This window comes from Pipistrellus kuhlii, unplaced genomic scaffold (genome assembly GCF_014108245.1).
Source record: "Pipistrellus kuhlii isolate mPipKuh1 unplaced genomic scaffold, mPipKuh1.p scaffold_m20_p_8, whole genome shotgun sequence".
Taxonomy (NCBI): domain Eukaryota; kingdom Metazoa; phylum Chordata; class Mammalia; order Chiroptera; family Vespertilionidae; genus Pipistrellus; species Pipistrellus kuhlii.
In genome coordinates this window covers 14,205,673-14,277,761 of record NW_023425584.1, presented here as the reverse complement: position 1 = coordinate 14,277,761, position 72,089 = coordinate 14,205,673, and the positions used below count along the sequence as shown (strand labels likewise).

Sequence of the window (72,089 nt, the reverse complement as noted above, 5' to 3'; positions counted from 1 at the left end):
GAATTGAAGTATATAAAGGTTCTTAATCAGTATGCTCTACTGCCTTCCCCTTGACATTCACGAAGGAGATGTAGACCTGAGTGAATTTGACTCAAGTCCTAATTTAGACTCTACTACTTACTAGCTGCCTGACCTTAAGTGAGCTCCTTAAACTTTGCTTCAATTTCTTCATTGAAAAAGGGAAAATAATACAACCTATCTCACAGGGTGGTTGTAAGGATTAAATGAAATTATGTTGCAAAGCATAGTCTCAGACCTGACTCTTAAAATAGGACAGTTATAAAACTGTGACTTTTTGCTACCTTCTCTACTGAAGATATAATGTGATGTACTGGTTAAACATATATTTCGACTAGTTGACTTCCAGAGTTCAAATCCCTGTTCCACTACTTTAGTCATATGATCTTGAGCAAATGTCTTAGCTGTTCATGCCCCAATATCCATATCTATAAAATGGGGACAATAACAGTATCTGTCTTGTTAAGTTGTTGTGAGAAGGGGTGGCAAAGCACACCCACAGGTCGAATTTCCCACTGCCTGCTTTTGTAAATAAAGTTTTATTTGAATAGAGTCACATCCATTTGTTTAAGTATTGTCCACTACTTTCCCATTATAATTACATAGTTGAGTAGTTACAACAGATACCATATGGAATGCCAATCCTAAAACACTGAATATATGGCCCTTTACAGAAAAGGTTTGCAGACCACTGGCATATGCCATCATTTAAAACAGAATTGAGTATAGGGCAAGCTGTCAATAGCAATTATACATTTTTTTTCTTTGTAAAAGCCTACTTTGATTTGCTTAATCAAGAATGGGAAGATATTGGGGATGAGAGGTGGGAGAATGGGTAGAAATAAATCACTTGCATTGTGAAATCCAATAGCAAAATTCTATAGCACATAGCCTAACAGAGAAGCTCAGACTTCCCTAGGGGCAGTGACAGAGTTTGGGCTTATTAGATCTTTGTATCACTATTGATGCTATGACCACTGTACCTCACATTAAGCATGGATATGCTTCCAATGCTATTGCCTACAAAAGATGCCTAAGTGAACCCAATGTTCTCTCAGCGAGGCCTGGAGGACACGCCTAGCAGTGAAACTGAGGAGTTCTCACAGAATAGGACAATAAACAAAGAGTTCTATTTTATTATATATCCATAGTGGCTATAGAAACTAAGAGCAATGCATTAGAAGAATGATGAAGAAAATCTAAAAGTCATTGGTATCTTCTACTTTACTTGGTAAAATATATAGAAATGGATTTTTGTCACAAGTTCAGTTATACAGGGAAATGAAAGCACTAATAAAAATGTGCTATATACCACACATTGAAACAGTATAAAAACCATATCAAACATTAATATTCCTCTAATTGCTTCAATGCTTCTATCCTAGCACTGGATATAAAACATGGTAGAAACTAGTGCTTACTCAAAATTCATTCCCATATTCTGTGTTATATTAACTCATGGCTCAGTCTTGAATCCTGGAGTTTGCCACCTCCCAGCCTAGTCATACATTAAGATTACTTCAGGATCTTCTCCCTCCCCCTGTATAATAGTCACAGGAATGCAAGAAATGATGCATTTAAAATTATGTAGCATAGTGCCTGATATATATAATAAGTTCTCAAATGTAGCTAGGAATCATAATTGTCACTGCCATCCTATATAATAAAAGAGTAATATGCAAATTGACCATCACTCCAAGACACAAGATGGCCACCCTCATGTAGTCAAAGATGGCCAACACAAGATGGCCTGCAGGGGAGGGCAGTTGTGAGCAGTTGGGAATGACTAGGTCAGCAGTAGAGGGCAGTTGGGGAAGACCAGGCCAGCAAGGAAGGGCAGTTGGGCAGGGGGGGGGGGACCAGTCCTGCAAAGGAGGGCAATTGGGGGGGGTGACCAAACTGGCAGGTGAGTGTAGTTAGGGGTGACCAGGCCATCAGGGGAGGACAGTTATAGGCAATCATGCCCCCCAGGGAGCAGTTAGGCATTGATCAGGCTGGTTGGGGAGTGGTTAGGGGGTGGTCAGGCTGGCAGGCAGTAGTTAGGGGCAATCAGGCAGAGGCTGGTGGGATTGGACCTAAATAGGTGGTTGGACATCCCTCAAGGAGTCCCAGATTGGAGAGGGTGCAGGCTGGGCTGAGGGACAACCCCTTCCCCCATGCACAAATTTCATGCACTAGTCCTTTATTTGTATCATAAAACCAGTAAATCACAGAATTACTGATTCTTGGAAGCCTGTTTCAATTGGGGATGACTTCATTTCTACTATCACTGAGGATTCTAAAACCCATAGCCAGTATTTTTTGACAAATTGGAAAATAAGAGAATTAACACCTAATAGGTTTTGGCATTCCTAAAAGTGGGTTTACATCAAAGTTTAAGTGTTTTATGTTGAAGTTTATTTTATCAAGTTTCTATCTATTTATAGACAATTCTCCAAAGAGGACAGGCAGATGGCCAACAGACACATAAAAAGATGTTCAATCTCACTGATCATCAGGGAAATGCAAATCTAAGCCACAAGATCAGCACACACCTGTCAGAATGGCTATCATCAAAAAAACAACAAAGAATGTGTGTTGAGGAGGAGGTAGAGAAAAGGGAACCTTGTACACTATTGATGAAATTGTAAGCTGGTGTAGAGATTATGGAAAACAGTATGAAGTTTCCTTGAAATTAAAAATAGAACTACCATATGACCCAGCAATCCCACTTCTGGGTTATTTATCCAAAGAAGTAAAAAACACTGATTCAAAAAGATGTATGCATCCCTATGTTCTTTGCAGCATTTACAATGACTCCAAAGTCAACACTTGCAGTGTTTTCACAGACAAGTGCAGTGTGGTGTGCATTTTGAGCTCACCATGGCACACGTTCCCAATGAGGCAGAACAAGGGCCTGGCTTTCTTATGTGGAACCACATCTATGACACATGACAATGCTTGTCTCAGCTGTCATAATGTAAACAATCGTCCTTTCACAGTCCATGTAGTGCCATGTTTTACGTTTTTCTGCTTTTTGTTGATTTTGCTAATTAAAATGACCCTTAAGCACAGTGCAGAAGTGTGTCTAGTTTTCCTAAGCACAGAAAGCAGATGTGTTAGACAAACTTCCTTTAGACACGAGTTAGAATTCTTTTGTCCAAGAGTTCAGTGGTAATGAATCAACAGTGTGTTTTAATAAGGCATCTTTCAGCAGAAACACACAAATAACAAGGTTATAAATTAGCTGGTTGATGAAAATGTAATAAAAGGCTCACAGAATCCTAACCCTATATTTCCTGTAGGGTAAAGGTCCAGTATGCACTAATTCTGTGCTTAGTGACTTCATAGAATATAACTACAGTAAGTAATGAGCATCAACTATACATAGGTATATATGTATATGTGGGATATGTATGTAACATAATTACACACACACACAAATGTTCATACGGAAAAATATGCAGGTCATGATTATTACCATAGCTTTATTAACTCTTTCCCACACTCACAACTGTAAACCTACTTTACCACATTTATATATAATTGTGTGCATATGGCTGTAAAGAATTCAATGATTACTAATAGGACTTGGTGCCACTACTTTTGTTTTAAGGCACCAGCAGTTTTCATACCATTACTTTTGCATGATGAGTACAAATGTCAAACATTGTAGAAAATAACATCTTAGTATTGTTATAAAAAATCTAAGACATCTTCTAGGAGTTGGAGGGGGGGGAAAGTCTTCATTACCCAACAGATTTAAAATATTAATTTCTGCCTTAAAATAATATATCTGCATTTCTGGTACTGCATGTATAATTTTTACTAATGCCACTTCTTATACATTAGTAGAGGTAGTATTTCCAAATGCTTTTGAGATTATTGTAAATTCCTCAGAAAGGTAGCAAGTCTTAACAAATATTTAAACAAATATTTAAACAGAAGTAAAATGCATGCCTTTGTTTTGTAATTGTTAGTGAGCGTTTTTATTTGTTTTGCTAATTTTTCTAATATAATTAATTGTCCCTATGGTATACCCAAATTACACCCATTAATACATATAGGAAATAGCTTTCTAGAGATTACAGATTTTAAGGCAGAAGATAATTGTATCCAGAGCATGACTTGAAGGAATTATAAATGAAAGAGATAAACTTGAAGTGATGGCAAAATAAAATTATTAAAGGAAAGAGAGACATTTTTTATTTTTAAATTATAGATATTATTGCCTAAAGGGAGTAATAGATAAATGGATCACTTATATTGCCTTCATGTCTAAAATATAATTTGATAAGAGGAAAAGAGAAAGGATTATGATTAAAAATATAAGGGAAAGAGGTGATATGAGTGGCTAAAAGAGGAGATAAATTAAAAATAAGGATTAAAAGTGAAGAAAAGGCTGAGGAAGTATTAATACCAGACACATGTTTAGAAGGTAATTTGTATAAGAGACCATCTTTCAACAAACCCTATCATTCCAGCCTGAGGCAGCTGGTCCTTCACCTTCTTCTTCAGATACTAGCCATTTTATCAGGTTATTAAAGGTGAAATTTGAATCTTGGAAGAGACAAGGCTGCAAAAACTAGACTGATTTGGGAATGCTCTCTTGGGGTTTACAGGGTGTTTTTTAAGACTGAATAACCCCCGACGTGGAAAACAATGTTGGAAGAAATGAATGTTCACTCTGTCATTGATCCTGTAAAAATACTAATTACCGGGCAGGAAGTAAGGAAATGTCCTCCCTTCTCTTTGGGGCGTATGGGGAGAAGAAAGGAACCGTGGGGTATAATCTTGGCCTAGACTCTGAAGCACAAAGTTGCAGGGTTTGGAATTATGGGAAGCAAACTGGCCCTGGCCACGTGGACTGGAGCCAGTAGCAACTCAAGGAGCCAACCTGGCTGATGCAATCATCATCATTCCCTGAGTGCTTTCCAAAGCCCTTCGTTATTGTGAAGCATTGGAGAGAAATTTGCCTCAGTTACACTGGGACAGTGGTTGGCAAACTCATTAGTCAACAGAGCCAAATATCAACAGTACAACGATTGACATTTCTTTTGAGAGCCAAAAACCGACTTCTGCACATGGGCCACGAAGTTCCAAGAGCACTGTACATGTACACCCGCACATGGTATTTTGTGGAAGAGGCCAAAGAGCCGCATGTGGCTAGTGAGCCACAGTTTGCCAACCACTGCACTGGGGGAAGTTGGGAGGGACCAAGTCCACAGTTAAGACAGAAGAGCAGCAGTCAGTCCCTCTCTTGGGCCTGAGTCACTGGTAGAGGCAGGCAGAGGCAGACCCAGTGGAACGGTCATGTCTTGAGCGTCCCCTGCAGCAGAGCCAATAATATTGCCACTGGGAGAGGAGGCCAGCATGGCAGAACCTATAGACTTAGTCCTGAGGGCGGGAAGCGGGGAGGGGCTTTCTAGGAGAATTTGTTTTCAGCAATGAAACAATAGAGGATCATGTCACAGACAAGCTACAATATTAACTTATTAACTTCCTTGGTAACTCCAAGGTCAGCAGGTTAAAAGACTAGCTTGGGGTAAATTTCAATGTTTGAGTTTCTTTGCAAAGTATCTTTTAATTGGCATCTTAGAGCCTTTACTTTGGAATCAGAAAGTGAGGGGAGAAAGTACAGTCTTCCTTTCATTACAAAAACATCTCCCATAGCTTAGTTCTCTAGTCTCCCCCTCTCCAGCGCAACTCTATGGGGTGTTTCCCTTTAATGTCTCACCTTTTCCTCTTGCACTGGTTTTACTCAAGATGGGATAGTTCGCCCCAGTGTGATAACACACAGCCCTGTGTGGAATGGTAACTTTATTTCTCCAACTTTAAAACTTATCAGCAAATAAAAGCCTCCTACAGCAGACAAGTAAAGTGATTGAGAAACCCATTAAAAGCCATAGAAAGAAAGGTGGCTGAAGTTAAAACAAATTTCAGCTTTCGGTCTCCATTGATCTCCATGGTAAATACAAAAATAATAATAACAACAAGGTTACTGGCCTTCTTCTGATTACAAGTCATTATTACTGTGCTGTTTTCACACCTTGGTGTACCTTCTTAGTTGGAACCATCAAGTAAAACAATCAAAATGGGCATTTTTTAATTTTTTTATTTTTTTTTAGATGGCAAGACAACCATTTAGATTCTAAACTTGTAAAGTTGTGGCTTTGAATTGCAAGAACTCACTTGGACAGCCACCATAAGCATAAATAATGAGCGCCCGGAAAACCACACTTTGGAGTTATAAAACATGAATTTCAATTTTGCTCAGTAAAGAAAATGGGCATCTCTAAACCAAGAAAAACAGGCTATCTCTTTCAGGAGATAACAGTTGAGTTAAATGTAAGTACAGCTAATGAAATAAGCAAAAAGATTCATTCCTATAATGTGGCCATGTTTTAAACTACACTTTTAGTCCTAGCAGCAATGAGAAGGTTGAAATAATGAAGATATTCTCTGGGGGTGGGATGGGGGGAGAATGCCCCGCCAGCATGGCACAATGATTGAGCATCAACCTATGAACCAGGAGGTCAGAGTTCAATTCCTGGTCAGAGCATATGCCCAGGATGCGGGCTCAATCCTCCATAGGGGGTGTACAGCATGCAGCCGATCAATGATTCTCTCTCATCATAATGTTTCTATCTCTTTCTCTCCTTCTCCCTTTCTCTGAAATCAATAAGAACATTTTTTTTTAAGAGTAATGGGACAATGTGGATTATTCAATAAATGGTGATGGGACAACTGGCCAGACATTGAGAGGTGTGGGTACAAAGTATCATCACTTACACCAAAATAGCTTCTGGTGAATCTAAAAGTAAGAAAATAAATTTGTCCAAGTTGTCAAAGAAAACACTGCAATTTTTAAAATATTGGAATGGGGAAGCAAGATACATAACCCAAAAGCAAAAAGAAATATTGTCTATGACTACATAAAACTTTAAAAGAGTAAAGACATGTATCATAGGAAATGCAACATGAAACAACAGGTAAACTCCTCAATTTATAAAAATTTCTGATAAATCAATGTCAGAATGAATTCTTTCATCCCCCTCTCCCCACCCTCCCCGCAAAGGACACTTGGCAAGAAAAAAGAAATGCAGTGGCTTTTTAAGGTATCTGCAAACACATCTTCAAAATTAAAGAAATTTAATTTAAAATCATGAAATAATATATTGTCATATTAATAAATACAGAAAAAGTTTGAAAAGGAAGTGTTGGTAAGAGTGTTAGAAGCAGCCTTTCCCACGCTATCATTGGCGGAAGTGTAAACAAGCCTTTGGGAGGACAATTTGGCTACATTTCAAAATTCACATTCCCTTTGACTTAGTTAAGCATACTTATCAATCAATGTTTCCCAATAGATATGTTCTCAAACATGGGTAAAGAGTTTCTAAGTCTGCACTAAAAATTTGAAAACTACTTCAACATTCGCTGGTGAGGAGCGAGCTAAGTCAAGGACATCACAATTGGCTATTGCAATACTGTGCAGCTGTTAAAAAGATTGAGGTTGACTTCTCCGGGCTGATAAGAAAGGACTTCCAAGAGATAATGGTAAGTAATAAAAGCAGGACAAAAGTATTATAGATCTTATATGAACATACCCACACACATAAGAAAAATATACTCTCATGGAGCAACCCTGGAAAATATCTATCATACCCAACGTGGCCAAAGTCCCTTGGCTTTATTAGCCCATCATCACATTGCCAGTGAATAGCGGGTCTCAAACCCAGATCTGTCCGACGCCCATGATCACACCATTAATCACGATGCTGTATGCCACCTGATGATGCTAATAGGACAAAGTCAGCAGGAAAACAAATGGCAGGACATTTTCCACTTTCTATTTCCCAAACAACCCAGTGTAAAAATGAACAGAGCCATAATGAAGGAAATAATGGAACTTTACGAAAGAAAGGCATATTCATCTTTTAGTCCTTGAAAGGGAAAGGCCGATGTGGCAGAAGAATGTTTAGCTCTGTCTCCCCTTCTCAGGGATAATCCAAAAAGACAACCAGAATTTGTCAACATTATGAACCTCTTGTCACTTATATGAGTTTGAGGTACAAAGCCCACCAGACTGGAATTCTTATCATCTGGCCGTCCATAAAGCTTGGTGCTTTCCTTTCTGGCTTTAACTAAATTCTCTTCCATTTAAAAATTAGATAAGTCTCCAGCTTGTTGGACAGCATCATGTGTCAAATAAACCTGCATTATCTATAGCTAGTTAGATAAGCATTCCTGCAACACCCTGTCCACTCAGGTGACAATTCCCAGGTGAGTTCTGAAATTCACAGCCCTACAACCTGAGAAAACTGTCTTCTAGTCCTCGCATTAATGTTTTCTATGCCAACACTAACCATAATAGCTCCCAGCCCTCAAGAACTTACTTCTCTTTGGGAACAAATTCTAATACCGAGGGGCAGGCCAGAACTCACAGACCATCTCTACATCCCATGATCCTGTCACCCAGATAAGGCAAGCAGGCCAGGGAACCAGGAGCCTTGTCCTGGGCCAATCAAATTCTCTCTGCCAGGGATCTGAAGTTTGATCAGAGTGACTGGGAGACTGCTTTATTACTGAGCCAGGTGGATGGCAGCACCCGGAGAGAAAGTTCATTGAATTTCTGCTGCTGAAGTTCCTAGAGCTCCTGATGTCCAACGTTCTCAGACTCCCACGTGGTTCTTCCATGCTGTAAGCCACGACCCTTTCCCTTAGGCTGTCACTTGTTTACAGCAGCAAAACAATATGAAGAATATGCTTCTGGTGGTTGCCTGCCCAACCCCCATTTCCCTTATTCCAAAACCCTCATTTTGTCTGGCACAACAATATATCCAATGAAAGACTCTCCCATCTTCCCTTGCAGCTAAAGCAAACACATGACCCAGTCCCAGTCCATGAAACAAGCTGAAGGTACAGTGGAGCTTCCTGAGAACCTGCTTAGAGGTGACTGGTGCTGGGGCCTTTCATCCTTTGTGCTTACTTCCTTTCTGGGCCAGAATGCATTTGTGATGAACAGCGGTGGATCTGCTGTCTTATAACTCTAAGGCTGAGGCCACACTTTAAGGAAGACAGAACAGGCATAAAGAAGGAGCCTGTGTTCTCCAAGGCATCCTTAAACAGCTGCAATAGCCCCACCTTGTGGATGCTCAAATGAGAAAAATGAACATCCAGCCAGTTAAGCAGTTTGGACAGACTACAGAAACAAACAGCCAGCACCATCCCAAGGCACACCACCTCTCTGGAAACCTCTTGTAGGCATTACGAGAGAACTACCCGTTCCAGCTGAGGCAAGAAGGGACATACTGCCAAATAAGGTCCACCTCTTATGGGCAAAGCACACAGACACATAACTCACTCTCCTACAAGGCAGACCTACACGTGTGATAAACCGAAATGCAAATAAATGCTGTGCAATGAAATATGACCAACAGAAGAGAGTTCAACAGCAGAGGTGGTAACTGATCTGGGCCTTAAGGAATAAATAAAATCGTGGTAGGCAGCAGGCCCACAGGCCAGGCACAGAGAAGTAAAAAGTTCATCTGCTATGATTATCCAACTATTTACTAGCAATCATAGCTATCTTTTACCAGACACTTTCCCTGGACCCATTGTTTTACTTGCACCTTCTCAGTAAATCCTCAAAGTGGACCACAGAAAAGCGAGGAATTATTATTAGCATGCCGTCTTACAGATGGAAAGATGAGCTATGGCCTGAAGTCCTCTCTCAAGGATCACAGAGCTAGGAAGAGGCAGAGATGGGACACCGGCATGAGTGAATCTGGCTCCAGAGTCTGGCCTCTGAAGTCTCTGTGCACAAATGCTTAAGAATAGCACACAAAAATTTCAATAGAAATTCAAACTCACCTCATTAGAACAAAAAAGACACTGATATCACCTCAGAAATCCCAAGAGTTTTAGGAGCCATGCGTCAGGAAATGGGCTAAGTGTCAGACCAAATATTAGAACAAATGATTCTCTTAGCACCCAATGTGGGGAGCTCTGTGTCAGGAACCAGGGCAGAGACCAATTCATATTTCTTGTTATATCACAGTCCGGCATCTCTAATGTGCCCATTTATGCAAATCGACTTTGATAACTATTGGGACACCTTGGCCTCCCTGAAGGGGAGGCGTCAGCAACCCGAGGTGACTTAAGGTCAGACAATTAAGGGAGTGGGAAAACTTAGAGGAAAAACTGGTCAGAGGGAAGCTGGACAGCCCAGAGCTGCAGACCATCGCTGGCCACTGGTGCAGGCATGATGGATAGGCCCCTCTGAGGCTGCCTGTGATTGAAGCCGGATTGTCAAAAACAGACAGTAAACCAGGACAGAGAAATGAGAAGTTAGATGGTGCTGTCAACTTGCCAGGGGACATGCAGCAAAGAGTGTTGGGCTTGCATGAAAAGTGAGGAGGGAAAGAGGGGGGAAGGAGGCGGATGAGTTTTGTAAACAGCCTCCAAGGACACCAGGGAGAAAATCTGGGGCAGCAGATGTCATACCAGTGACGAGTTTGCAGAGGGAGCATCTCATCACTCTCCAGCAAGTGAGGCTCTCGGCCGGCTCCAAGTCTGCAGGCCGAGGGAAGCCAGCAGGGGGTCCCCACCTTCTAGCAAATCTCCGAAACCAAGGAAAATATGCAGCACTTGGAGGCGGCTTTTCGGTGCTGAGCACCAGTGATAAGGCCAGAGAGGTGGCCCCCTGTCCCCACCCCTCCCTGAAGTGAAGGGATGCACATAGGGTCCTCAGCAAAGCTTGGATCTGTTCTGGGGCCACGACAGGTAACTTTTGAGAACTGTTGGGGCAGCTGCTTCATGAATTTCACCTTCAATTTTATTGTCAAAGGAAAGGCCAGTTAGTCTGCAGCAGGCCAAGGAATAGGAAAACCCCCGAGGAAATCCAGTGAGCCCAATGTGCTCACACTGTGCTCTGCCGAGCCCTAGGGGACCTGTGAAAATGTCCCAGGGACACACCTAGTGAGCTCTGGGGAGACATAGCAAGAGCAGCTTCCTTCCTTCCATGGATGTCAAGTGAGAGCTACAACATGCCAGGCACTGGGCTGAGCATTCCACATGTTCTCACACTTAGTTCCCATAGCAACCCAATTAGGTGATGCTTTTAATATTCCTATTATACAGGTGAGGTAGTAGAAGCACAGAGAGGTTAAGTAACTTGCCCAACACCACAAAGCCAGTAACTGGGATTTACACGCAGCTCTTTGTCACTGGGTTATACAGGGGTCCTCAGATTTCCTGTGATGAGAGGATTTTCTCCCTGCACACAGAAGACAGTTTCTCTAAGGTGCCTCATAGGCAGCAACTTCACACAGACAGCCACAGGCTTATCAAACTCTCCGACGGCAGCTCCTCGGTAGTGACAGTCACAGCTCCTCTGCAGTTTACTCTGCCATCTGTTGAACTGAGGAGAATATTAAACATTGACCTCTTGTGGCTCAGGCAGGCTTTGTGAGTTTTAAGGACTCAACGTTTGAATGTCCCCTTGTACAGTTACACTGGAAACTTCACTGTGACCCTCCTGCAGATATTGCTCTTTCTTGGTGTCAGAGCTCAAGGAAGCTCAGGGGCCGATTGGAAGGCTTGATCCGGACAATCATCATGAAGGTCAGCATCAGAAGGAGGAAGGGGTGCAGGTAGAGAAATGGGCAAGAAAGGTGGAGATGATGGATGGAGAAAATGCTGAATGAGTAAGGGAGATGGACAAATGCATGCTATAATTTTTATTAAAGAAGGAAACTATTTGTCTTCTGAGTGATGGCTGTTCATCTTTATGAGACCATGAGAGCGCACCTTGTTTTTTCTCCCTTGGCTGGAAGAAGGGTCATTTAAAGATTATACTCAATTTCAGTCTATTTCCTTTGCTTAGGTGTCTCACAACCAGCTTCTCCCCAACAATAAAATTGAAAACTATCCTAAATGAGTGGACTGTGTGTTGCTATGATCTGGCTTCATATTCTTTTTGTAAAGTGGGCAGATTATTAAAAAATGGTTATGCTATGAATGGAAGAGAATACGCACTGGCTTAGGAAACGTGTGCTCAAAACAGATGTGGTCCTTGCTCACCCAGGAGTTTTTGAGTAACAATTCCCACTCTGGAAAACAAAGTCAAGAAAAAATATAAATTGCTATAATATTTAAATGTTTTTGTATTTAATTTACAAATGTTTTTTTAATGTTTAATTAACTTGTTTGTAATGTAAAAACAATCTTAATAAAATTGGGAATATAAGCACAGTGGTAGGCACACAGCTCTTCCTCTATGCTTTCAAAATATATCATCCTTTTGAAAATAAACTCAAATTGCTGAGAGACACCAGATGGCATGAGAAAGAAACCCTGGACAGACTGGTGCTTGGGATGTACACAGCTCACATTTTGAATTTGAAGTCAGATAAGATTAAGGAAAGAATAAAACTCAATCTCCGGTCTTCTGATTGTCTGATCATTCAAGTAGATTAATAGAGCCCCACTGTGTACCTGGTACTTTTCCAGGCTTTGGGGACATAAGGGCAAATGGAACAGATAAGCTGCCTACCTTCCTTAAGCTTTGAGTCTAGTGGAAGAAACAGAAATAAACAAACGAGTAAATAATTGCACACTGTGGTAGTGCTCTAAAACAAAAGCAAATACACAGGTTGAGATACTATAGAAAACAATGCTGAGAGGGCTTTGCCCAATTAGGACAGAGTGACCACAGATGGCCTCTATGAGGAAGTTCTATTCAACTGAAGGAAAAGGACAGGGAAGGAACAATTCACAGGGAGGTCACTGGATGTGTACAGCCCTGAAGCAGGACAGAACTACCCAAGTTCCAAGAGAAGAAGAGGTCCATATTGGCTGGCACACATCTTTGAGGAGGGAAAGGAACTGAGCTGAGGTTCAAAAAACAGTCCAGGGCCAGAGCAGACATGGCTTTGGACACATGGCAAGGAGTTGGCCTTTTATCCAAATCTAATATAGTAGTCACCACAGTTATAAGAGAGTAAAGGTCTACTCATCCCCTACCTGCTACAGCTCCCCAAACCCATCCCATGACTGTCTTCTGGAGGAGATAAGCAAGAAAAGAATGATGCTATTTTACATAGTTAGTGGTATTTATATTTCAATGCACTGCTACAACGGAGTCACTGGCAACCAGAATGGAAAAATCTGCCTGCACATCATTTATCTGAAACTCTTTATGCTCACACACACCCAATTCAACAATATTGTATGAAGGCGAAAACGGACACAGCCTGTGTTCTCATGAAGCTTAGGCACTCCATCTTTTTCCCCTAACATCCATTTTCTAAGAACCGCTGTTTAAAATTCCCCACTAAACATAGCTAGACCTTTGTTCTATTCATTAACTCTGCTATTCCTGGCTTCTGTAAGCATGCTTGCTCGAATAATAGAGAAAATAAGCTCAATTATCTGGTCCTGCAAGCCGCTGTGCTGATGTAAGGGTCTGGTCTGTCCCTGGTTCCTCCCATTCGTTATCTGAGTTGTGCTGTGCGCAAGGTTACAAGCTTCCTGCAAAATATCTACTAAGCACACTACCCCCATCACAGCACATGGGGCTCTTTGCAAAACCTGCAAAAGGTCAGGAAACTCCATATTTAGGAGAGAAAGAAACCTGTAGGGTATAAAGGGAAAGCTTCCTCCATGTTGCTTTGCTCAGACTTTGGAGGCAACTCCTCTGAGATGGCCAGCGTAATAAAAACTTCAAATTTGGCTTACTGACTAAGGCGTCCTCTGTTCAGCGAGCTGATTTCCAATGTAACACTCAATGTATATGCAGAACAATTCATGAGCTTCTCTTAATGCATTTGCCTCCTCTGAGATGTGCTTTGGACAAGCCCACATACATGATCAATAATCAAGTGATGCCCGGCCACTTTTTCAGGGTTTTGGTAGACCAGCAGGTCCAGAGTTGCATTTTAAGAGCAACACTCTCTTATAATCCAGAGAGGCTTTTGTCCTGCACAAGAATTTCGAAGAGAAAGTAGATTGATTCAAAGTTTAATGCAATTTGAAAAGAACAAAACTAAAGTCTCAAGGGTAGATACTTTTTAGCCAAAAACATTTAAAGCAGTAAATATAATTTCATGGGGAGCCAATTTATAGCTAATAAAAAAAACTATAAACATATGTAATGTATACATATACATAACACACATGTATATATTACATATGTAGTTTTAGCCAATTTATAGCTAATAAAAAACTATATACTTATATATTATGTATGCACATATATGTGTGTATTACATAATATATACATATGTATTATCTATGCATACTTATATGTGCATGCCCCCAAAAAAACTGCAGTAATGGCAGAGAGTTTTCTTTTTCATATTTTTTAGCTGTGTTATTAGGAACTCATTAGGAGTCAATTACCATTTAATTTCTCTAAAATATCCAATTATGGTTTTGCTATCCAGGGATATATTTTTTTCTAACTCTTCCTTCATATGATATAAGTCATAGAAAATGAAAATTTTGCCTTTTACCCCCACCAAAACAGGGTCGATTTTGAGCTATACATTCCAACAGCCCCTTCTCTGTTTTTGACAATAATCTTCCAGGGAACTAGAGAGACCAGCTCGACTCATGGAAAACTGCTGGCGGCTAAGCACAAGGATGCCCTGTAATTCCCCTCCTTTTGTAATGCTGAGAGCAATGCAAAGTGTTTATCCAAATCCACTCCAACAAATATTTGTACCAAACAAAGAAAGTGTATACAGAAATTTACCACTAGAAAAATAGTAAAAATAATAATAAATAAATAAATAAAAATCACTAGTGACAGAGAGAGACAAATACACTAAAAATGCCATTATCTGGCATGCCTTAAAGCTGGTCCTATTTTAAATTATTTTGCATATAAATTTCAGTTATCCCAAAGGGAGAATGTAAAACCCAGAGAAATGCCTAGAAATGACTGGGTTATAAATCTGATACGATAGTTGCCAAAGTTACACAGAAGAGAAATGCCTAACTCCCTTCCCCACATCTCCTCCCCTTCAGCTCTCTCCTGTGAGGCAACGTAAAACTTCCTGATAGTGAAAAAAGAAAAACATTGGAAGTGAATCAAAATAACTGCATCAGACAAAAATCAATAAGACTGATCTTCAACTCAATTATTTCCCCTCTGAGGATGCAGAGCTCTCATGACAAAGTGTTTGTACATACAGGGTTGGCATATATTTGGTTTGGTGTTTTTGTTTCTTGAGTTTTGTTTTTTAACATAGAGCCACCTCTCAATCCATGCCACTATTTCATTCGTCTTCTCATAAGGCCTCAGAAGGTAGGAATCAGCAAGTAATTGGGGAGAAGGTTGTTGTCTGATTGTAAACTACAGATGGTAAAGGCGTAGATGATTTTAGATTGAAATGCTATCCAGAATGTGGACAGAAGAGTTTTCCAGGATTAAGAGGATAAACTTCAGTTTAGCTCTAATATTATTTGGCTAATAGAAGAGAATTTCAAGTTCCCTGCCCCCAAATAATCAAAATCCTCAAGAGTAGAAAATCCTTTTAGTAGTCCCTTGATACCAACTTGAACATGGATAGAGGCCCAGGCAAAGCATGCCTTGTGCCCTCGAACACCAAACCATTTTTCACACAAGTGGAACAATTGTTTAAATAAAAAGCAAGGGCAGAACTGATAATACCTGGGGAGGGTAATCATCATAAATGTTGCAAATGAAAAAGGCAAAAAACTAACCAAAACTCTCCCCTTAATCAACATTCAGTCAGGTTCCTCTAAGGCAGCCCCTTTCAACTAGGCCTCTGGTTTTTAAGAACAAGTCCTCCTTGCTAAATTACTATCTGATTATCTTCCATATCTAATCAAATTCCCTCAGGTAATATCGGATCACTCTGGGACGCCTTCAGCAAGAATCCTCTTAATTCATTTATTCAGGAATCGCCTTTTATTCCGGATGTCTCTGATTAGTCATTTCTCATCCAGGAACCACTGCCACATTGTTCCTTCTTTGGCTTAAACCCCTACTTGTCCATGTTGTTTTGAAATTGAGCCCAGTTCTACCCTTAGGTCTCTAGTCTCCTATTGCAATAGTTCCTGAATAAATGTTTTTACCACTTTCACTACTGCCCAGCTCTGGTTTGCTTTGACAAAAAATATCACAAAAGGGCAACAAATAAGAAAAAGTGTTCACAAAAGGGCAGTTTTGGATGGATTGCATATATGTGAGCACCTCCTTTCTTTTATTGTTTTTGTTTTAAAGTGTTAGCTCAAACATTCTTTTTCTTCTAACTTTCTTCCACAGACGTCCATGATAGCTACAGGAATTCAGGTTCCCTACAGCTCCCCTGCACCATGTCTCAAAGGTGGCTCTTCCGTATTTACAGAGAGAGCCATGTTGCAAAACGATGTGACCATCCAGGGTAGTTGGTTCCAAAGAAACTTACAATGTGGCCAGGCCACCTTGAGCCTAATCACTTCAACTCTTTTCAACCTAGTCTTCCTCAATGATCAGTGCCATTCAGGATATTGTTCTCATGACGTTTTCTCTTAGCCATCTTAGCCAGTAGAAGGAAGCATTTGGAAATATTTGTAACAACCAAACCCAGAAGAGATATGTGTAAGGAAGGACATTCCAATGATATATGGGAAATGCAATGAACCCAGAAAATGCCAAGCACCATACATTCTGGTTGACTAAAGTGGTGGAGCGTGTTTTTGGAATTGTCTTGTAGGATGAAAAGCTATGAAGTAAACTAGAAAGGCAGAGATGAGCATCTGGGTTCTAGCCTCTATTCTGACCATTCTGGAAGAAGAATGGCATTCATGGGAACCATAAGAGCTATGCCTGACTGAAGAGAAAGGGGTGGGGTGTAGGGTGGATGTACAGCTCACAGATCCCATTTAACGCCCAGATAAGGAAGAATGATACCACCTCCTGGGCAAGGTGAGCCATCAAAGATTTCGAAGAAAGTGAGGGCCCTGATTGCAGTTGTGACTTAGAAAGTTCCCTAGAGGCACTCCTTGACAACTCCACGGGGAAGACACCATAGGGGTAGAGAAACCAGCTGGGAGGCTATTGTGATAGCACAGATGGGAGATAATGAGGGTCTGAAGCAAACAAGGCAGTAGGGATGTGAGATGATGGATATGAGGCAGCCCTGGAAAGAGAGCCAAGACAATAGGATGTTCTGTTTGGAATATTCCAGCTTCTAGGGATGGCGTTTGGAACTGAGCTGCTTGGAACAGTGGGTCATGGGGGCAAAAATAGGTAACAGGCTTTTGCAAATACAGAAAATCAGAACCAGCTAAAATTTATCAAGTCCCTGCTAAGCTCCAAGCCCCTTTAAACTACAGATGAGGCGTTGAAACAGAGCAAATCCGTCCACACTAGCAAACATATGCAACCTGCTGCAACACAAGCCAGATCGCACAGATGGCTCTCAGGTGCAGTGCTGCCCAGTGGGTCAGTTCTGGGAATTGCTTGACCGAATTCTCTGCCTCCCTCACTTAGAAAATTCTTTCCCCTTGTCCTGGGGTTGCTTCATGACAGTCCTGAGGTTGCTTGGTAACAGTACCCGGCCAGTTGCTAGGCTCATCCTAACCTCTGGCCTCTCTCCCTGGGTGAGGGCATCCTTGGCTCATCAACACTGCCACTGAAGCCCCAGCTTGCTCTGAGAAACCTGGTGGTTCATTCCTCTGCTTGACAACAGCCTTATTAGTTCTCCCCCAGCTTCAGGGCCTCTGATTTGGGAGAAATGTTCCCCTTCCCACTAAGGATTTTTAGAAGACTCCAGCAGACTCAGAAGTTCAGGCCTGCTTAGCTTTCACGCAGACCGTTCTTTCATCCAGGGAACCATAGCTTTTGCCCCTTTTCCTCCGCACTCTGCTTCTTGGAACTGCAAGCAACCCCCAAAAGCCCACCAATCTGTGATTAATAAACCATGGATTCTCCATGCAATCAAGCACTGCACTGTAGGCTACCAATCCCCAGAGCACCAATCCTGAGAGCACCATGCTGTTCTTTGCTCTCTGAAAAAACCGTGAGGGGAACCAGAGGGGAGAGACCTAGCCTTTAGTACTTACATCTGGGGAGGACCTGATGGCGGCTGGTGGTCAGGTGAGTTTCAGCACTGGGCCAGGGTAGGCTAGAGGCTTATCTAGCAGAGGGGAGGGGGAGGGAGAGGAAGCCAGGCTGGGAAAGGCCTACATGCAGACCCAGGACAAAAGGAGAGCCGGGTGAGGCTTGTTAGCCAGCAAGGACAAGGAAAACACTGGGGTCTGTGCTGCTTTGCTCCCAGTAGCCTCTGGCCAGACGGACACAATTCCACTGACTGGGAGGGGGTTCGGGCTAGATCCTCACTTGACCCTACAACTTAAAAAACAACAAAGCTTAACTACGAATGCTGATATGGAACAATCTCTACACTCGCAGTTCAATGCAAAAGAAAAAGGCCACTCTTTGAGCCAGGAAAGGGGCTCTCGATGCTGGCATTTGTACCAAACAGCTCTGGTTGGAAGCTTTCTAAATTATAAGTGGTCAGTCTCAGAGAGAGGAGCCCACAGGTGTGTCCCTGCCCCGCCTCCGTCCATTGGTCAGTATCAGTCAGGGCAAACGAAACTCACAATGAAATTATTCTAATCACTACTCGTCTTCCTCTATTCTAGCGAAATCGGTACAAACTAGTTTTCTGCTAATGTCTTGTTACCAAGATACCATTTTCCCAGTTACTCACAAAGAGCAGAGATTATTAACCCTGTGGTTTTATTCCAGTGGGACTGTTCAAAACCGCACTCCCTGACATCCACAGAGGATAAGTAATAAATTATGAATGGCACAATGATAATGAAATTCTCAGAACAAACCTCTGTTAGCTCCAAATAGGTTTTCTTGGGAGGGGGGTGGAGGGAGAGGAAGGGAGCAAGGAGCGGTATTAATAGTGTGAAGGTCTGCTGTACTCAATTTGATTTAGAGAGCCACGAGGAAGCCCCTTGGCCCTCTGAAATTTTTCCCTAGTTCCAGTCAACAAACAGTGTCAGCCACAGTGTCTGGGAGATTTTGAATTCAATGCAGTAGAAACTGATAGCTCAGCCGTGCCTGCTGCCAAATTCCCTTACCTGGAATCTCCTGGGAGATCTCGCCAAAGCAGAACTTGTTACCAAACTCTTACTCTGGCAGCTTCCTCTGGGCGGGAAGGGGGTCGGTCGCATTGAAAATGGCGGCCTGGCTTCATTCTCCTTATAAGGAGCTCACGGGGACTGTGAGGCCTGAGCCAGGTGAGCAGACCAGGTGCGGATCGTTGAGAGACAGAAGGTGGTCTGGCCAGCCCTCGAGTCCTTGAAGGCTGAGCCTGGGCTCTGGCTACGCACCTGTACACCAGTAAGCTGTGTAAAAGCTGAAGCAGCACAGGGTAGCAGGGGGGCGGGCAGAAATGCAGAATCACGGGCCCCAGCCCAGCCTCCCAGAACCTGCATTGTAACAAGGTCTCCGGGCGATTCCTATGACATATTTCTGGAGTAGCACAAATGTTGAGACATGCTTGCTCTCAAATACAAAGCAGCAGACAAGAGGAGTCCCCTCCTCTTCAGCCTAGCCTGGCAGAATGTTCCAGACGTATTATTATCTCAAATCTTGACCTGACACCAATGCCCTGGGAAGACACTCCTGCAGGGAAGCACGCCCTCCCTGGTCTCCCCGCGCCAAGCGGTGGAAGGAGCGGGAAGGCTGCGGTGGAAGCTTTGTTCCAGGTGTAATCACTAATCGCTCTGATGTCAGGCAAGTTCTCTGCCCTTTCCACACCTCATTCCTCACGTGTGACATGAACACTTTAGAAGTAGACCATCTTTTAAGCCCCCTCCTGGCAGTGCCAGTCTACAGTTCTATCAATGAGAACGGCATCCGCTAAGAGGTCTCCGGATCACAGATAAAAATGCCCTCCAATGTCTCCCCTTCACTGGCCCCTGGATTAGACAAGGCCCTCTTGTCAGAGCCCCTTTTGATCATGTTGTGCTTCCCACCCCATCGCTCTGCTGGGAGACCTCACCTTTACCCGGAGGCCAGCTGGCCTGCATTTCCCAGACTCTGCCTCAGGGAGTCCTTGTAGTAACTCGGAAGACAGATGTCTGGAAGTCCAAGCTGGTCAGAATATCAAGCTCTAACACACATCCACACTGAGACTCACTGAGGATGAATATTTTAGCTTGCTTGGTATTTGCCATCTTAGTTTTCCACAACCCATGTGTCTGTAAGCACAGCTGATTACTCCTTAACATAGACTCCAAGGTTTAAAAGTTTTCTTAAAGGCCAAAACTGGTTTGGCCCAGTGGATAGAGCTTCAGTCTGCAGACTGAAAGGTCCTGGGTTTGATTCCGGTCAAGGGCATATACCTTGGTTGTGGGCACATCCCCAATAGGGGGGTGTGCAAGAGGCAGCTGATCCATGATTCTCTCATCGATGTTTCTGACTCTCTATCCTTTCTGTAAAAAATCAATAAAATATATTTTTAAAAAATAATAATAAAAGTCTTCTCAAAGGTCAATGCCCTTAATTATATTTAAATATCCCCTTTGCAATACCCCATTTTCTTTTTGCCTCTGAGTATCTCCATTACTAAGAAAGCCAATGGCAGTTCTTGCCATTCCACCTGTTTTCTAGAAAGTTTCCTCAGTTTATGGATCACAGATCTGACTTCTCGTCACACTGGCTACTGGGACTGATTCTTCCTTGTTAAGCCCCGCTATTCAGGGTAACCCAGCTATATGCTGACTAAGCACCCCCAGTTCCTCCTCAAAGATTGCTCAATTTTGTTTGTATGTTTATGTCCCTTTAAAGGGACAGGAAATCAGCACCTACTGGGTGTGGCAGAGAGTAAGGACTCAGTTGTGGCTGATGTGTTGGTTCTCTTTGAGAGGGACATGAAAGGAGAGCATCGTGTGGCAGGATGATATCGAGGTATCAGCTTCTTCCTGTGTGTGTCTCACATGCCACCAGACCAGGTAGTGAGACACTTGTGCCCCCTTACTCCTGGGAGGTTTGTGCTACAAGTGCAAGAACAGAAGTTGTTCTCAGAACGCCCTTGGCTTTGGTTTTCCAGAATCTTGTAAGCCTTGGCAAACTTGGGGTAGGAGGTGGTAATAAGAAGAGCAGAGAGAGTGGGATGACTTTGAAGCAGAGGTTGTGGAAGCAAGAGAAAAAAAGAGATGCCCTGAGGAGGAGGAAATCAAGACAATTTAGGAAGCAGTGGTGACCTTTGCTGTGTAGTGCTTAAGAGATGTGGCCGGATCTTGGAGAGACAACCAGCTACCTGGAAAATGAGGGGGGCTGGACTCCAGTCGTTGGGGATTAAACCTGGGAAAATAAATATCCCTGTACCCAAGCTTGGCACAAAAGCAACCTCGATATTTGTCTTCAGGAAACCCCGCGCACCCCACCTCAGATTCCAGCAGAGGGCCTGATGGATTGCAAATGAAGGGATCCTTTCCCACTATCTGTCTCCAAAAGTGGGATGGGACCCTCAAAGGGAAGTTTTCATAAATATTGGAATGATTAAATGATGGAATCTCTAAGCAAAGTACTCAAAACTTGTTTTGTGCATGCGTGTCTGAATAGGAACATCTTTAAAATCAGATGGTTTTCCAAAAATGACTGAAAGTTACTTTTCTGACAGCCCACCAGCTTTAACTTTAGAGTCTGATTTAGAGAATATGAAATGCTTTATTTTTGCACTTGCACTGATTGCTATACTTTTATTCCCAGTATAACTGTATGAAGTATTGTGAAGGGACTCAAAAGACAGATTTCTTGCCTCAAGTGAAAGTGCTGTCTAATCTAGAGCTAATGCCTTGATTCCTCTTGGTAATGGAAGAAGCTGTAGCCCAACATAAAGCAATTGACACCTTGCCGTGTCATTTTATCTGTAACTTGCTTTCCTCCTCTGGTAAATGAATAATCATGACTTCAATAAAGTTGATTGGTATAATTCTAGATCCCCATGTAGGTGGCCATGTTAAATTTCTAATAACCATTGGATTTGTAGAAACTGTTTAGGTCATGGGTTAAAGCCTAGGCTCCAGGGTTTGAACATCTGGGTTTAAATCCTGGCTTTGTGTGGCTTTGGGAAAACTAGTTATTCCCTGAACAAAACAAAAAAAAAACTTCATTTTTTCATCTAAAAAATGGGGACAGTAATAGTATCTAGATTGTAGGGTTTTGTGAGAATTAAATAACATAGTCCTTGTAATGTTCCTAGCCTATTGCTTGCTACATGCTAAATGCTAATTAACTATATGATACATCGAGGAAATGGAGATGGAAACATGACAAAATTAAACACATCATAAAAATGCAAGGCGTCATTATTAAATACTTGCTACTTCAGTTAATTGGAAAAGAAAATTTCCCATTAAAAAAAATAATAATAATAAACATCTGGACCTAAGACATACATGATTATAACAACAAAGGAGACAAAACATTTACATCCACAGATGGGGACTGTTGCTTATTTGGGCCTAAAAATAACCAAGACAGTGATATAACTCAGATCCAGTTTTCATAAATATTCATGGGATGATTAAACAATGGAGTGTCTAAGCACAGTACTCAAAACTTCTTTTATGCACGTGTGTCTGAATAGGAACATCTTTAAAATCAGATGGTTTTCCTTTATCTGAGAGGCAGATGATACACGGGTCTAACCAGTAATTCTTCCTGGCAAAGAAACTCATTACTTAGCCAAGGCTGTGACGAAAATCCTGTCAGGAAGCCTGTTTTGGCTAAACAAGACAACTTCTTTTAATGCAAAGTGAATAACCTAACTTTCTATAGATCACCCATTCTGGGATTAAACATTCTGTATTTCTTTTAAATATACAGCTCAACCCTAGCTGGGTAGCTCAGTTCATAAGAGTGTTGTCCCAATATGCAAGGTTGGAAGTCCAATCCCAGGCAGACACATACAAGAGTCAACCAATTAATGCATAAATAAGTGGAACAACAAATCTCTCTCTCTCTCTCTCTCTCTCTCTCTCTCTCTCTCTCTCTCTCTCTCTCTCTCTCTCTCTCAGCTTCTGTATAGTTTGGCCCTGAGTTTTTGGTGTCTCTTTGAAACTACCAAATCCACTGGGTAGAACAAAAGAAACTTAAAAAGAACAGTTCTGGAGAGGCCAAGAATTTAGAGTGGGAGGTCCTCAGGCCAACCTCTCTTCTAATCTGTGCATCCCCTTCCTATCTGGTCATCCTCTTCTGTGTGACTAGTACTGTGAGTGGGGAGTTTACCAACCATTTCAGTGAAAACTCCTTCCATTTCAAATGACAGAAAACCCAACTCAAGCTAGCTTAAAGAAAACGGGGATTTATTTCCTCCTACCATGGAGAATAAAATCTGAGATCACAAATTTCATCCTGACACGATCAAGTGTCAACCTATGTCACTAGAGATTGTTTTTTTTTTTTATTCCCATACCCGAGATCCACTTCCTTTCAAATACACAGCCCTTGTGGCGCACAATGGCAGCTATAGCCTCCCATTCCCTTCTTCAGGGTCATCAGAAAAAGCTCAACATCCTAGATAACTCAAAAGTCTTGAGATTGTGTCTTTGTTAATTGGCCTCAATTGGGTTGTGTGTCCGTCCCTGACTCACAGGGAGCAGGGGGAGTGGGTTGGAATCAGGGTGCTGATTCCTCAGGCTCAGTTTACAGGTCTTATGTCATCGCTAGATGGGGGATGAGTCAGCTGCATGGGCTGAAGAGAGGTATCAAAGAAATCAGTCCGAGTGGAAAAGCAGTACCAATGAATGCTAGGCGATCAAAATCTTCCTCTCCAAAATATCCACCCTGATGAATATTCTGTTATTCCAGGAAAGCATTCCTTCAAGTTACACAGAAATTAATTTTTGGAATTTTTATATTTCCACACCCCGTCCTAAATTTGACTTCTGCGATTCCAGTGCTGGTCCTTCAGCCCTTTGTGGACAGACATCACATCTCCCTTGGTCTTCTCTCCTCCACATTCAATGTAGCAACATAAAAAGGTAGTAAACTTTTTGCATAAAAGTAAGTCAAATGCGTGCTCTGAAGCAGCCACCAAGACTTACTGTAAAACAAAATGTCACTGTAATTCCTGTTAAATTCACCTTAGTTTCAAAGAAAATTTTGTTATGAAATTTGGTCATGATTGCAACCATGATTTCGGATGCCTCCTAAAGGTGGAGAAAAAGCGTCGAAGTCTAAAACTCACCAAAGTTAGGGACATGGATAAACTAGAAATGTATCCAAGAATCGGAGACTGTGTTGGGTTGAAAAATGAAGAAATCTTTCCCCTCTTTCTGGCAACAACGCCTGTCTCCAAAAGTGGGGTGTGACCCCTGCAAAGGGGAGGGGAGCCTCCAAAAATGGCTGACCAGTTTCTTTCCTTACAACTTTAGAGTCTGATTTAGAGAAAATGGAATACTTTATTTTTGCATATGTACTTATTGCTTAAATTTTATTTCCGGGATAACTGTATAAAGTAGTATTGTGAAGGGACTCAAAAGTCAGAGTTTTTGCCTCAAGTGAAAGTGCTGTCTAATCTAGAACTAATGCTTTAATTTCTTTTGGTAGTGAAAGAAATTGTCCCCCAACACGGAGCAATGTGACCCGGTGTCATGTCGTTTTAGCTCTGTGTCTTATCATCACTAGAGTGCCTTCTCACGCATGATGAAAATAGAAGGAGCTACTTGGTCCTTGGCACAAACTTGAAAACACTTTGCGTTTGTGTTCTGAGTTGGCCAAAAGGAGTGAGGATAAACTGAAACTGGTCTATTGCTGAGCAGAAAGCACTATGTAAAGTCAGACTGAGATATTATCCTTAAGGTGCTTTTTCTGTAAGGAACTCTGACTCAGGTAGATGGAATAAATCGTACTATTTTCCTTTCACTTCTTCATGGTGGTGTTCTCGACCTGGTTTCATGTATGAGTGTTTGGCAAATGGTGTTAGGTTATTGGGGGAGAAGGGGATTAGAAACATCGTGTTTACTACAAGAGCTAATTAAAGAAGAAAAAAAAAACTAAGGGAAAAAAAAACTAAGCTGGTCACTCAAATATCTAGCATTCAGCTGGAGAAAACAGCACCTAATCCTTCACTAACACATCACAATGGGTATTTATTTTTACAATAGTCATGAGATCCCCAAGTCTTCCTAATTGGATGTATGCAGCGCCGAAGAAGATGGCTCCCATCCCTATGGAATCAGAGATGGTTTAGAAATGTCTGTGGATTGATTCCGTGGCGAGGGAAGACGCTCTTCTGTTCTTTGGAGCATCCCGTTGTGGTCCTTGCCTCTGGAATGGGGCACTTGGTATAGACCCCGGTTCCTACTTCAGATGCTGCTTCTGAATTGTTAACCAGCTTTGGGGGGTCTTTGCCTCCTGGCCGCGGGACAACTGCAGATGCGTGGAATCGCCGGGTAACGTCTGGCCCTCGGCTAGGAGGCGGTGCAGCTCAGCAGCACACCTCTCCGCGGCCATCTCCAGGGCCTCCACCTTCATTTTCAGCTCATTTTCTTTCTTCTCTCTCATCAAGCTCGGGGCTAAGTCGTTCAGCTGCCTCTCTAGCAAGGCTTTTTCCCGGAGGTACCGGGCTTGGGCCGTGGCCGCCGTCTGGGCTCGGGCGTGCTTTAGTTCCTCCTGCAATGCCTGCAATTCTTTGGTCTGTGTCTCCCTGATCTTGGTCATCTCCCTCGAGGCCTCCAGCTGCTGCCTCAGAAGCGGTCCCAGCCTCCCCGCTTTTTGAAGGTCCGGGGGTTGTTTGGTCTGTTGGGAGGCTAGTTCTTGTCCCGGGGGTTGGGTGCCACCACTTTCTTGGACACAGCTGTTCCACTGGTTCTCAATGTCCCTCCGGTACTCCCTCGTCTTGTAGTTCAGGTTCGCCAGCATGACTTTGATCTCGGCCTGGATGGGCAACTTCTCGTTGAGGAGCCTCTCGGTCTCCTTCCTGACCACCTTTTGCTGGATTTCCGTCTCTTTGACTTGGTGATCCAGCTTCATCACTTCCACGGTCATGTCGATAAGCCCCCTCACCTCCTTCGTAGGTTTCTCTGACCTCAAATAATTACTGATCAAACCGAAATACGTGGCAGGGGGAGAAGGAAGGCTGGGGTCCTCCGACGGGCCATGTAAGTCTGATTCCTGGGAGGAGTGCTCAGCGCTAGCATCCACCACCCAGAAGCCTTGCGGGTCCCAGCTCACCTGGTGACTGGACAAGACGGTCTTCGGAGGTATCTGGACCCCGGAGGGCGCTTCACTTGGAGGCCCTGCGCTCCGGGAGGATGCTGTGCTCGGCGACACCAGAGTCAGGGAGGATGCTTCTTCAGTCTCTTCACTCAGGGGCACTGGGGTCCGGATGGAGGCTACGCTCAGCGACCCCAAGGTCCCCTGGGTCCGGATGGATGCTGTGCTCAGGAGCCTGGATGGCGTTTCACTCAGGGACAATTGGGTCTTGGAGAGTGATTCACTCAGAGGGACCCTGGTCCTGGAAGGCGCATCTTTGGGCACCAGCAGGGCCTTGGAGGGCGCTTCACTCTGCAGCTCCCGGGTCCTAGATTGATTTATAGGACTTAGCAGCACCGAGGTCCTGGATGGGGCACCCGGCCTCATCCGCACCGGGGTCCTGGGCCGCTCAGCAGAGGTACTCGGCTCCCCGCCGGGGACTTTGGTTTCCTCTCTCTGGGGGCGGAAATGGGACTCCATGGCCTTTTCCCTGCTGCAGGAGCCCTGTTCCAAGGCTCTCAAGTAGCCAGGCTGTCCCGGGAATAGGGGCCGTCTTCCCCAGTTCCCTTATCTTTATGCTGAGAGCGCCCCCCTCTGGTCGCTGCTCCTAGCAAGGCCAGATCCCCATCACTGTCTGGAGGGGCCTCCAGGACAGACTCCCAAGTCAGGTGAGCACAGGAAGAGGCTCCAACATCCAGCATCCCCTCACGTTCCCCTCTCCACCTGGTTGGAGCCCTTGGGGCCTGCTTTCACAGCTTGCAATGTGCAAAATGGAATGTAGGCACCTCCCTGGCCAAGTCAGTCTCCATGGTGACCAGGCAGAGACAGCTGAGCTCATAAAGGGAACTTAGGGCCCCAGTGTGTCTTTTGTTCTTAAAAAAAAAAAAAAAAAAACAACAAAAAAAAAACAGATTCTGAAGTTTCTATGGTGGGCTGCAAGGATAAAATCATAAGATGACCAAGATATTTTTAGAAATGAGCAAAAAGTATTTTTTTAAAAAAATCATCAACTATGTATGGCACCACAAAAGATCCCCAAATAGACAGTAAATTCTGAGGGGGGCAGAGAGCCAGAGGTCTCCACTACCTGACTTCAAATTATACTACAAAGCTACAATAATCAAAACAACATGATATTGGCAGAAAACAGACACAACCCCTGCTAAATTCTGGAAATCTACTCATATCTTCTCCACATCGTAATTTTGTCATTTAAAGAACATTACAGCCTTGGCTGGTGTGCTCAATGATTAGAGTATAGCCTTGTGCACCGAAGGGTCATGAGTTCAATTCCCAGTCAAGGGGATGTACCTGGGTTGCAGGTTTGATCCCCAACCCCCATCACATTAGTTCTGGGAGGCAATCAATCCATATGTGTCTGACGTCAATATATATATATATATATATATATATATATAATCCATCTCAAAAATATTCTCACATGATGCCGGGACCGGTTTGGCTCAATGGATCGAGCGTCGGCTTGGGGACTGAAGGGCCCCAGGTTCGATTCCGGTCAAGGGCATGTACCTTGGTTGCGGGCATATCCCCAGTAGGGGGTGTGCAAGAGGCAGCTGATCGATGACTCTCTCTCATTGATGTTTCTAACTATCTCTCTCCCTTCCTCTCTGTACAAAAATCAATAAAATATATTTTTTAAAAATATATCCTCACATAAGGATTAACAACAACAAAAAACAAAATAAATCATTTCATGAACAAAATTGCACAGCATGTCATCTTTTGAGATTGGTCTTTAAAAACAAACAAACAAACAAAACAAAAAAAAACTAGGCATAATGCTCTTGATCAAACCAAGTTCTGTGTATCAATAGTTTGTTGCTTTATTTTGCTTGAATATTTCAATGTATTACAGTATCATTTGTTTAATCACTCGCCTGTGGAAGGGTATGAGGGTTGTTGCCAGTTTGGGGCTATCTATATAATAAAAGCCTATGCGACTGGCAAGGAGGAACAACCAGAACAACTGACCGCACTGACCACCAGGGGGCAGACGCTCAACATAGGAGCTGCCCCCTGGTGGTCAGTGCGATCCCACAGGGGGAGCACTGCTCAGCCAGAAGCTGGGCTCAAGGCTGGCAAGCACAGTGGCAATGGCGGAAGCCTCTCCCACCTCCGCTGCAAAGCTAAGGAGCAGCAATCTGAGCAGTAAGGAGCAGTGAGCAGGTGGACAGTAAGGAGCGAGGGCTCCTGGACTGTGAGAGGGTGCAGGCCAGGCTGAGGGAGCCCTCAAACCCTCCCCCCACACACACACACACACAGCCCACTCCCGAGTGCATGAATTTTGTACACCAGGCTTCTAGTATTAAATAAAATGCAGAGGTTTTTCTATGAACAAAAGTCATCATTTATCTTAGATAAAATGCCCAGAATGACATTTCTAGATTGTGTGATAATTGTTTGCTTATAATTTTAAGAAACTTACTAACCCATTTTCTAGAGTGACTGTTCATTTTTCTTTCACATCAATAATGTAATTAATATCAATTTAAAGCTGTTAAAATGGTAGATATTACTACATATATGGTGTCTATATCTACCTATAATGATTTGATAATTTTTTATAATACATATAGATATCGTATATTTATGGAACATATAATTTTTTAATTTAAAAAGCTAAAGTTTGAACATTTTGGCTGGGGATTATAAAAATTGGCATAGCAAATTTGAGAAAGAACCAAATACAAATTCAAGAACTGATTTAAAAATAACTGAAACTAGGCACCCAGCAAATTAGTTAAACATCATATTAGACTCAGCTTTGAACTCTAAAAAGGATAGAAGGTCAGTGTGCTCAATTGTTCAATTCCTGGTCAAGGCACATGCCTCGGTTGTGGGCTAGATACTCAGTAGGGGGCATGCAGGAAGCAGCAGATCAATGTTTCTCTCTCATTGATGTTTCTCTCTCACCCCCTTCTTGTCCCTCTAAAAATCAATAAAAATATACATATATTTTTTAAAAGGATAGAAGAAACAATTCACAATGTTGCTCAGAGGGACAAAAGATGGAAAATTCAGAAGAGAGGCTATGAAATATGAATGATATGCTGAGAAAATGAGGATTTTTAGTTCAAATACAGAACAAAGAGGGAGAATGGGCTGAGAAAAAAAAATGAAGGAATAATAGCTAAGAATTCTCCAGACTTGATTAAATACAGGAATGCATAGATTCAAGATGTCCTGAACTGGATAATAGAAAGAAAAAAAAAGAAAGAAAAAACAGACCTGGACACATAATAATAAAACTGCAGAAAACCAAAGACAGAAAGAAATATCTTTAGTGTGAGATAAAAATATTAACTTGAAAAGAGCAATTGTTGGAGTAAAAGTTGACTTCTCTCCAGCAGAAATAGAAAACTAGAAGACAGTACCAAGTTATTGTCAATATGCTGAGAGTAACTGCCAACCTGAAGTCTAAACCCAGGGAAAATTACCCAGAGAATAAAAGCCAAATAAAAACATTTTAAGATTCATAAAAACTATCAGAGATCACTGCAAATAGACCTGCGCTAAAACAATGCTAAAGGCTGTATTTTAGGCAATAAATAAATAAATAAATAAACCAGATAGAAATTCAGAAATTCAAAAAGGAATAAAGAGAAACGCAAGTGGTAAAACTGAGTAAATGTTGAGTTTGTAAAATAATATCATGTTGAATAGATTTACATATAATTAAAATGCATGGTAATAGCATATATCCAAAGAAGATTATATATATGAAAATAAAGTGTTTTAGGTCTTGGATAGTCTAGGAGGAAAGTAATAATATTGACAGATGTTGAAATGATAAAGATGCATGTAATCACTTCTATTAAAAAAAACCAAACACTAAGAATATTGAAATCATCGCATAATTTTCAACCCAATAGAGGAAAAAAAATTGTTTAAAATAAATCAATTCAAAAGAAATAAGGAAGATAAAAAGAAGCATAGAGTAAGCCAAACAAATAGAAAGCTCAAAGTAAAGACTAGATTTAAACCAAAATCATATCAGCAGTGGAATTCCACATCTCCTTAGAGGTCCCTTCAAATCCACTCCAGAACAACTGAAGTCCTATTTTGGTCCAAAGGGTGTATAAACACATTGATATATTAACCCTTAAGCCCCAACAAATCAGTGTATGTGAAGAGTTTGTAAGTGTACTTGAAAAAACATCATATCAGTAACTCACTTAAATATAAATAAATTGCTCTAGTTAAAAGTTAAAGATTGTTGGGCTGGAAAAAAAAATCTAATTAAATGTCATCTACAAGGAAAACTGGCATTTTCATAACAAAATTAATGGAAGTGTAAGTTGGGAAAATGGTTTGAAAGGGGCTTTGGCAATAACTACCTACCAAGATTTTAATTAAACATAACCTTTGAATAAGCAATCCTAGATAAAGGAATTTACTATCAGTTGTGTTCCTATTCATGCATAAAGATATACACATAAGACTGCTCATTGCATATAGACTATAATAGCAGAGGGTTGGTTGCAATCCAACTATTCACCAGCAGGAACCTGGTTAAATAAATATGACACATTGCCAAGACCAGTTTGGCTCAGTGGATAGAGTGTCAGCCTGCAGACTGAAAGTTCCCGAGTTCAATTCCGGTCAAGGGCATGTACCTTGGTTCTGGGCACATCCCCAGGGTGGGCGGGCAAGAGGCAGCTAATCAATGACTCTCTCTCTCTCTCATCGATGTTTCTAACTCTCTCTCCCTTCCTCTCTTTAAAAAATCAATAAAATAGCCGAGACCGGTTTGGCTCAATGGATAGAGCGTCGGCTTGGGGACTGAAGGGACCCGAGTTCGGTTCCGGTCAAGAGCATGTACCTTGGTTGCGGGCATATCCCCGGTGGGGGGTGTGCAGGAGGCAGCTGATCGATGACTCTCTCTCATCGATGTTTCTATCTCTCTATCTCTCTCCTTTCCTCTCTATACAAAATCAATAAAATATATTTTTTTAAAAATCAATAAAATATATTTTAAAAAATAAATAAATAAATAAATAAATATGACACATTCATAATAATCTTTAGTATATTTTTCAACAATTAAAAATAAATTAGATTTTTCCATGCTAATAGGAAAAGATACCCACAACATATTATGTAGTAGAAAAGAAGGTACCAAACAATTATACACTATAATCTTTTTTGTATAATAGAATGTATAGTATATATATATACCATGATTATTTGTCAATGAAGCATTTGGGGAAAAATACACAAAACAGGGAATGGTGATTTTTCTCCAGGGAAGCGGACTGGGCATAGCAGGAAAAAGTTGAAAGAGATAAAATATTTAAATTGTATGTAGTTTTTTTTTATTTTATTAATCCTCTGAGGATATCTTTTTCCATTGATTTTTGAACAGAGTGGGAGGTAGGGAGGCAAAGTGAGAGTGACAAAGAGAGAGAGAGAGAGAGAGAGATCAATTGATTGCTTGCTGCATGTGCCCAGACCAGGGTCAGGGATTGAACCTGAAACCCTGGTACAAGTCCTTGACCAGAAATCAAACCCTCAACCCTTCAGCAGCGCATGGGCTGACTCTCTAACCACTGACCTACTGAGTGATTTTGTTTTTTTCAATTTAAATTATATTATCTTCTTTTTTTTTTTCAGGGTGATTTTTATATAATAAAATAACTTCTTAAAGAAAAAATAATTTAAATTTTTTCTTTAAGAAGTAAGAAGTTTTGCAAATTGAAAGCTTTCTGTTTGGCTGGAGTATTACATTTGTCTTCTCATTTTCCCTTTCTGTCTAACACACACACAGACACACATCATCATCATCATCATCATCATCATCATCATCATCATCCACAAATGTCTTCCTTCTCCAGGCAACATCAGAATCCTCTCATGTGGTATTCACACTTATAACAATAGGCCGGCCACCAATACAGGCCAGGGAAACTTTAATTACCACAAGTTCAGTATGAAGTATCAGGGTGAGATATTGCTCTTTACAAAATGAATGTGTCCTTGGGTTGCATTGAAGAAAAATTTGATGGCCTCTTTCTGTTCTATGTTGGTCAGACCTCTGCATTCATTTCAAGCAACCCTATTTTTAACAGCTTTACTGACTTGTAAATTACATGCTATAAATTTACCTATTTTAGGCATACAAGTTAATGTTTTTTAATAATATATTAGCGGAGTTGTACAACCATAACTATCAATACCATCTAATTTTAGAACATTTTCATCACCCCAAAAAGAAACCTTGTGCTCATTTGGTCACTCCTCAACTGTAAGTAACCCACACCCCAATCTTAAAGCAACCACTAATCCTTGTCTCTGTAGATTTACCTACTCTAGACATTTTATATAAGTGAAATCATACAAATTCCGGTCTTTTGTGTCTAACTTCTTTCACTTAGCATAATGTTTTTGAGGTTCATACATGTTATACCATAAATCAGTACTTCTTATCTTTTCATTGCCAAGTAGATTCCATCTTGTTTGTTCATTTTGTTCACTCATTTATCAGCTAGTAGACATTTGAGGTGTTTCCATTTGGGAGGCTATTATAAGTAATGCTGCTATGAGCATTTGGTACAAGTTTTCATGTGTTATTTTAGGGATGCATTACGTACCTGCGAAAAGAATCACTGGGTCATGTAATAACTATATTGAGCATTGTATAAAACCACTGTTTCCAAAGCAGCTGCGCCATTTTGCATTCTCACCAACAATGGATGAGGCATCCATTTCTCCACCACCTTGTCACCTTGTTCTTGTCTATCTTTTATTACAGCCATCCCAGTGGGTGTGGAGTGATATCTCACAATGGTTTTGATGTGCATTTCCCTAAGGACTGATGATAGTAAGTATCTCATGTCCATATTGGCCATTCATATGTCTTCTTGAATAAATTTTTATTTAAATTCTTTGCCAATTTTTGCCCTGGCCAGTGTAGGCAAGTGCTTAGAGCATCAGCCGATGCACCAAAGTGTCACAAGTTTGATTCCAGGCAACCAATCAATGTCTCTCTCTCTCACATCTATGTTTCTCTCTCTTTCTTCCCTATCTCTTCATCCCTCCATTCCACTCTCTCTAAAAAGCATTGGGAAGAAATGTCCTTGGGTGAGGATCAACAATAAATGAGTGAATGGATGAATTAATTAATTAATTGCCCATTTTTAATTGGATTACTTATCTTCTTAGTAACCTATTTTAAGAAGGAGCAGTGGCAAAGCAGAGCACATTCAGACACAGATAAAGAAGAAAGGAAAACTGTTTCAGGAACAAGCAGGCAGAAGACTTGAATGCGGAAAGCAATCTGACCATTCCCTTCAAACATCTGAAGGCTGCCACATGGAAGAGAATACTGAACTATTTTTTAATTCCACGTGGAAAAAGGGAACAGGAACTGGAAGCCACAGAGAGGCAGACTTTTGTACACTCAGAAAAATACACTTTCTACCAGTTAGAACTACATGAAAATTAAACAGGAGACAGGGAGCTTCCTGTTGCTAGGAGGATTCAAGAAAATCCAATGCTTATAGTGAGGGTGCCAATAGTAAAATGGACCAAAGCAAGAGGAGAGAAATAGACCTACCTTCATTTATTTAAGGAGTATTTGAGAGTATAGTGTGAGCCAGTGACAGGGATGGAAACAGAGAACATGAGAATTACCTCCCTGACCCATTTGAGTTTGCACATTTCAGCCTGACCTGGCTTCTACTTTTGGCTTATGTCTGCATGAAGATGTCTTTAAATGATCACATGATGTCCCATTCAAGGTACTGCAAAACCTTAAATAACCAGAATCCAAATAGAAACCAGAGCATTTTTCTTATATTCTTCATCATTGAGCAGGGGTGGAAAAACAGTGAATCAAGATATAATGAGATAGATTTAAAATAGAAATAAAAATAGCTCAGCATATGTTTTAGGGGCAATAACAATTCTGCGCATTGTCTACACACTGCACTCCTGGTGTTTTTCAATCATGATTCAAGTTCAAAATGGTGCTCTTGCTGTCTTCCAAGATTTTCCTTCATACTGGGAGTCCAAAGGGGTAGCTGTGATCAATAGCATCAATGAGAGTCAGGGAAGGATGGCAAATGACAGCTGTAGCCACTGTACAGAGACCACTGGAGAGTGTTGCCTTGAAAGAATTTGAGATAGAATGCAGAATGAAGGCAGAGCCAAATCTCAGGCAGGAGGAGTGTTCAAGAAAATTAACTGCATACCAGAGACAATAGTTCCAAGAACCAGAGATGAACTGGACAGTGCCCTGGGGTTGACCATGGTGGACTAAGAAAGACCAAGACCAGCACTGAACACAGAGTCCAAAGATAAGTAAAGGTAAAGCAGACAGAGCTCAGAAAGAATGGCAAGACAGAGTGGTTGGGATCTGGAAGGCTAATGCAAGCACTGTTTGAATATGAGCCTGTGAGCCACTCTCAGACCTACAGAATTCCACTGGGTGAGGATGTAAGTAGTAGGACCTAATTCCAGACTCCCGGAGTCAGCATCTCTGGGGTTGGCCCCAGCTATATGCATTTCACCACATTCCAAGATTATTCTTAATTAAGCTCTGAACCACTGGTGAAAGGCTATATATACACAGCTTCTGAGATAACCTATAGGTTCAAGGTTCCAGTTCTCCAAGCACACTGGAGGTATCCTCACTGGAGACACACTGGTCCTGCCCACAAGTTTCAATAAACAAACACATCATGCTACACATGCCCAGGTGGGAGAGTGAATTAACAATGGTGCCTGTCAGTCACAGAGCACCTACCTGTGCCAACCACTGTGCCAATAACTTTACTGGCTTTGCTATACTTAATGCTTATTTATGATCAGAGTCCAATTACTCCCAGTTTCTAGATGATGAAGCAGAGACTTGGAAAAGCCAAGCAACTGGTCCTGGGCCCCCAGCCCAGCAAGAGGCAGCTTCGAGGTTCTGGGACAGTTGGACTCCAAGACCTGTGCTCTTTCCATGCGCTGTATTGCAAAATATTTCAAAAATCGTTTTTTAAATGCAGGAGTATGGAGAGGCTGCAACATTAGTTGATGGTGAGTCTTTTCTTTCCTTTTCTTTCCTTTTTTTTTTTTTTTTTTTTTCATCTCAGTGAAGAAGAGTCTGAGATTATTTGGGAAAAGATTGAAATCCAAAACTCAGAGGAACAGATTAAAGTGATGCAGAGGCATTCCAAATTAGGAGAAAGCAATGACAGGACTTAGTTGATGGAGCTGCTGAAAGGAGATAAGACACCCAGGGCCTCTCTGAGGGAGCAGAGAGGGGAAGGAAAGAAACAATGTAGGGAACAGAGATAAAAGGGGAGGGAACAGAGGTAAGAGGCGGCGTGAGGACAGGGCCAGGGAGGAGGACAAAGCCAGGGAGCAGGACACACAGGGTTCTCTGCTGGAGTGTGGGGCCCAGGCCACTTCCTTTCTCTTTTGCTTTTTTGAAATCTATCAAGGGATATTTTAAAAGAGGAGAGGAAGTCGAATTTGTGGTATATTTTGAGTAGTCAATGCTGGTCATTCAAGAATGTGAAACCCAGGCCCCCAGTCTCTTCTGGCTTCATGTCCTTCACAACCCCCCTCCACCCTCCCCACCAATCTCCCCCCCCCCCCCACACACCTATTTTCAGCTTCGTCATATTCAAACCAGCAGGCAATTAGGGGGAAACTGAAAACTCCCAATTGAGTAGTCCTTTCCCCCTACACAGAAGTATGATCATTAAGAGATCACAGAGATGTCAAAACAGGTGTGGCTCAGTGGATGGAGCCTCGGCCTGCATACTGGAAGGTCCCGGGTTCGATTCTGATCATTGGCATGTACCTTGGTTGCAGGCACATCCCCTGTGGGAGGTATACAGGAAGCAGCTGGTCGATGGTTTCTAGCTCTCTATTCCTCACCCTTCCTCTCTATAAAAAAATCAATAAAATATATTTAAGAAAAAAAAAGAGAGAAAGACCACGGAGGTACTTATACACCCAGAGGGGCCATAGCTCAGGGATAAGGCCCAAGGGTTGGAAGCTGCTCAAGAGTTGGAATCCCAGCTCCACTGCAGACCAGCTACTATCAAAGCTTGCACTTCCTGTCTGTCAAACACAGATCACACTGACAACTCCCTCATAGAGACTGTTATGATTAAGTGAAATAATGCAGGTAAGGTGCTGAGGGTAGTGCTTGGCACACAGCAAGTGATAACTACTAGTCCTGTTCCTAGGTCCAAGTGCAAAGCTAGGCACACATGGCGGGCACCCTGTAAAGATGACATTGATCCATGGGAGGAATGAGGACACTCAATTCCAATCTGCCTCACTCACTATGCTGGGAACCCAGAGTCACCTTACTTACCTTATGGAATTATAGACCCTCTTTCCACTTTTCTCCTCTATAACATGGAGATGGGCCCGTCCTCCGACACAGAGTACTACGCCTTTGAAACTGCTTACAAAAGTATGAGACAGAATAGAAATGTAGAAGTGGCTATTCCTATTCCTCTAACCTTGCACTTTCACCAAGCTGACCGCTTTTGCCACCCTTAGAAAGCTTCATGGCAGCTGAGAGTGTTTGTTATCATTTGCCTTCGCCTCCCAGGGCCAAATGTTTCCATCTCGTTCATCCATTGGCTCCCAACACTCGCATCAAAGGGATGGTTTCCCAGCTTCAAGGAGGTGTGTGTGCAGAATTCTAAACATTCCTTTTCATCCCTTCATTCTTTTTGCTCCTCAGGTACAAATATCTGGAATCATGAAAGGCATAATAAAGAGAGAAATGGCTTTGTAGTCTGTGAGCTTCCTGGGAACAGGGAGTGGGTTTGTCTTGTTTGTGGTTATACCTCTCTGCACCCAGTGGGGCCCTCGGGAACATGGGAGACAATAAGCTTTTGTGGGATGAGTGAATGTGGCAGAAATCAATGTTTTCTACCCAACATCCACTCCCAGTTTCTCCTAGGCTGAATAATGCTAAATTTTGGCTGAATGGCGATGTACACAGCCTGGGAGCTAAGTAACCATCAGTCCTAGAAATTAGTCCTAGCGATCTCATTTCCCTTTGCCAATGGGTGGGCATGTGACCCAGTGAAATCTATGGCCAATGAAATATATAGGTAACTCTTCTGGTAACTTATATGAATGATTTTCCATTTTGATATGGTGTTAGAGTCATATAAGGGGAAAATACTGCTGAGCTAAGCCCACTTCCTTCCTCTGTGGGATGTCTGTGCAGAGGGCAGAGTAGAGCTGTGATAGCCATCTCGCAAACATGAGGAAGGCCCAAGAATGTCAGAAACTGTCATATCTACCTGACTGAAGCTGCTGAACTGCCTAAGTCCAGGTGTCTAAGTATGAGAAATAATTCCCAATTAATTCCTACTTTTTAGCATTCTTTTACTTGCAACTGAATACAATCCTACTGAGACAATGAATGATTGTGCCCAGAGGAGGGTCTTTCATTATATTTGGGTACAATAGAGCAGGTAGTTGCCTTATTACCAAGTTCCTTGTTCTGAAAAAAAAGCTATCCACTTATTTTCATATTCCCACTTTCAATATCACTTATCATATTTCTACTTTAACATGGAAACTCGCCATGCTTCTCTTAAAATCTCAGGGTCATCTCATTACTCCTTTGAGGTTTCTGAACAGACTAAGGGTGTCACCTTTACATCCAGATGTTTCTTATCTGTTTATCTGTTCTGTTTTCTCATTGTCACTTTCTACAGAGCAAATACAGGCATACCCTGGAGATATTGCTGGTTCAGTTCCTGACCACTGCAATAAAGTGGGTGTAGCAATAAATTGAGTCATAATCTTTTTACTGGTGGAGGGTCTTGCCTTCAACTTGTAAAAAACACATCAGTGAAATGCAATCAAACAAGATATGCCGCATTATATCTAGATCTTAATTGCTTTAATGGGTCCCATCTATAGTAATGGGGACATTTAGGTGATTATCTAGTGTCCTCAGATCTTCTTGAGCAATTTTATTGGTCATTTCTTTGAGCAAAATCATGCAGGGGGGTACTAGACCCACATAAACTTGTATCTTAGGCCAAGAATTATCCTGATTAATAGCAACATTACTTTCTGGCTCAAAGCTACCCTCCCTTAAGAAGTGGTTTACAAACATTGCGGCACATTTGAATTACCTGAGGTGCTATAAAAGAATGCCTAATACCTAGGTCTCCCCCACACCAAATAAATCGGGACCTCAGAGGGGAGTCAAGCATGAGTAGTTTACAACTTGCCACATGACTCCAATGTGCAGCTAAGTTTGAACATCAATGCTTTACTTCCCAATCTGTAATGTGCAGGTGAATCACAGAGAGACCTTGTTGAAATGCAGATTCTGAGGGACTATGGTAGGGACTGATATGCATTTCTAACAAGTCCCTTCTTAGAGCCCCACATTTTGAATAGCCAGGATCTGGAATCTAGATGTATCAATTTATTCTAATGATGGATCTGAATGAATTAAACTCTACTTGAGTCCAACTGCAAAGCCACACACACACACACACACACACACACACACAATGATCACTGCGATAGAGTCCAGAGCAGGGGCTGTGAATCCAAGAACCAGAGGGCTGCTGCTTTTGATCTAGGTTAGCTGTGGACTTACATTGACCAACCATCCCAGCTGGCTGAGGACTGAGGGAGTCCCCAAATGTGAGAGGAACTTTGAGGTTTCAACCTAGGACAAGTGGTCACCCTAATTATGGTGGTTTTTTAAAAAGCAACAGAACAGCCAAGCTTTGAACTTCCTCATTCCAATTCCTCTTTCTGGGAGTGGCAGTCCATCATGGGGTCAAGGATGTGCTGGCAAAGATGATTCAAGGAAAAAAAATGCTGAGTTGCATGTACCAACAGGAACCTACTGGATATGACCTTGGGAGGGAAAATAATCGGGCATAGCCTGGTGGACTTAGGAAAATCCAAGAACAAGTCTATCACCTGGCTGCAGAGCGAAGTCTAGGGTACTCTGGCACTGTTTCCTTGCCCCAGGGTGGGGTGGGGGGGGTAACTCATTCCCCCTATTTGGCCCTCAGTTTCACCAGCTAAACAAAATGAAAGATGTCTTTCCTGCTCCCAGGTCCCCCCACTCCATATACTACACGGATAAAGCCCAGGAAGGCACCACCTTTTCAGCTCAGAAAGTGAAACCACCATGTTGTGTGAGCTGTCGGCTCCAGTCTCCCCAAGTGCCTTCCTAATGGCATTAGCATTTGCCTCATTCCAGAACAAGTCCCCTCCTGGTCCTTTGAATCTCAGAGAGCTGAGAACCCATAGCGCTCTTCTTTTCGTTCTTCCTTTCTTTCTTTTTAAGACTGTAACTTGTTTACAAATCTAAATGAAACTCTATTTCAGACTCAGTGGCTTCCTCCTTCTGCTCTTGCCTCCACCTGGGGAGCCTACTTCTCAACTCTTTGTTTCTTTAGAGAGACAGTGAGCCTCCCCAGCCACCCATTGCCGCATTCCTGTTAACCTTTCATTAAGCCTGCTGACAGCTGGCCTCAGCTCTCAGTGAGTTAGTTCAACACATTCCCGTTTCAATGTGTCCCACCTGGCTTCATTAAGGCTCCTGCCAGGTTCTCCACTTGCCACTTCCTCTGCAAATGCAAATGAGATTCTGAGTAAATAAGTTTCGGACCAGGGAAGATTGAACTATAAAGGGGTGGGGAATTGGAGAACTGTCAAAATGCTGGGGCTGCTCAGGATTTGAGTAAAGGAACATCTATTTGGGACCACGCAGGTCAATGCCGCCCTCTGCAGGCATCATGTCTTTCCTTCCAGCCCTCAGTGTGTGGGGTCCTTCCTGCCTGCCAAGCCTCAGTTCTGTTCCTGGGGGCTGGACTTATGTGACCTCAGGCAAGTGCCTTTATCTATCTCTGCTTCTGTTTTCTCAGCTCCCAAAGCAAGAATGATATGCCTGCCCATTGGGGCTGCTGGATCCTTGCGAGGAATCTACAGGCTGTATCAGGGCAGAATTGAAACTGATTTTTTTTTTTTTTCCTCTCTTAAAAGTAATGTCAAAAGAGTAGACATAGGAAAGGTGGCTTCCTTGGAAGGCTGTGTGCTTATTGTATTATTTTTGTGATTGCCCTAAACATACCAGGCAGTGTGCCAGGGAAATTCCTTCCAGTTCTGGTGACTTCCCACATTTCTGCCCCACCAGAGGTCTCCCTCATTCAGATACACATTCTTTCCATTCACTCATTCATTCATTCATTCAACAGCCATTTGCTTTCACCTCTCTCCTTGGGTCCTTCATGTCGCAGTTATGGAAGTTTTAAAATAAATCTGTTTCTACTGAGGAACACATTTCCACGAACTGTGTTTAATCTGGGTTGCCTTACAGTCAGATCATGCGTTGGCCCTGGTTGAATGTCCTCGTCACTTACTGCATTTTGCTCTGGTGGACTCTTGATTGTTCCCAAAATTGAATTCCCCAAGCAAGAATTAAGATGTGACACCATGGGCATCCCTAAAGACACTCAAATGTGAACAGAAAATAATAGAAAACCAAGGAGTTTTGGAGATGACATCAGTTCCTGCATTATTGATGAAGCAGAGACCCCAGGGCTGCTCACACTATTCCTGGAGTGGGGCACTGGAAGCTGATATGCAAATGCATCCACAGTGAAGTCAACTACAGGAGGGGAGGATTCAGAAATCACATTCCAGAAACAAGGTAATTTCCAGAGACATAGGTTTGGTGTACCTGGAGCACTACCACATAAAGGAGATATTAGACGTGGTCTGTGTGAGCACCATGAGTTCAATGAGGACTGACAGGCAGATGTTATCTGGAGGCAGAACTGTTCTGAGATTGCATGGGCTCCCTGAGTGTGGCAGTGAGCTCATCATCACTGAATGTATTCAAGCATAGTGAGCAAGATCACTTAGCAGTGATGCTGGGAAGGAGATGAAGCATCTCAGGTGCCTTCCACTTGTGAAACTAAACCAAGACTGGCTCAATGACACCAAAGGAATAGATGGGGTTTTAAAAGCAAACAAATAGACATTCTAAGACTGATTTGACAATTCACACATCCTATCCCTGTCCTCCATTCTAAAAAAAAAAAAAAAAAAAAAAAAAAAAAAAAAAAAAAAAAAAAAAATTGGCACGTTATAGTGTGAAAAGACCATCTTCATCTTCTCTCCCATGCTGTAGGTCATCGAGGCCGTTTTTACTTTCTCCAACATTGTGTAGCCTACAGAGAGAAAAGAGGCTGTTCATACAAACCCCCAAGACCAGGAATAAATGGATAAATTACAACACAACAAACTGAGGCTGTCAGAGTTAAAAGGGCTCAGAACCTATCCAGTCCAACTCTTTCATGTCACAGATGGCCAAACTGAGGCCCTATGGGATAAAGGGTTTTTGTCAATCTATTTTAATAGGAAGTTAGAAGTTTCTATATTAGAAAATATAGATCACAACCTAAAGACATTTACTTACACACACAAAATCTACAACTGTGACCTTAGAAGGTCACCTTACTGAGCCTCAGTTTCCCTACTTCCTAGTATTTATTTGCTAACAGATATTGTGATAATTGTAGAATTATTAAGTGAAGACAAGGTTTTCATCACAGTTTATATTAAATCTTTTTATTCCTTTTCCAGAAAGTTGTAGAACAGGACAAATATTCAAAATCCCTTTTTAGAGACTCTTGAAATGACTAAACACAAACAAACAAACAAAAATACTTGCTCCCATGGATTCCAAGGTGTACTAGTAATTGGGCAGAAGAAGCCATATCCCAGGAATGATATTCGGTGTTTTTTCACTTTTCATTCTGCCCACTCTCCTCTCCATGAACTCCGGTTTTACAACATCCTTTTAAAGTGAGTTGCCCAGAGTTGAACAAAGAACTTCTAGCAGAGAATAGAGTGATATATCGCCTTCTTTCTTTTGCATGCCATACTTCTATTAATGCAACCTGCCTTTGCAGTTGCATGTTGGACAATGTAACAGTGTTAACCAAGGCAGAGGAAAATGTGAGCTAAAGTCCCACCTCCTTTTCACCTCTAATGTCACATCTCTCCAACCCTGTATTTAATCAGAATACAAGCATAAATCATTAAACCACTGAGTAGTATCTAATCATTTGTAACACCTTGTTCTATCATTACAATGATCAGTCATGCAAGATGAATTACCTTATGTGTTTCTGGAAGCAATTGATTTTCATGACTTTTCCTGGAAAGACAAAGCCATAGTATAAGCGGAGTGCTGTGCTACTATCTTAAAAAAAATAAGTAAATAAATAAAATAAAATAAAATAAAATAAAATAAAATAAAATAAAATAAAATAAATAAAAAAATTTTAAAAAAGCAGAAATAGTGTAAAGGTGACAATTTGGAGACTGGAAAGTCATTTCTTTTCCTGGATTAAATGACTGCTTCATTAGGCCCCTTGGCAGTGCTCATCACCTACAAAGTTATTCCAACTTGTGGGCAATGGTGTTAAGCTGCTTCACCACTGAGTCATTTGCCAACCCACAATGCAAGTACTCATTTGGGTTTTAAAATACTTCCTCATGAGACTTACCCAGAATATCCAAAACTGTGACATGCCTCTGTAAATTTCCTTTGCCAGTGTTCACTACGGGGCAGGTTTCAAAATACACAAGTGTCCCTTGTGTTGCTCAAACAGGCTGAGATGTATACTAGTCTTATCTCCTCACTTGCTACCTTGAAACAGTTCCTGTTAATGACTAGAGAACAATTCCCCCCCCCCACCCCCCCCATTTTATAGCAGGACCAGGTGCCACATGCCTATCCTTTGCATGAAAACTATAAACCTATTTCATGACTCCTTTCTGTAGGGTCTTAAAGCTCTTTTTTTTTTTTTTTTAAGTGGGAGGTGGGGGCACGGTCATGGACCAGCTGGAGAATTTAAATAACAGCTATGGGCCCTTCCCCTTGAAAAATGCAAATAAGAATGTACAAGCACTTTTGTATATGATTTCAAGGGACTCACTTGTCCCCTAAGTTCTATCTATGGGACCCAGATTAAGAAAGCTTGCTTAAAGGGAACAAATAAGAAGACTAGGGATCATTTGTGACTTTCTTTCTGGGACAATCCTAGCCAGAAGCAGAGACTGGGTCAGGGATTCCTCCCAAGACACTGATAATAAGAGAACTTTCCACTTAAAGCACTCATGAGCCCGGGATGTGTTAGGCACTTGAAGAATCTAGGGATGCAGACTCCTCCCAGGGCTCTCATTGGGCTTGTGCATGGAGGCAACAGATTGATGTGTTTCTCTCACATTGATTTTTCTCTCTGTCTTTCCCTCTATCTTACACTCTCCCTAAAATCAATGGAAAAATATCCTAGGGTGAGGATTAAAAAAACAACAAAAGAGACTAGTCAGGACTGACACAGAGTAAGTGTCCAATAAGTGAAGGTGCTCTCTTATTTCCCCAAAAATAGAACTCTATCAGGAAGATGATACACAAAGCCTTTAGCATCCTGAGGAGAATGGCTTTACCCATCACCTCCTTGACCAGGATGGAGACAATGACAGAAAGGGACTCTGGGAAATTGAGAAAAGGAGCAGGAAGCAGCATCGATCTACTCCCATGTCCTCTTAATGTCTCCATATCTCTAAAGGGCTTCATCCATCCTTACCTCGAAGTAGAAGCGCTACAATCAATGCACACAGCACAAATCCAAGGGAGGGAGCAATGATCTTCGCAAGGAAGGAGCCGTCCACCCCACTCAACTGGTGAGACACAGGGAAGATAATTGGGCCATTTGTTTCTGAATGTTTGCACTCGCATGAGTTTCCAGCTCCAACCACACCCTTCAACAGCCAGAGCTTCACTGCATCTCACCACCTTTTGCCCCATGTGTCTCATGATCAAAACAAAGCCAGCCTTACAAATAAAAGAAAAATATTTTTTAGCCCGGCTGGTATGCTCAGTGGTTGGGCATCAACTCATGCAACAGAAGGTCACCAGTTTGATACATTGTCAAGAAGCATGTTTGTGTTGTGGTTGTGTGTTTGATCCCCAGTAGGGAATGTCCAGGAGGCAGCCAATAGATATTTATATCTTTCCCTTTCCCTTCCTCTCTCTGAAATCAACACAACATATTAAAACAATTTTTTCTTTACTTTCTGAAAACCCAAAACATTGACCAGATATGTTCTGTGGGGCCCTGTGGTCTGAAGGTAATTAATAATAATAATAATAATAATAATAGTGCTGTGCACTGTGTTCACTGTCAAATCACCAGGCAGGGCATTGCCTGAATCCTTTAAGTTCTCCCTATCCCTGTGCAGTCCTTCTCATGGCTGACTCAGATTTCTATAGGCAATAATATCAAAGAGAAAAATGGAACTCAATGTCACATTTCCTACAGCAGTGTTTCTCAAAGTGTAGGCCAGGAAACCCATGAGATAAAAATGATGTTCATGAGACATTACTGGCCATTTTTATTGTCCTTCTCTACTAAGCTGTACAGTGGAGATTCCCAGAGGTTACATGGGGTATGGTGATATAGAGAAATTAGAATCTACACAGATACGAGAATCTCTGTCTTCTGTCAAGCCACATATTGAGATTTGTGAATGTAAAGCACTGCCACTTTCGTCACTTATATTTTTTCATTTGGGAAAAAAATGGTGGCAGGTGACAATTCTGTAGGGTGTCACTAATCTCGGGCCAATTGGAAGGAACAACAATGATTTCCCAAGTACTTTTATTTTTAATTTTTTATTTTTCACAGCATCTGAGCATATAGAAGTCATAATATTTGTTATTTCTGCTGAGAGTACAACTCTACAAATTCCTTTGCTATTTCATAGCATTCATGATTCATTTTGCAGCTTCAATATAGTTTCTCTCCCTTATCTATTCCTGCAAACCCCTGATGTAGATTTTAAAAACCTAAGTCACATACTTCAAGTACTTCACAAAAATGTTTACCTTTTCTCTTTCAACTTCATTTTCCATAAGAATTGTCGTCTCAGTGGCTGGGTAGAAAAAAGGAGAGGAAATGACTGTTTTTCCTTTGGGACAATGAAAAAAAAATCACATTTTGAAATAGGTTTTCAAAGCTGAGCTGGAATTTCAATTGATGTGTTTAATCTTTTAATATCATCTTCTGTGATACAATTTATTTATGAACATTTGATATGGTTTTATCTAAAGCTCATATTCTACCCAACATTACCCCAGAGGAACATCCCCATTTTATAGATAGGTAGAATGAGGCATTAGGCCAGCAGGCTATCAGGTCTAAGTTTCTTTTAGGCCCCAACAATGGGAAGATTTTTATCCAAGAAGAAAATTTGTCACTCTATCAGTTAACATATATTTATTGACTATTTATTATAGGCCAAATACTTATGATAGCTGTACCATTGACCTTGTTAATGAATTTACAACTTAGTACAGAAGACTGAATTTAAACAAATAATGTGAACAGTTGAAGAACCGTTATAATTATGCAAAATTCTGGAAGAATTAATATAAGATCATAGGTCCATACCATGAGGATGGCTGACCTGTTTGGAGGGTCAAGAAAAGTGTCCTTGAGCATGTGAAGTTTTAGCTGAGATGTGGAGTCATCTACCTAATAAAAGAGTAACATGCTAATTGACCATTCCTTCGAGACACCCACAGCCAATCAGGAGTATGCAAATTAACCCAACAAAGATGGTGGGTTAATTTGCATATACGGGCACCCAGCATCTGAGGGCAGGGCGGACAGCTACTCCAGGCCTCTGAGCAGCATGAGAAGGTGGAAAGGTGGCTCCAGCCAGAGCAAAGGCAGTGCTGGCAGCCAGGAAAAAGAAGGCCCATTCTGGCATGAATCTTTGTGCATCAGGCTTCTAGTTTATATATAACTGATCTTCGAGTTCAACAAGGAAAATATACTGAGAATCCAACTAAGTGCTAAGCACTGTTACAGGCACTAAGAATGCTGAGATGACTATGGTATGGCCCTACTCTCACAAAACTTACAGTACATTAAAGAAGGTTATTTAAGCCTAACATTTCAAGAGTAAGAATGATGGAGTATGGACAGGCAGCTGGAGAGGGTGGGCAGAGGGAGAAGCACAAAGGCCAACATCATAGTTCAGTGAGAGCTATTAGAATTAAGCTCCATTTGGACAGGGTCCCCCTCTGCCTGCTCAGCAAGGGAACCCCAACACTTCCTGACACATACTTGGTGCTCAATAAATGGATTTGAATCTAAATCAAAGTTGAGCAGGAGATACTGTTCTGAGTGTCATCAGTATCTGGGGAGCCATTCAAATTTTCAAAGTGCATAAGAAATCCAAGGGTTGCATGTCCAGAAAGAGAAGAACAAGTGTCCTGGGAAACCCTGTGCTTAACAGTTGGGTAGAGGAAGTGAAGAAATGGGCAGAAAAGCAAGGTCATTAGAAGGCAGGGCAGGAGAAAATGTCCAGAAAAGATGCAAAATCATTGTGCAGTACAATCTTCTGATAGGAACAGAATGTAATGCCACACAAGACAGACCTGACTGGAATAAATACCTAGGCTAATAATTACTCCAACTGAGCATCATTTCCCCCAAGCTTCCTCGCACGCAAGACAAAAGGAGAAATGTGACTGGTTTCATAAGGCTCATAATTTGCTATAGGAGAGCTTATGGACAGGGAGAGTGACTCGCTAAACATCTCGGAGCACAGAACTCCGAGAAAGAAGTCGGCATGTTTTATACTCTACAACTCAGTTATTGTTGTTTTACTCTCTGCTATTATCCCCTGGAGCTGGAAACTGCAGGTAAGAATTCAAAACTCCTACCCATTTTCTGTCAGAATCCTGTTAGACTACAATCATTTGTGATAGATAAGCCTGAAATTGAAACCATCACAGAGAAAAGCCAGCCTGGGTCAGTTTTGTCAGGGCTAATCTGTATTTTAAATTGGAGTCATCTAATGGAGGAGGCATCTAGCAAACACATACTCTGTGGAATGATAACCAAAGAGCACTTTTTCCTTCAAAAAATGCCAAAAGCCCCAGTGGGAAGCAGTACACGGGCCAAAGTGTTGTATACAAACTAGCAACAAGAAACACAAATCAGTGATTCTTCTTCCTTGTGAAGAGTAGTGACATGAAGGGCTCGGGATGTGGGTTAGACAAAGTCAAGACCATTGTTTTTCGTGTCTGTCGTCTGTGCTCTCCTGGCCCCACATTCTCAAGGCCCTGAACTCTGACACAAACACCGTCAGGAAAAGGCAGGAGCCTCCTAAAACTTGTAAGAAAAACAATTCTGTGAGAGAGGAATTGTAGTGGTTTGAATATTGTTCACCCTGCCCCAAATTATGTCTTTAGTATCGCTCAGGTTGTGACCTTATTTAGAAATAGGGTTTTGCAGCTGTAATTAGTTGAGGATCTTCTTTAGATGAAGTCATCCTAGACTTAGGATAGGCCCTGAATCCAATGGCTGGTGACCTTATAAGAAGAGAAGAGGAGGCAGAGAGAGGCACAGAGAAGACCATGTGAGGATGAAGGCAGAGGTTGGAGTGATGCTGCCATAACCAAAGAGTTCCAGGGGTCAGCAAAGGCTGGGAGAGGAGGGGAAAGGTCAGCCTCTTAAGCTTTTAGAGAGAGCAGGGCCCTGCTGACATCTGGGTTTCAGGCTCCTAGCCTCTAGAACTGTGAGACAATAAGTTTCTTTTGTTTTAAGCCACCTGGTTTGTGCTACTTGGCTACTGTAGCTTGGGAAACTAATAGAAAATGAAAGGAAATTGACAAAAGATGAGAGGAATCTTCAATTGGGAATAACCAGCCTAAGAAGGAGTCAGGAAATAGGTGCTGAGCACAGGTAAGAAGACTAAAACCTATTGAAGGGCATAGAATTAAACTCAGAAGAATGCCATCTAATTGTCATATTGTTACTAATAGTCCAATGAACATATAATCTTCAGGAGTAGCCCTATGGGTAGGCACTATCTCATACTGCCCGTGAAAACACTGAGCCTCAGAGGGTTGAGCAACTTGATCAAGGTCACACAGGTTGCAGGTGGAGGAGCTGGGACTTGAGCCTGTATGACTGACATTAAAACCTGTGTTCTTGAGGACCTCATTATATAGGAGCTGAAGCACAATTGTACCAAGCACAAAGCATGGTATGCAGCAAGGATGCAAGAAGGAATGTGCAGTATAATGATTTGCATGGAATCTAGAAAAAGGATGATCCAGAACAGTGGTCTCCAAAGAGGGCTTGGTGCTTACCATGTTGGTGCAAGGCCATCCACTGGGTATGGGGGAAATGAGAGTATCTATTTACATGAACTTAAATTCCATGCTTTCAACATTTATTTTGGATGAATATATTTTAAAACATATATATGAATATGGATGTGTGTAAACAAATTATCAATAAATTTTTTTTCTAATCAGGATACATTATTAATCTGGTCTAAAGAAAAATGAGTCATTTGTCTCTCAAACAGTTGGGAGACCATGGTAGGCAGAGTAATGACACCTTAAGGTGTCTACAACATAATCATCAGAATTTGTGAATATGTTTCCTTACATGGCAAAAGAGACTTTGCAATGTGATTAAGCCAAAGATCTTCAGATGGAAAGATTTATCCTGGACTAGCTACTGAGCCCGATGTATTCACCAAGACCCTTCTAAGAGGTAGGCAAAAATGTCAAAGTCAGGGACAAGATGATGGAAGAAGAGGTCAGAGAGAGAGAGATTTGAAGATGCTACATTGCTGGCGTTAAAGATGGAAGAAGGGGCATTAAACTCAAAACTAAAAAGTAATACTAACAGACTAAATGCATCTACTTTAAGTTGCAAATGTTATAGTCAATTACACTTTTTTCTTATTACTACTTTTGCATAATTTTGAAATCTTTTTCAAATGTAAAAATCTTAACTGTAAAATATCCCATGTATCATAAGTTAATCACTGGAAACTCTCTAAGATGCCTGAGTCACGAGCTAACTCTCGTGTCATTTCTCTGAAGCAGTACCACAGTGACCTTCTAAGCGAAACTTTGAAGATAGGTGTTAGGAACCCATTAACCCACAGTCAAAGACGGTTTGGGTGGTCCCGTTAGCAAAACCACCTCCCTAGTCCAAGAGTACTGACATGCAAAGATGTACGCCTAAGCCACCAGCCAACCATTTGACTGTCTGACTGGTAGCTATGATGTGCACTGACCACCAGGGGGCAGACACTCAACACCAGAGCTGCTGAGCTGCTGAGCTGCTGTGACTTGGCAGCTGCAATTGTCAGGTGATGCACCCAGAACCAGAGAGGAGGGAGCCCAATTCTGGGGTGAATCACCCAAGAATCACCCTCTCCCAATCCAGAACCCCTCGGGGGTTGTCAGAGAGCTGGCTTTGGCCTGATCCCCGCAGGCCAGGCCAAGGGACCCCACTCGTGCACCAATCCTTGCACCAGGCCTCTAGTCTCTATATAGTAGATACATAGTTTCTGTAAAGTTAAATGGTTTGTTTGTTTGTTCGTTTGTTTTAAAGAATGAATACCTATAAAAATGGGTGGAATGCAAGTAGGAATTGTAGACTAGCTAGTTGTGTCAATTTCTTGGTTTTGACAATGTATTGTAGTAATGTGAGATGGTACCATTGGGGCAAGTCAGAGGAATGCATAGACCTCTCTACTATTTTTGCAAGTATGTGTGAGTTTAAAATTATTTCAAAATAAAAAGATTTTTTAAATGATTTAAATTTCAGCCATTTCCTATGGCTCAATATAATATATGCATGATCCATAATGGCCTTTATGGTTAAAATTTGTTGAACAAAAATTGTTGAATGAATTTTAAAGCAAGTTTAAAACAACATAAAAATTTCATAAAACATTTGAAAATGTTGTAAAGAATAATGATAAATGTTACCATGCTAGAGGAAGAATGATCTTGAGCAAATATATAATATCTCAAAATGCTACAGAAATTAATCTTAGTCAGTTGGGGCAGGGTAGGGGTGGAATGGGAGGGTAGGCAATGTTTGGAATACAAGGAACTTTCACTTTATAGTTTTTTCATTTTTTACATGAGCATGTGTTGATTTTTATCGCATGAAAAATAAAGTTTAAATGTAAAACTATAGCATAAAAGCACCATTTTATCTTCAAAGGACTTACAATCTAGTAGCTAGGCAATGATCAATCAGTGAATGTTCTGGAAGAGCCCTATTGGAACTGACTCACCTCTGCCCTTCCTAAGGAATCTGTCCTGTATCTGGGTGGTATAGCTAATGAGTTGGCACACTATGGCAGAAGGCCAAATCCTGAGAGCTAAGAATCATTTTTATAAAGTTGAAATTATTGAGGAAGAATCAAAAGAATAATGATGGGGAACACATGGAAATCACAGGCAATTAAAATTTCAGTGTCTAACAATAATGTTTAATTGAAGCACAGTGACACCCATTTGTTTATATGTGTGCCTGGCTGCTTTTGCACTAAAAAGGCAGAATTTAGAAGTTGCAACAGAGACAGTATAGCTTGCAAAGCCTAAAATATGTACTATTTGGCCTTTCACAAAAGAAGTTTTCTGACTCCCGGTATAGTTAGTCTACTATTACAAAAAAAAAAAAAACACAAAAAAAACAAACAAACAAAAAAACCACTCGTGGAGTTAGGGAATTAAATGTGTTTCATCTGACTATGATTTTATTCTTAAAACTTTTAGACTTTCAGACCCCAGGGTGATGAGAGACTTACCCTTCAAGATGGTTATGCCTAAGGCTGTAGATGGGAATTCACTCTCTCGCTCACTCAAATCAAAGTATGTGCTATGCCCTGGCTGGTATGGTTCAGTTGGCTGAGTGTCATGTCATGACCAAAAGGTCACAGGTTTGATTCCTGGTCCAGACACATGCTGGGTTTCAGGCTCGATCCCCAGTAAGGGGTATATAGGAGACAGCTGATCGACATTTCTTTTCTCTCTCTCTCTCTTTCTCTCTCTCTCTCTCTCTCTCTCTCTCTCTCTCTCTCTCTCTCTCTCTCTCTCTCCCCTCCCCCCTTCCTTTCTCTCTTTCTCTCAAATCAATAAATACACATTTTTTAAAAAATTGGCAGTGCTATTTAAATATGTGTATAGTATTTAAAAAATAAATAAAACCGAAACCGGTTTGGCTCAGTGGATAGAGCGTCGGCCTGAGGACTCAAGGGTCCCGAGTTCGATTCTGGTCAGGGGCCTGTACATGGGTTGTGGGCACATCCCCAGTGGGGGGTGTGCAGGAGGCAGCTGATCGTTGTTACTCTCTCATCGATGTTTCTAACTTTCTATCCCTCTCCCTTCCTCTCTGTGAAAAATCAATAAAAAAACCACTATATTAAAAACAAACAAACAAACAAAAAACACTATGTATTATGTGTAGTTCTGGAAAGGCATTGCATGTTTACAAATTCTTTTAAGAATCCATTTTGAAAAGCACCCTTGTTTCCATCCCATTAACAAAAAGTTGCTTCAAAATTACTAGAAACTCTCTCTCATAATCAATTTGACACTACTTCATGCCTAGGATAGGGATAACCATAACCACTTCATGTAAATTACCTCATTGAATGCTTACCAAGCCATTTATAGATGTGTAAACTGAGGCTGAAAAAGTTTAGCTCATTTGCTCAAAGTAACACAAACCATTAAAGGAACCCAACTCTGAGTGAATCAAAAAAATCATGATTGCAACCACTCTGAGAGAAAAGAAAAAGAGCTTATTAAAATCCTATTTGAAAACACAAACTCTATAACCAATGGGCTTCATGCCAGCAATCATTTGGAAATAAAAGCTCTCTATCTCCTCAGTGGAAACATTCTAACTCATATCACACATTTTGACTCATCATTAAATCCATAGATACTGGGATTAATCTGTCTTTACTTTGAAAACAAATTTAGTTCTAAAATGAGTCCATTCAATGATACAATCTTGAGTTTGACAAGTGACAACTTCTAACCTTCAGAGAAGGGGCTTTTCCTTGATAGTACACTGGCTTCTGCTGCCCCCTTCTGGTGGTATGGTCTTTAAAATCCAAAGAAAAGATCCCCAAATCACAAACTGAATAGTTTTGGAGTTGAAGGAATTTGAAATTACTCCCTCTAATTCCTTTCTTTAACCAGTGGTAAAATGAACATGTAGAGAGTTTCACTCATGCTAGGTTCCAAAGTGGTGAGTTTTAAAGGGAGTGACTAGAACCCATATTTTCTGACCTTGTGTAACAGCATTAAGGTAGATCTGGAATTTTAAAATGCTTGTGTGGCTCAGTGGTTGTGTGTCTACCTATGAATCAGGAGGTCACAGTTCAATTGAGCCCGGATTGTGGACTCAATCCCCAGTGGGGGGCATTCTGGATGCAGCCAGTCACTGATTCTCTCTTGTCATTGATGTTTCTATCTCTCTCTCCCTCTCCCTTCCTCTCTGAAATCAATAAAAATATATTTTTTTTGTTAAAAAAAAAAAAAGTAGAAAAACACACTTATTGAATTCACATACTTCCTTCTAATTTTGGGGGCCCCCATGTGTTTTTAACATGTAGTATGATGAAGAGCACTCTACACTGGATGAATCAACAGCATTACATGCGTGAGTCAAATGAGTCATTTAGCTCCATGGACAAAATAGGGTGGGGTTTATTTGTAAATGTTGGAAGGGACCAGAGAACAAATTGTGGTGGCACCAATGTGGTTCACAAAGAGGAAGGAACGGTGAGATGACTTCACAGTCTGCGAAGATGCGGTAACAGAGAACCAGAGATTCAAGAACACCATTATTTGAGTCACTCCAGTTCTGACCGAGGCCTCCGCCTTCCACTTCCTCCAGGGTGCCCCAGCCACAAAAATGTCATTATCCTTATGAGAGCCCAAAGTCATCACCCCGGGCTACTGCTCTTACCTGCCAATATCTGAGGGTCCTAAAGAAGCACAGACAAGACCTCACCCTGATCCTTCCCCACTGGGCTCCACTTTGAAGGGCAATGTCCAACACTACCCTGCCCACACCAACTGATAACAAATCTTGATGGAGGGAGGTGGCAAGATGTATAATTTACCAAGAATCATTGATATTGATAACAGCAATAATAAATGGTTACCCTTGCCGAAACTGGTTTGGCTCAGTGGATAGAATGTCGGCCTGCAGACTGAAGGGTCCTGGGTTCTATTCCGGTCAGGGGCATGTGCCTTGGTTGTGGGCACATCCCCAGTAGGGGGGGGTGTGTGTAAGGGGCAGCTGATCAATGATTCTCTCTCATTGATGTTTCTAACTCTCTATCTCTCTTCCTCTCTGTAAAAAAAAATCAATAAAATATATTTTTTTTAATAAAAAAAAAAATGGTTACCCTATACCAAGCACTTTCTACATGCCCAGCAAAGCACAAAGTACTTCCCGTGTTTGATCTCAGAAGATGCTTTATAGTCTGTACCATTACTGTCCTCATTTCACAGTGGGAATCCTGCTGCAGAGGGTTACAAAGCTGGAAAGGGAGTGAACAAACCTCAGAGCCAGGATTATCTATCTGAGAGCCCAGGAACTTGTCCTCTGGCCTTTGGAAAACATGTCAAGAGATCATATACACCTGCTGTGGGAGAATGGAACACTAGCCTTCCGCTGCCTTCGTGGGTACTGTTTCTGGAAAAGACAGCCTACTCATCATTATTGTTGATGATGACAATGCTGAGTACAATGTAAGAAACTAAAAGTACACAAGACTCTGGCATTTATTATCACATTTGAACTTTAGAACAAATGCTAGGGGCAAGTAAACTTAAGCTGAATTAAGTCAATGTGGGCAGAATTATGGAAAAAGAAATTGGAACTCAGAGAAGTCACCTATCTTGCCCAATGCTGCCTACCTGGTTATGATAGTAAATGTTGGAACAATGACATCTGAGTCCAAATTCCATGCCTGTTCCCCTCAGCCAGGCTGCTGAGCATCACAGGATCCCCCAGTACATTAGTGGCAGGGTCCCCCAGTACATTAGTGGCAGGTTAGTGGCAGGTAGGCAGGTAGGCAGGTAGACCTTTTTTCACTGGCTTGTTCACAGTGGGGATAACAGAGACCTGATTACAGAACTTGCTGAGGTTGACCCTTTTATACTATATCCGATGAAACCAGAGATCTCTGTAGTGTCTGGCTGGGCCCAAAGGGACAGTTTGGTCTATGAAATGAGTGGCCCAGCTCACTAAGAGCCAGCTCTGTGTTCTATTCCAATGTGGCTGGCATCTTCTTTTTCACACTCTGCCTCACCACAGGCATGGAAACTCTCTTTGATCTTATTTGGTTGACCTTTCTGAGGTGAGCTATTAGATGTGAGAATTACATGGATTCAGTTCCAATTTTAGTAATGAAAAAAACCAATGGTATAGTCAGTATAATATCATGTTACTGTGAGGAGAATGATGAGAATACACATTTTGTCCTTTCCTTTTATCTCCATATGCCAGCCACTCAACTGATTTGAGCCCCTGAAAAGCACTGGGCATGAGAGAGAAAACAATGCCACAAGAAATATGTTGACTCTAAAACCAACTGCATCCAATTTCTTTTCTTCTAACCACAGCATTTGTGAGTGAAAATGAGCTTTGCTTCATTCTCCTGCCTTCCTCTGTTCTTTCTGCTGAACTTGTCCTGAGAATGGCAACTCCTCCTAAAATTCCCTTAGGTCCTTGATTAATTGAGGACCCAAAAGTGTCAGGTTGTACCAGGGCTTGATTTTGTCTTTAATAAAACAGTGCAGTGCATGGGGAAAGAGCAGTGATTTGGGAGCCAGAAAGGGGGCCTACCTAAGGCCTAGTTCCCACTTCTTTTAGAATGTTTATGATACCTTGGAGCCTCAGTTTCCTTCTGTGTAGAATAAGGAGTGTGTACTACACCAGCAATTCCTAATGCCTTCTTGGAGATATGGGTAGGCTAGCTTCAAAAGAATCTAGTGAGGGAGTTTGTTAGACATACAATTTCTTGGGCTTCCCCCTCCCCAACAAGGTTTCTAATTCTGTAAGCCTTGAGCAAAGTAGGTTAATCTCTGCTTTTCCCTAGCTCCCTATGATTCCAGCCCATGAACAGGTCTGGAGTTCACTGATTGGGTGATCTCCTAAGTTCAAGGTCTTGATTCCCCAGTGTTCTCCTGCTTCTCTAGGAGGCTGACATGAGATCTGGTTGCTCTCATCCCTTCATTTATTCTATCCTCACTCCCTTCTCTCTTATCTCCATTTCTAGACCAAATCCCACCTCCCCCAGTCTTAGTTGCAATCCTATTCTACACTAGGACAAACCTTGCTCCATTCACCATCCCCTTTTCTCTACCTTGCCTCCCCTCTAAATAGTCACCCTTCAATTTCTTAAAAGAATCCCTAATGTTCATTCGCTAGCAATTGCTCATCAATGGAATTCAGGGTCCCCCATGGCCATCTTACTAAATGCCTCATCCATCCTACTTGACCAGCATGCAGAATTTCCTAATATTTAATACAACCTCCATACCTTTTCACAGCCTGACTCCCTCTGCCCCTGTGTAATTCTGGATACCTTCCTACTCCTGATGTTTCCTTCTCTGCCTCCCTAGCCAGTTGTTCTGCTTCCACCACACCCTCTCCCAGTGCAATTATTCCTTGAGAGCTGGGGGTTTAGGGATGAAGGGGTCTCTGTATCTCTTTATCACTCCCTTCATCTCATATAATACCTTCAGGGGATTTTGCAGGACCTTCAATTAGAGCTTAGCTCATGTAGAAGACAATATAATAAAGTGCTTAAGAGCTCAGTTTCAAGAGCCCAGAGACCTGGGGTTCAAATTCTGGCAAATGTCTTCACTTCTCCAAATCTCAGTCTCTTCTATTGTGTAATGGATATAATAATAGAGTTTTCCCCAGATCCCAACAATGTGTCATAATGAGACAATGCTTTAAAAGCATTGAGCCCAGCCCTGGCATATAAATATCACTCCATTAGTGTCATTTATTATCAATGACTCCCAAAATTATATCTATAGGCCTGAACTTTCCCTTATGAGATAATATGTTTGAATATATTGGCACAGTGGCAAGTCCCTATTTAGCATTTATTGTGTGAATCATCATAGTAATTACTATTTGATCAAAGATACTCATCACACCCAGGTATCCCTAAGTGAGCCCAACCCCCACCTTTCCAGCTGCCAGTTAGACATCCAAAACAAAAGCTATCCTTCTTCCTACAGTTCCTTCACCAGTTAACCCATCACATCAATCTGGTCTCCAAGGACAGAGAACTAGTCATCTTTCACTCTTACTTCAGTTACCATATCCTTTCAGTGCTAACTCCTAAATGGCTTTGACTCTGTCCCCTCTGCTGTTATTGCTGCCATCATTCTAGTTGAGATGCTCACCTACAGCTTGAGTTATTGCAGGAGTCTCCTGGGAAACCACTCTGCCTCCAGGCTTGCTCCTCTCTGCTACATCTTCTACACTCTTGCCAGAGCAATTTTTCCTACAACAAAACTGAAAATGTTATTCCCTACTCAAAAACAAAACAAAACATGAATGGTTCTTTATAACCGTGGAATCAAATCTAAATTCTTCAGCCTAGTCCAGAGGCATGGCTCAATGGTTGAGCATTGACCTATGAACCAGGAGGTCACAGTTTGATTCCTGGTCAGGGCACATGCCCAGGTTGCAGGCTTGAACCCTAGAGTGAGGTGTGCAGGAGGCAGCTGATCAGTGATCCTTTCTTATCATTGATGTGTCTATCTTTCTCTCCCTCTTCTTTCCTCCCTGAAATAAATAAAAATATATTTAAAAAATAAATAAATTCTTCAGCTCATCAAGTCCTTTAAGAACCTAGATGATTCCTAGCCCCCTGTCTCCATGACATTTAACTTGACTATTAAACAATCTCCAAAGATTTCATACTTCTATCAAGTTCACCTGTCTGTTCATGTTGTCCTAACTCACCCTTTCTTCTTCAATGCAATGTTCTTGGCCTTGAAGAACCAATTCAGATGTCATTGAGTGAGATCATACTGATCCTCCTTTCTAAGATAGACTCTATCTCTTCCTCCTTGGGGCCCAAGGATACCTTTTCATACTTCTATGCAAAACAAAGAACACTAGATGATTAATTGTTACTTACAAGCCTACCTATACCACTAAAGTATGGCCTTTTGAAGAAGAGAGAAATAACTAGATAAGCCACATTTAATGAATGACAGATTTGAAAGGCCTTAATCAAATATCCACAAATACAAACTAAATGCCAAGATAAAGATATGAAATCCCATTTGCAATCACCTTTTCCTGTGAGATTCTATTCAAAGGCCAGCTTGCTCTGGACCATGATAGATAGGCTGGCTTTGTAAAATAAACAGATACAGTGATAGGACAAATGTTCCTGAAAGCATCCCTCCCCAACTTCCTCACCATCCTAACACTGCACCCCCCTCCCAAAAAAAAAAAGTACTGTAAAAATCTCCAGAAAGAAAAAAGTTATTCTGACCAGAGCAATATTCATTCTTTCAATTTTATGGGCTTGACAGTGCAGTCCTCACGCATATGTGTGTGCATTAAATTTGAAATTGTTCTATAGTTTTTATTTCATGCTGGTTGTGGGTATAATGACCCACCTAGGAGCTGAGAATGAGTGAATCCTGATACTTTAGGGTCACATATGAAAATATGCCCTCAGGAAAGCTCTGTTGAGAGACAGTAGCTACCAGGCCTGGAACAAAGGCCAACTGTACATGAGATGAGAACTGACCTCTGGTCTCAGCTCATGTCCTAACTCAACCACAAGGCCTCTCTCATCTTTCTGGCCTTTTGGGGGCCTCAGACTCCCAGTTTTCCATAGACAACAACCCTTCAGTTCCCATGAGGTTATGGCCACAGTTTAAAACCCATGAAAGGTAGGTGTGAATCCTCCCTCTCCCTCTTTATAGCTGTGTGATCTTAGAGAAGTCACTCCACCTCTCTGAGCTCCATTGTAGGCAGCTATAGAGAAGGAAGATTTGTCCCATTGGGTGGGGTTCCTTCAGATGATGCCTATGGACCAAATACCTTAAACATGGAGAAGGGCACCAAAGTAGAAGATAAATACTTGCAAGTTTCTTTGCATAGCAAGCTTGACCACATCTCTTTTTTAGCCAGAACTTGATTTCTAGACCTCCATAGTTGAGCAATGTGAGAAGGACAGAACAAGTGAGAGGTAGCAGATGATTAAGGATATCCACCCACAGGAATACAACCAATAATTGAGAGCTCTGAAGAGCCATCTAAAAAGGAGTCAGTGAAAAGCTATCAGAATCTCATATTATTCTAATACTGAGTAGAGAAGTATCACCATACAATTTTAAAGCTTTTGTAACTCCCCCAGATTTATAATTTTGTCACTCATTAGCTATTTCCCTCGTGTAATCAGCAGTTTTAGAAACACACAGAAAACTGTACTTATAAGGAACAGCGAGTCAGCTGGGAGCTTTTGGAAGTGGCCTCTTGTTACCTTACTGGTCGGGCCTAACAATGAGGGTGTATGAGTGGGAATAGCAGCAGAAATGTGCAGGAAAAGACAAAGGAATCCATCACAGTGCCTGTCATTTACTAGTGAGGAATTATGGATTAGGTATTTTTTTCTCATCTATTTCCTTACTTAAGAGTCCTGCAAAATAAGTACTACTATTAGTTCAATTTTATAGTTTGAAGGCACTGAGATTTAGAAAAAGAAGAACAAGTCACTCACCTGATATTCTATAAGGGCGGGGAGGACCAACAGGAAACAGCAGAGCTGTGATGTAACCCTGAGCCTTTCCCACTCCCCAATAGCGTGCTTTTGACCCCTACCCAATGCTGCCCAGGAGTTTGTGAAAGGAAAGGACCAGAAAGAAAGGATCTTGGATGTTACTGAGGCAGTAAAAGTGAGTCTGAGACATAATCAACAGAGGACTTAATCACAGGCCACCTGGTCTTACTTAGGAAGTGACCTAGTCTTGTGTCTCTACTCACCCTGGTTTCAGAGTCCCTACAGCACAGAGACTGGATATTTAGGGAGCAATTTAAAACCCTTTTATGAATCCTCAGGCTAGAAGGAACGACTTAAATTCCCATATACCTGGAGGAGTAAGAATTTATATCCCCCTAACAGACTCCCTTTAGCTGCAGAAAGAGCTTACGAGGGCTTTTACTGTTTGTGTTATTGCTGTTCATGTTTCTAACTGTGTGATCTAGGACAAACTACCCCACATCTCTGAATTTCATTCTAGGTGGCCATAGAATGGAGGTGAGAAATTGCCTTTGTGGGTAATGCTAATTTTGCCAAGATCCTCATTAAGAGGTTACTCCAGCCCTCAATCATAAAAGAAGCCTTATCATCCAAAAAAGTACATGAAGAAATGAAGAGGGAATTGGGGCTATTTTGTCAGGGAAAGAAAAAGCCCCAGAGACATGCAGGCCCTGTGAAATGGGTTGAAGGCCTTTTCATGTAAATGAAGAAGTCGTCTTATTCTCTAAAAGCCTCCAAGCGGACATCAGTGGAAGCAGAGAGCATGGGTCAGAGTGGAGTCAGAGCAGACATGGGCCAAATCTAGGTCTGTCATTTCCCGGACAATTTATATAACCATCAATTCTTAAATGGAGGTAATGAGGTATCTCTCTCGTGGGCTTTTGTGAAAAATTAAATGAGATTATGAGTAGTGTTAAAAGAAAGAAAGATGTGTGTAGGTGTAAGCTTCTCTAAGAAACTCTCTGACCCTCTGCATGTGTGTTTTTCCTTACTGTGTAAAACCAGGGTAATAGCTGTACCTGACTAGAAGATCATTGTGAGATTTGAGTGATAAAATGCATGGTAAAAACCCTTAGTATAGCCTCTAACTCATAGCTAAGTCCTTAGTCCTAAGGTAATAATTATTATAAATGTTTTGTTACCAAAACTAGTGGGAAGAGAGAATGGTAAATGAAGAATCTGACCCTTAATTTCAGACTGGAAAACAAGGTAAATAATAATAATAATAATAATAATAATAATAATATCTAACAGCATGTAATCAGAGCTAGACTTCCTGGATCTGGTACCTGAGAGCTTTGTGGCCTTGTGAAATAGGGAACATGAGCACCTGCTAAAGAGGGATTGGATGGAGTGGCTCATAAGAAGAGCGTGGCCAGCACATGGTATGTACTCAATAAGCTCTGGTTTGCTCTATGAGCAGAGACTGACAGATGTTCTCATAACAAGCTCCTCTTCAGCAGCGCAGCCCCTGCAGGTCAGAGCAAGTATTCTCTCTCTCTCCGGGAGTGTAACAAGGAGGAGCGAATAGAAATTACCAGGAATGTTACAGAAAAGGTAAAATACCAGATGGCCTCTTGTTCCCAAGCCAGTGTAAAATAGTCCAAGATTTAAATGAAACAAAAGATGACATTTTGAAAACTGCAATTCCTTGCCCACCCTTTGTCACTTTTCTGGTTGCTACCTTCTCTTCTGATAGAAAACAGCTCCCACCCTAAGCTGGTCCCATGGACAAAGAAGGTTTGACTCTCTGGGACCTAATTTCCCTCGAATGAGCACATCGAGTCCAGGTTTTCTGTCTTCCCCTGGCATGAGTAAGTACAGGTGAGAGCTTTCCCACAGGAGATCACCCTTGCATTTCATCCTGATTTATAATCTTCCTTCAAAACCTGTGCCACTTCACTCACTCTTATCTGTCCCCTCCACTCCTATCTTCTGATCCTCAATGAGTGCACCATGCTGCCTCCTTCAGAGTTAAAGGGAAGGCTATTTTCTGGCTTGTAAACATATAGAAAGACACTCAAACACTGTTAATCAGAACAACAAAAGAACGAGATGACTTTTTCTTCTCAGAGGTAGGGAGGATACGGGAAAGCAGATATTCCTTGGGCAAGAAAACAAATCAGCACAGCCTTTCCAGAGGACAATTTTGTAAGAACTATTAAACTCACAAGTGCACATTTCTTGCAGTCTAGCATTTCTCCTTCTTGGTCACTTCCCTAGCTAGAGAACCACTTGCAGAAATGCTTAAGGGGACACACACCCAAGGCTGTTCACTGCAGACTGTTCACAATGATGAAACATTGGAACAACCAAAATGCCCTCATAGGGCAACGGATACTAGAACTTTCTATAGAATGAAATACTATACAGCAATTTAGCATAATGATGCAGCTCTACGTGGACAGAGGAAGAAAGTGATCTAATATATATAATGTGAGGTGAATAAAATAAAATGCAGAAGACTGCACACAGTATAATAGCATTTTAAAAATCCACACACAAAGCAAACTATAATTATATATCTCTACATATAGGTAACAGAAAAGAAAAAGATCTAGAATTATCACCTTCAGGAGGGGCTGGGATTAAAGAGAGGAAGTCAAAGAGAGGTTGTGTGTGTGTGTGTGTGTGTGTGTGTGTAGGGAATGGTGGTATGTGTTAGTTTTCCAGGACTATCATAACAAATACCTCAGACTGAGGTTTATTTCTATCCTTTTTTTGTATCCCTCACAAAACGCATTGCTGTAATATTTGCATAATCTTTTATAAGTTATTAGCATTTTGAATAAATGGGTGATTCTCCCAGGAGCATTCCTAGCTTCACGTCAGTGGTGGCTGAGGAAGCGATTCAGAAATGAGGCAGAACAGGAAAGAAGCCAGCACTGATGCTTCTAGCAAGTTTCACTTTCATCCTCACTTGCAGGAGGATGTAGGATGCGACCACAGTGGAATCAAAATAGCTCAGACCCAAGACAAGCAGGCAGCAGACAGATTGTTCCCACGGCCAAAGACAAAACCACTCATAGGAGCACAGCCCCTTACCCCTTGGCTGAGAAAAAAATCGCTGAGTCACTCATTTCCCAGTGACATGAGTGTTGTCTTGAGTGTTGACTGGAAAACCCAAGGTTTTAAAAGATAAGATGAACTTAGGGAAATGCTTATCTTTCTATTTGGGGTGTCCCTCTGTCTTCTAAACTGAGTTCTGTCATTGAAAAAAAAATAATCTTATATGACTGGTATCCTATAAAAAGAGGAGATTAGGCCCAGCCCGTGTGAGTCAGTGGTTGAGCACTGACCCAAGAATCACTAGGTCATGGTTTTATTCTCAGTCAGGTCACATGCCCAGGTTGTGGGCTCCATCCCCAGTAAGGGGCATGCAAGAGACAGCCGATCAATGATACTCTCTCATCATTGATGTTTCTATCTCTTTCCCTTTCCCTTCCTTTCTCTGAAATAAATTTTTAAAAATATTTTTTAAAAAGAAAAAACTAGAATATTGACACACACAGGGAAAAGACCATGAGATGACATACTGCGAAGGTGAATATCTATCTATAAGCTAAGGATAGAGGCCTCAGAAAAAAATCAATCCTGCTGACACCTTGATCTCAGACTTCTAGCTTTCAGAATATAAGAAAATAAACCTCTCTTGTTTAAGCCATCAGTATGAGGTATTTGTTATGATATTCCTGGAAAACTAACACATACCACCATTCCCTACACACACACACACACACACACACACACACATCTCTGCACTGCTCATTCAGTAGAAGAAACCCATTCCATATACATGTGATCAGCAGAATGGAAAGAATGATCAATTGTGCCAGGTACCTGTAGTGAGGGTGGATCCTTCGGTGGAAGGCTCAGTGGTCAGGAGAACTGTGGTTGCCGCAGGAAGGGAGGTTGGTGTTGTCCATGGGCACGTGGTTGTCATTGTTGTGAGGGCAGTGGTGGTTCTTGTCTGAAGTGGTGTTCCGGTTGTAAGGTCAGGTGTAGTCATGACTGTCGTTGGAAGCACAGCTGTGGTTGTTGGCATAGCAGTGGTGGTGGTGGTAGTGGTAGTGGTGGGGGTGGTGGTGGTGGTGGTGGTGGTGGTGGTTGTTGGGCGTCGGGTGGTTGTTGGGGCTGTAACCAACAGGAGATATCTTTGATAGCAAGTGGAGATGGAGGAAAAAGGAAACAATACGAATATATCTGAGACCCTTCCATTTCCCCCCGTTTCTACTGCCTTCACATACTGTCCTGGACCATTGTAATGTCCATAAAAATTGTTGTTTTTTGCCACTAGTCTCAGCCTTTCCAATTTGTTTTTCACACATTGGTTCAAGTAATCTTTTAAAATGACAAATCTAATTATGTCAGTTCCCGGCTTAACACCTTTTACTGGGTCTTCCTTGCCTGTAAGCTAAAAAGCCTAGCCCACAATCTTGGCTGCAAGGTTCCATCAGATCTAGCCTTGTTTTTCCTTCCAATCTTATGTCTCCACTTCACTCTCCTTCTTTCCCAGCTCATTGGCCTTTCTTCAGTTCTTTGAACATATTAGTGGCCTTCTGGCTGGAAGAACTTTATACCTGCTGCTTCCTAGTCTCTCTCTTCGTGAGGCTAACTCCTTAACCTTCTTTCTCAGCTACATGGACACTTCTGCAAAGAGGTCATCTGTGTTATGTAATAACAATGTTTTTGCACTCTCATATTTTACCTTCACTGCATTTAATGCATTTCATAATTATACATTTGTTTGATCATTGTTATTTAACTAGAGGCCCGGTGCACAAAATTCATGCATGGGAGGGAGTCCCTCAGCCCAGTCTGCTCCTTCTCCCAGTCCAGGAGCTCTCAGGGGATGTCCTACTGATGGCTTAGACCTGCTCCCCATGGGTAACAGGCCTAAGCCACAGTCTTTCCTCCCTCTGCAGGAAGTAACTGGGCTGATCAGGGGAAGGCACCACCCCCATCACTCCACTGCTGCTGCCACTGCCTGCCACTGCAGCCACCAAGGTGTTTTGTGATCCCTTCACCACAAAAAAAAAAAAAAAAAAAAAAAAAAAAAAAAAAAAAAAGGACAACTTTCTTTAGGCATTTTCAAGATGTCTCTTTCATAGGATATGACTTTTTTTTTTATCCTCACAGGAGGATATCTTCCCATTGATTTTTAGAGAGCATGGAAGAGAGAGAGAAAGACAGAGAGAAACATCAATATGAGAGGCACACTTCAAACAGGTTACCTCCTGCATGAGCCCTGACCTGGGTCCTGGCCAGGGAGGAGCCTGAAATCTACGATAGATACATGCCCTTGATCAGAATCAAACCTGGCCTCCCTGCGGGTTTGTGTCTCTGCTCCAACCCCAGCGCCAGTGCCAGGCTGCACAGCTGGGCCAGCCCTCCTGCATGTTGTTCTCTCAGGCCCTGGGCCCTCACCAGATCCCTCCTCCTAAGTTGGTCATGACCTTTATGGTGTCCTGGCCTAATTTGCATATTAACACACTCTCTCTCTCTCTCTCTCTCTCTCTCTCTATATATATATATATATATATATATATATATATTTCTCCAACTAGCTGGTAAGCTCCATGAGCACATATAGATGTTCCATAAATATCCATGGGTAAATGAATGACTGATCAAAAGTGAGCTCAAATATAAAATTTCAGTCAAGCAAGATGAAAAAACTCTGAAGATCTATACAACATTGTGCCTATCATTAACTCACATTAGGTGTTCTTTCCACAATAAAATAAAATAAACATCTAAAAAAACTGAGTCCAAAGTATGGTGAGGTGCAGTTTCTTTTGGATACTAAAGATTGGTTCGTAACCAGCACCACTCATCCCCTAAACGTTGAATTTGGGTTCATTAGCTACAATTATTCTACAGATACCACCTTCTTAAATATGCCAAATTTCCATGAACTCTAATGGCCTGAAAGACATCATTAGTTTCAAGAGAATATAGACATGACCCCACAGAGTATGGAGGTCAAACAAATATTTTATAAAACAATAGCTGGCTATACCAGGCTTGACAAGAACAGATTTGGATAGGCATCATTTAGTTCAATAAATCAGAATAGTTATTTTGAGAAAATATGCTCATGTGTAAGGAAGTGCTTTAACTAGAAGCATCCACATTAGTTGTTCTCTAATTTTAAAATGTATTACAATAAACTAACAAACAAAATAGAAACACCCTCATAGATACATAAAACAAACTGACAGCTGTCAGGAGATTGGGGGAGTGAGTGAAAAGGTGACAGGGTTAAGCAAAAACAAACAAAACAAAACAAAAACCTGATACAGTATGGGGACTACCAGAGGGAAAGGGGGTGAGGGAGGTAGAAGAGAGTGCAGAAGGGATAAATGGTGATGGAAGGAGACTCGACTTGGGTTAGTGGACACATAATACAATATACAGATGATGCATTACACAATTGTATACCTGAAAGCTATATAATTTATTAACCAATGTTACCCTAATAAGTTAATAAATATTAAAAATAATAAAATAAAGTACATTAGAGTCAGCAGAGGAGCTTGTTAAGCATATTAATATACAGACCCTGCCTTCCAAGATGCCCTTCAGTTAGGAACAGAGTGCCACATTCCCCCATCCATAATGAGAGCTGAACCCAGGGCTTACTTTACAAGGCTCCATTCCAGACAAGCAGGAAAGGTTGTTATTGTTAGCATCATTTAGCCACAGACTGCCCTCCATGCAGCTCAAATCTTTGTTTTTGTTAATCCTCGCTGGAGGATATTTTCCCATTGATTTTTAGAGAGTGGAGGGAGGAGCAAGAAGGAGAGAGAGGGGAAAAAATCAATGTGAAAACGCCATATCAATTGTTTGCCTCTTTGCAGATCAAAGCTTTAGGAGTTCCACCTTATTCCAAACTTCACCAAAAGCAGCATAGTAAACAGAAGGAAAAACATGCCTGAGAATGGCCCTGAGCGTCCCCACATCACATGCCATTTCCCCGCTGCCAGAGGCTGCAAACTACTGGCTGATGGGCTGAAGCTGACCCCCAGGCACACTTTATTTAGCTTACCCAGTAAGCTAAATTTTGAAATCTTTGCCAACATGCAAAAGTCAGTTTATCTTACATGAAAATTGAAACATCGGTAAACAGTGGGTGACAATCCCAAAGAAAAAAAAGCAGCTGCCTTCTTCAGATTGATGCTGAAGTTTCCTTCCCCACCCACCACCCTCCACTCATTTCTGTGGCTTTCTTGGCACCCCAGGGCCTTGCCGCACACCATGGCCCCTCTAGTCAGAGCAGCACACCTGAGATGTACTCGGTCCGCTCACGGCTTAAGGAGGCAAGGCCTCTCTACCACTGAACCCATCACCCATTAACCGCCAAATCTCTCCTTCCACAGGCACAACCCCTTCCTGTGCTCACCTCTTGTTATCCTCAGGACAATGTTCTTCTTGACATCATTGAACCAGCCAGGCACCTCTATGCGGCAGCAGTACGTAGCGCTGTCACCTTGGTTGGTGTTGAGGATGGTCAAGGAGACGTCGCCTCTCCTCATATTCCCCCAAAGCTGGTATCTATTCGACTTCTGGGAGAGCACGCTGGTCCCATCAGTGTGGAGAAGCTCCTCGTTGCACTTGGAGTTGGGACACGAGCCTTTGCCCCAGCACATGCTGTTGCTGGGAGACCATGATGAGTACAGACAGGGCAAAGTCACCATCTGGCCCACGTATCCTGTCACCACAGTCTGTGCTGCAGCTGGTGCTGTGAGGAGGGATGAGACAACCAGGTTGTGTGGAATTCAAGTATCTCAGACATGAGAGTGGTTTTCCAAACAGATGCTTCCAGGAAGATAAGCACATTGACCTACTTTTGCCCCACCCGGTAGTGATACCTCCCCACATGGTACAATAGTATATGTATTTCTTTAGTCTAAATTCTGATGTGTGCTTAATGAGAGCTGAGGCCCTAACTCCACATCCTTCCATCCCCCAAGTGGAGACAGCTGGCCCACCTGAGTGTCTAAACTCATTTCCACAGCAAGACCTTTTGCTGATGTTTCTCTCTCCTCCTCCTCCTCCTCCTCCTCCTCCTCCTCCTCCACCTCCTCCTTCTCCTCCTCCTCCTCCACCTCCTCCTCCTCCTCCACCTCCTCCTCCTCCTCCACCTCCTCCTCCTTTTCCTCTCCCCCCCTTCCTTCCACTCTGACACTGAGTACCATAAGATAAACCAATAGACTCTCCACTGAAAAATCCTGACGCTTTAATTCAATTCTCCTGACTCAGATAAACAGGTCTAAACATAGCTCTCTACCCACTGTATCCCAATAAGCAGTGATTATGTACTATTGACTTGAATATCTTAAATGGGTCTCCCTCTGTCTTCCAACACAGAGCGGACTATGGCATGAAAATGGGCTGCCAAACTACCTGTTTCCCCGAAAATAAGACAATGTCTTATAATAATTTTTGCATCTAAAGATGCGCTAGGTCTCATTTTCAGGGGATGTCTTATTTTTCCATGAAGAAGAATATGGTACACATTTATTGTTAAATGAAAATAAAGGAAATTTATTACCTGTATACGGTACGATAGTACGGTAGTAGTCAACACAAACCAGACAAACTGTGAATCCTACAGTATCAAGAATTTACTCATTTATTCAATGACAATCATGTCATCATCTTCTGGAACATCATCATAACAATCCAATTCCTGAATTTCCTGGTGAATTTCTTGTGACTCCATTTCTTTCAGAATCAGTGGACCAAATCTCTCATGTTTAGACCGGGGGGGGCCTTATTTTGGGGGGATGCCTTATATTTCACTCAGAAGGAAATCTGTAAGTAGGTCTTATTTTCGGAGGATGTCTTATTTTCGGGGAAACATGGTATATACCATTGCCCTCTCCTTTCAGCACCGGAAACACAAAGGAATTGCTCTGGACCATCTATTTGTTGTTAGACAATAGGAGGTTAGGTGGTGTTTGAGGGTTTTTTGTTGTTTTTTTTTTTTTAATGTTAGAACTGAGTGAAGCAGGCCCCAGGAATTAGAATGCGAGCTGTGGCATACAAAAACGCTGACAATATCCCTTATATGGAAGTATCACTGCCAGGTGGGGCATAAGTACAATAGGTCTACAGTTGTGAGCACGTGAAACACAGAATTTGTTCTTGTATTTTTATCTATTAATTATTGTATTATTTTTCATGTGAACAATTGTAAACCTACTTGTGCCCCACTCTAGTTTTAAGATGAAGCGTCCACTTTTTCCAACTTTGGCTGCTCATCAGCATGACCCGGGGAGATTGTTAAAACCAGATATTTTATTGACCAGCCCTGAGTCAGAATCTCTGAGGCCAAAGCCCCTGGAAATGTACATAACCAAACCCTTCAGGTCATTCTGATATCATTGGCCACTCCCCCAGTGTGTGGGGACCAACTGGACAGGCTCTTTGAAGATCACATCCCTTTCTGAGAATCTGGGAAACATTCTCACTGCTGCCAGCCCACTGGTTTAGTTGAGCATCAGTACTTGTTCTAAACAACAACAGAAAAGCTACTGAAGTGAGAGCGAGGCAGGCTGAAGCTCCAGACTACATCCCAGGCGCCATGTTCCTGCTTCCTGTTTTCCTCAAGGAACCTCCTTGGCCCATGAGACCCCATTCACTAACTGTGTTGACCCACTTGGCTAAGTTGTATAAGACATGGCCCACAGGCCTTGACCAGGTGTTAGAAGCGCTTATCCCTCTCTAGGGGAAGGTGAGCATCAACTCTAAAAGGCACCCAGAGAGGAAGCCAAAGGACGTACTGCTCAGGCTTTCCACAGTTGACTCCCCTGATGAAGGTCATTCCAAACACATAGCAGCCAGAGCTCTCCCTGCACTCACAGCCTCTTCACTTTGCTGCAGTGAAAATGTCTCACGGACTATAAATGCTGTAGAAGTCCACTCTGCCCACCGTAAACCCAGGAGGAAAGATAAGAAATGTATCATCATCACCCTCGGCTGTGTGAGCAACACAGAACACGTGTGCCTAAAACAAATAACTTCTAAAACACAGGCTAGCTCTTATTTACATTGGGAGAATTACTTTTAAAATAGATTAGAATTATTTCTACTGGAGAGTCATCAGTTTCTTTTCCCAAGTACTACAGCACCACAGGAAGCATCCTACTTCGTAAGACCCAAAAGAAGAACTAAAAAAGAACATAACAGGCAATTCATAGATGAGGCGATAGGAGTGGCTAGTAAATTTCACCTATTTGGCCAAAACTTAGAATGCTGAGAGTAGCAATTTTTGGCCAACAGGGATCTAGGAAAAGATAGCCTACCAGAGTCAACTACACTGAAATAGGGTAAGAATTGGTATAGCCACAATGTGGGACAATTTAACAGTTTCTATTAATACTCAACGTGGACATGTGCATTCTAAACCTTAGCAATTCTGCGTTTTATTTATCCTAGAAAAACACACATGCACAAGAAAACCTAATAGCAAATGTTTACTGCAGCCTTCACATACATGTGAATGGAGTGAACAATGTGTATGTGTGCATGGCAAAACAGGAGCATTCATTCCATGGAATCATGCATAGAAGATTATTAGAATTAGATAGACTTATGCCAGTTAGCATGATACCTCGGTCTTATGAAAGTATGAAAAGGGCAAATTTTAATATAACACACACAATATAAAAACCATTTATAAAATAAATAAATAAATAAATAAGAGTTCACATTGTGTATGTGCATGTGGGAGTGGGGGTATAGATATATGAAGCTAAATGCATAGAAAAGTGTCTGGTGGGATATACGCCCAACTCATTGTGTTGGTCATCTCCATGACTGGAAAGGGATGGGGCCTGGCAGTGGTCATCAAAAGGGATTTGGGCTTTATAGCATTATTTTTTTTTTCACCAAGGGTGTTTCTGTATTACTCATCTGATTAAAAATGGATGGTTTTGGAAAGAAAAAAAAAGGGAAGCAGGGAATCAGGCCTTTTGGCATGGCAGAAAACAGCCATTGGGCACACATTGTAAACCTCTTGTGCCAGTTGGTGCCTTTGTGATCTTGGAGGAAAGCCACTGTAATCCTAACCTCATTGTCATTGTAAAATAAAGGGGATAATGACTTTCCCCAGAAAGAGTTTCTAAGGTTCACATGAGACGAAATATCAGTGCCATGTGGAATTAATAAAGTAACCAAACATGGGAGATTTAGAAATAGGACCAAAAAACCCTGTTTTTTCCAGTTACAAAAGTATCCTGGAGCAGAGGAATTGTTTGTATCAAATCAATTCCACTTTTCTGGAGCTACCCAGGATGGTGTGGGGACAACTGGGTTCTGGTGCCACTGGTGTTGCCCCCAGCTGGTGACCCCAAGAAAAGCCCTTTCCCTACCCGGGGCTCAGTTCCACCATCTGCAGACTGGACTTTGTGATTCGGCATCTTCTAAGGACATGCGCAGCTTTGATGGATTCTCGGTGACTGAACAGTCACTCTCTTCCAATTTGGTCATTTTAGAAAAGACCCAAATGAAAAAAAAAGAGAGAAAGTTTACCAGCTCTTTCAAACAGGGTTAAAGAAACCCACCCCAGCTCAACCAACAGCTCAGCAACCAGCCAGTAGCTGGCAATGCGGACTTAGACCCCGGCAACTTTCAGCATAAAAAAATCAAGTTCCCAGAACAAGATAAAGACCATTGAAAACACTGATTTAAAAAAAAAAAAAAAAAAAAAAAGCAGACATGGGTTGCTTTTATTCCATTAACTGCCACAGCATATCTGAGGAGATAAGCAGGTCAGTGACCTGTTCTCTGATGGGGGCACGGGTGAGGTGGGGGGGACGAGGGGGAGCGCTCACTGAACTCCAGGGAGGACAGGAACTCATAGCAGAAATTCCTGAATCAGTCCAGAGCATTCAGGAAAAGCCCACCTTAGGAGGAGACCTGAGGACCCATGAACTTGCAGAAGACAGAGAGACAGAGAGAACTGCATGGCACAGGCTGGAGAGGTAAAGGAAACACCTTTGCTGTCCTTGAAAGACTCATAGGCAAACAACTACCAAACTTTTAAAACTGCAAGAGACACTACATATTGCCTAGTTCTAGAATCACAGATGGTGAAAACTGGTTTTCACCAGTCTCACACAGGGAAGAGCCAGGGCTCAATAACCATGTTCCCAGTGCCAACTGTTGTGAGCAGACAGGACTCCGGCATTTGCCCTCTGCCACCAGGATGCACTGGTCTCAGCCCAGGGTGTGCCTCCGCATCATCCAAAACCTGGGAGCAATGTGCCAGAAGAAACCTCTCCTTGAAACTCCTGCCTGGAGTTTAATTAAATTAAGCTTAATTTCTGGCAAATTAAACTAGAAAGTATACTCAAGCTAACAATAAAGCGAAAAGAAAGAATTACAACAAGAGCCCTTCCCAGAGCAAATTGCCATCAATCTGACTGCACTGGTAACATCTGCAGAGGACATGTCTTTTCCCCATTTCATCTGACCCCTTACTTCTGTGTTTCTTCTTCAATTGCCATTTCTGATATGAACACAAATGATCCCAAGCTGAAACTCCCAAAGTGGTTTCAGGATAAAACTTTGTATAACAGCAAGAGGAGAGACCATCCAAAGAAAAACCCTGGAGTGGGGTGGGGGCAGGAATGAGGTGGGCTTCTGCTCCCTGAAGCCCACCAGCCAAGGAGCCCCACCTCAGGGTGCGGAGCCCCCCACCGCATGGCAGGTCAGACACTTACTCAAATAAAGCCACCACAGCTCCCTCAGCAGCCAGAGGACGACAGGCCCTCTGGACATTGTGACTGTCAGCCGACCCCAGGAGTCTGTCTGTCTGCCCAAACTTCATTTCTTATACTCCAGTTAATGCTGACAGGGCGGGACCTTTTCGTTTTCATTTCTTCTTTTTTTGGCTCAAAGCCTTCCCTTTCCCCATCCTGAATGGCCTTCCTGGATCTGGGATGCATGATGAAATGCATTGAGCACTTTTCTCTTAGACACTGCGGGAAGTGTGTGCACAAATGTTGGGTGGGGGTGGTGATGGCATGTGCGAACGTGTACATAATCTTTTGTTTTAGAAATAAAACTATCAATAACCATGTTTCTATCTAGAAGGGTCACACACTGGAGAAAGACTAAGCTCAGTTTTCTT

General features: G+C 41.9%; 1 protein-coding gene across 1 annotated transcript; it reads right to left on the bottom strand.

Annotated features, from left to right (window-relative positions):
• Window positions 1-40,546: 40,546 nt before the first annotated feature.
• LOC118711473 (T-cell immunoglobulin and mucin domain-containing protein 4) lies at window positions 40,547-71,792 on the bottom strand. Its single transcript, XM_045576648.1, has 8 exons — window positions 71,680-71,792; window positions 66,351-66,689; window positions 62,786-63,079; window positions 45,168-45,214; window positions 43,867-43,960; window positions 42,392-42,431; window positions 41,348-41,439; window positions 40,547-41,308 (listed from the first exon to the last, which is right to left on the bottom strand). The coding sequence occupies exons 1-7, from the start codon at window positions 71,735-71,737 to the stop codon at window positions 41,355-41,357; spliced, it is 957 nt and encodes a 318-aa protein (XP_045432604.1). The 5' UTR covers window positions 71,738-71,792; the 3' UTR covers window positions 40,547-41,308; window positions 41,348-41,354.
• Between the last annotated feature and the right edge of the window lie 297 nt (window positions 71,793-72,089).

What these genes read in the sequence shown, in the direction of transcription:
- LOC118711473 (XM_045576648.1), bottom strand. Translation starts at nt 71,737, where the DNA reads ATGTCCAGAGGGCCTGTCGTCCTCTGGCTGCTGAGGGAGCTGTGGTGG. An exon ending in TGTAGCGCTTCTACTTCGAG is followed by an intron (nt 42,432 to 43,866) that starts GTAAGGATGGAT and finishes TTGTCTTTCCAG; the next exon opens with GAAAAGTCATGAAAATCAAT. An exon ending in TGCTTCCAGAAACACATAAG is followed by an intron (nt 41,440 to 42,391) that starts GTAATTCATCTT and finishes TTCTCTCTGTAG; the next exon opens with GCTACACAATGTTGGAGAAA.